The sequence below is a fragment of the Triticum urartu genome, chromosome 1A, assembly GCF_056163025.1.
Source record: "Triticum urartu cultivar PI428250 chromosome 1A, HENAU_Tu73, whole genome shotgun sequence".
Taxonomy (NCBI): domain Eukaryota; kingdom Viridiplantae; phylum Streptophyta; class Magnoliopsida; order Poales; family Poaceae; genus Triticum; species Triticum urartu.
In genome coordinates, this window is record NC_141873.1 from 112,714,502 (window position 1) to 112,786,590 (window position 72,089).

The window sequence follows — 72,089 nt, forward strand, 5'->3', positions numbered from 1 at the left end:
TTGGGCCATTTGTAGTCGGACCTTAGTTTTGGCCTCTTAACGGCCCATGCCCTTCATGGTCCAATACCGGCCTGGTTTCTCTTTCGGCCTGCTAAAGGCCCACAACACAGTTGGGCCGTTTACAATACGACCTGACTTTCGGCCTCTTAGCGGCCCATGCTCTTCATGGTCCAATACAAGCCCGCTGTCTCTTTCGGCCTGCTAAAGGCCTACAGTATAGTTGGGCCATATGTATCCCAAACTTAGTAATGGCCTGTTAACGGCCCGTGAAATAAATTGGGGCCACCTGTTGCCTGCTTCGATGTCGGCCTGTTAACGACCCGGGAGGTAAGAGGGCCGACCATTAACTTTCGGCCTAGTAACGGCCCATTAACTTAATGGGCCCACTAAAGTTCGTTCATGTCTTTAGGCCAAATTAGATAATTTGAGCCCATTACGACGAGCAAAGGTACGACATACAGGGAATAACGTTGCACATCCAGAATATATTACAGGAAATTACATCCACTGGGCAATCAAAGATTGATACCAGTGCAAATAAATGAGCAGAACCTAACCATCTACAACGTCACAATCTGCAACCTCAGCACAAATGACACCCATAAGCATGTGGGCAAGTTCTTGCTGCTTTGCCACACTGTCTCTGAAAACATTGATCAGTTGTTGTGTTGCACGACTCTGCACCTCTGATTCATCCACCATTTCCATCATTGCTTCAGCCATTGATTGGTTCACAAACATACATTTATTCCGTCGCATTCGAGACAGAGGATACTGAACAGATTCAGATGGCGATTTTGGCAGGCTTGTATTATTGATAGTGGAGAGTGTCTTGACCACTGCATCATAACATAAATTAGGACGGGAACCAAAGAGGTTAATCATGAGTTATTGCCATATTACCTGGCCTAGATTTACTAGAAAGAAACAATGGGGTTGCCTTACTGTTTTCAGAGTTTGTCTTCTTATCTTCAGCAGCCTGCACAAAATTAACACACTAGCATTGCTATCATTGGCCAAGTCAGATAATAGGAAAGCAACATTGACAAAACGAACGTTTGGGCAACTAGCCTACACCAAATTAACACAATATGGCACAGCTATCATCAGCCAGGTAAGGTAATACGAAAGCAACATTGACACAATGAATGAATGGGCAACCAGAGAAGCACTACAATTCAGTAATGTGCGTGATATGAGATAGCACATTCATGCAGCCCAGTACGCAAAACTACTAGGCAGTTTTCCTTACAAAAATCAACATTGGCGCCTTTAACATTTTGCTACAACTAATTTTAGATCAGATAAAGGTTAGATTCAGGCCGATTAACAAAATACATGCTGATGTAAAAATATAGTGATATACAACAGGTACTTACATCAGCACTGGAGCACAGAGAATTCCCGCAAGATATTTTCCTCGAATACGATCCCAATGGAGGAAGTCTTGTATCGTTTAACCTTATTTTCTAAAAGAGAGACGGGTAAGAAACATGTAGAAAATATGATCAGAATGCTATAAAATTTCATGATGCGAGGATACGCACACGCTTCTTAGAATGGAGTTGACATTCTTTTGCTGGACTGGAGTGGACTAGTTCTTTGGCCACTGGAATCTGCTTATTATCAGTGGGAGTTGGGTTTCTTTGTGCTGGAGCAGTATCTATGAAAAATGGAGTTGGTTTATTATCTCCTGGCATTTGGATCTTTTGCAAAGACCTGTTTTGTAACCCTTCAGATTCACATGGCCGTCTTCCCCTTGCATGCCTTATATAGAAGAATGGTGATTCAGTTATAAAACATGCTACAGCAGAGATGGAATATGTACTGAAGAATAAAAAGGCATGACATATTGACATGTATTCACTCCATCCGGAAATAAATGGATGAGTCTAGGCGTATTTCAGTTCTAGATACATCCAGTTTTATCCATTTCTTTGACATTTAATCCGGACGGAGGGAGTATGATGTAAGAGCTAGGGATACGACAGGACAACACAGTAAAAAAACACTGAAAAACCCACTGCAGAACCAAAGTATTCAAACCCACTGATATGAGATAGTACACTCATGCAGCTCAGGATGCAAAAATACCAGGCAGTTTTCCTTGCAAAAATCAACATTATGGCCTTTAATCATACATTTGCTACAACTAAATTTAGATCAGATAAAGGTTGGATTCACGCCGATTAACAAAATACATGCTGATGTAAAAATATAGTGATATACGACAGGTACTTACATCTACATTGGAGCACAGAGAATTCCTGCAAGAATCTTTCCTCATAAACGATACCATTGCAGAAAATCTTCTATCTGTTAAGCTTATTTTCTAAAAGAGAGATGGGTAAGAAACATGTAGAAAATATGATCAGCATGCTATAAAATTTCATGATGCAAGGATACACACACGCTTCTTAGAATTGAGTTGAGATATTTTTGCTGGACTGGAGCGGACTAGTTCTTTGGCCACTGGAATCTGCTTATTATCAGTAGGAGTTGGGTTTCTCTGTGCTGGAGCAGTATCTATAAAAACTGGAGTTGGTTTATTATCTCCTGGCGTTTGGATCTTTTGCAAAGACCTTGTTTGTAACCCTTCAGATTCTAACATAGTAGTCTTCCCCTTGCATGCCTTGTATAGAAGAATGGTGCTTTAATTATAAAACATGCGGCAACAGAGAGATGGAATATGTACTGAAGAATAGGAAGGCATGACATATTGACATGTATTCCCTCCATTCGGAAAAAATGGATGGATCTAGGCGTATTTCAGTTCTAGATACATCATTTTTTATCCATTTTGGCAACATGTAATCCGGACGGAGGGAGTATGGTGTAAGAGCTAGGGATATGACAGGACAACACAGCAAAAAAAAACACTAGTTGAATGTAAAATTGTATGCTAGCGGAATATGTAAAGAAATAACTAAGGCAACATACACGTGTATGATTGGGAAAATAAGATGGCATTACAACAGAGCACTATAACAACACTTCAATGTAAAAAGACATGGTATGGTAGACAGATGAAGTACATACTGATGAATAACAATGCATAAGATATTCAGAAGCATGATGTCCAAATTAAGCATATGGCATTGCGATAGAGTAGAATGACAGTACTTGAATTTGAAAACATGTTATCATGAATGGAATAGGTACTGAAAAACAGGAAGGCATGACATATTTACATGCATGATCAGCATGCTAAGCACATGGCATTGCAACAGAGTAGATACACTCCAGGACATTATATGCATGTTGTACCCATATCACAGGCCAAGTTAGAGCAAGGACCTTGTGGGGTGAAGAGGATTCATCATCTTTCTGCAAGTCTTCTGAAGAACTGCCTTTACATGTTCCATCATATTGGGTATCATTGACATCAAGTTTATTGGCCTTTACATTGCTCCGTGAGGTTCTTGTGGATATATCAGTGTGTGCAATTATATCTGACATGCATGGAAGACAACTAGTAGTTAGATTTATATAATGAGTGCCTGTAGGAGACAACATAAATAGTAGGACTGGGGTTAACTAGCAGCAACAGGTCTCATAAACTAAAGGGAAAACACAGATGAAAGCTACATAATATGTATCGTTTGTACTCGAGATTAACTAGATGGCACACAAAAGTATTAAAGAACAACATAGGAAATACTAGAAGTGGTATAATACTATAATCACCAGCCTGTGGGATAGCATTGGATGATGGATGATAACTATGGAACAGTGTTACTGTTGGGGATATACCCCGCGGCGTAAACCGGACGGAAGTATAACCTGGCCAGACTAGGCGTTTCATTGGTAAACCGCCAGAGGATTGGTGGTTTACGTGTCTGGCGGTTTACGTGTCTGGCGGTTTACGTGTCTGGCGGTTCACTGGTATGACGATTCACGAGCCTGAAGATTCATTGGTGACCCGACGCGTATTCCAGATGCATGACAAGGCCCAAGGACCAGCAGGCCGGTTTAGGTTAATGGTGGGCCGGTTTAAGAGGAAAGGCATGAGGAACATTTATCTTACAAGGAGCTAAGACCTGGACTTGTATCCGGTTTGTATTAGAGATAGATGAAAGTGCGTTATATTGACTAGAGGGGGGGTAAATAGGCGATTTTTATGAAAGTCTTCAAAACGTGGAAGTTTCGAAGACAAACGATAGAAATAAACCTATTACCATGCAGCGGAAGGTAGACTACACTAGGCAAACCATAGTAAAGTATTCAATGGAGTGAGAGCACAATGACTAATAGCATCAATGTAGTAAGGATCAGGTAGGAAGATATTATGAAGCCAAACAGAACATGCAGTCACTCAGTGAAGACAAAAGATAGTGCAAACATACAATGACTTCACAAGGAGTAACAGTAAGTAAAGGGAAGGGAAGGATGAAACCAGTGACTCGTTGAAGACAATGATTTGTTGGACCAGTTTCAGTTGCTGTGACAACTGTACGTCTGGTTAGGGCGGCTAGGTATTTAAACCTGAGGACACACAGTCCCGGACACCCAGTCCTGAACACGCAGCTCAGGACACCCAGTCCTCACCGTATTCCCCTTGAGCTAAGGTCACACAGACCTCGCCCAATCACTCTGGTAAGTCTTCAAGGTAGACTCCCAAACCTTCACAGACTTCGTTCACCGGCGATCCACAATGTCTCTTGGATGCTCAGAACGTGACGCCTAACCGGCTGGAGGATTCACAGTCCTCAAGTGTAATAAGTCTTCAGATCACACAGACAAGAAGACTTAAGTGATGCCTAATTCTCTTTGGCTCTAGGTGGTTAGGGCTTTATCCTCGCAAGGAATTCTCTCTCAAAGGCTTCAAGGTGGGTTGCTCTCAAACGACAAAAGCCGTACTCTAACTCTGAGCAGCCAACCGTTTATGGTTGTAGGGGGTGGGCTATTTATAGCCACTAGGCAACCCGACCTGATTTGTCCGAAATGACCCTGGGTCACTAAGGAACTGACACATGTTCCAACGGTCAGATTTCAAACTCACGCGGAAACTTTACTTGGGCTACAAGCAAAGCTGACTTGTCCGACTCTGGACAAGTTTCGCTCTCATAGTCTTCACTCGAAGACATAGGTTTTGGTTAAGCATCACTTCAGTCATTCTGACTGGTTCTCTTGGACCCCACTGAACAGTACGGTGGTTCCTATGACTCAATCAGAGAAGAAAAAAGAACTACGAAAGATCTAAGTCTTCGAGCTCCATAGGCTTCATGCGATGTCTTCTCTTGTCATAGTCTTCAATGTGAATATCTTCATATACCACCTTTGACATCAATGTCTTCATACATTTTTAGGGGTCATCTCTGGTAGGAAAACCGAATCAATGAGGGACTTCTACCTGTGTTATCCTGCAATTCTCACAAACACATTAGTCCCTCAACTAGGTTTGTCGTCAATACTCCAAAACCAACTAGGGGTGGCACTAGATGCACTTACAATCTCCCCCTTTTTGGTGATTGATGACAAACTAGTTGAAGTTTTCAACGGGGAATATAATATGTGAAATTGTAAAGGATAAGGAATTGTCTTCATAAGTTGCAAGGGCTCCCCCTGAAGATGTGCATATAAGTAATTTGCTTTTGGAATGCAAATGCACATGGCAGGTTGTACTTGTGGAGATCCTCTTCAACTTATGATGACAATTTTATTATGCATGTGAAGGTATGTGAAGATAATGACATGCATAATGGAAAATGGACGTCTGCAAAATGATCTAAGTGTGGAATTTATCGTCGCACATGCGGAATTTATCATCGCATCACAACGTGGCAAATAAGTAGAAACTCAAAGAATCAAATGTATCAAAGCAAACGAGAGTTGTAAACACGAAGCAAAAAGTATAAAGCACCCGCCCATATGGACCCGCTTGAACACTATCAAACTCATATGCTTCTCCCCCTTTTGTCAGTAAGGACCAAAAAGGTTTGAAGACATAGAGCATCTACTCGTTCCCATGAAGAGTAGGTGAAGCAGCAGGGTCGTCGGTGGTGTTCGGCGGTGCAGAAGAACTTGGAGCAGTGTCGAAGCGTGCTGAAGGAGGTGGCGGTGAAGTAGCATCGTCTTCATCCTCGATCACTCTGGCATTCATAGTTGCAGCAGAGGAAGAGAACTCAGAGTCTTCAAGAGATGGAGTTCGTCGCAGCACTGCCCTTCGAGGAGGTGTGGAGTCAAACTTGAAGCGTTCAGAGAAGCCATCCTCTTGAAGATCATCTTCAGAGCACATCAGCGTCAGCCCCTTCCATGTGCGTCGAGAGGTTTCATGGGCAACAAAAGCATTCTTGGTGGCAAGATTGCGGATGCGGTTGACATCCACCAAGAGGCTTTGCATTTGACGCTTCAGCCAGTTATGATGCCTATCCTGTTTCTGATGAAGAGCCACAAGAAGCTCTCGGTCGTTGAGAACACGAGTGCGCTTCTTGGGTCGTTGGGCAATTGTGCTATCAGTGGCTTCAGTAAGAGCAGGATGCGGTGCACGTGTAGTGCCAGCCAAAGGATACACACGAGTGACTGCTTCAACTCCTTCAATGTTCTGAGAAAAACTTTGATGCTCTGCATTCTGAAGACTTAGAGGTTGCTTGGCAGGCTCAGGATAGATGGCTTCAATAGATATATCCACATTAGGCAGAAAGATCCGATGATTGCGAGCAGATGGCTGATATGAGATAGCAGAGTGAAGTTTGATCAGCCGCATTGCCCATGGGGCATAGAACTTCAAGCCAAAAAGATCAGAGCCTGAGGCAGCAAGTTGGCGAATGAAGAAGTCTTGTGCATTGAAGCATTTGCCATGAAGAATATAGAAGACCAAAGTCTTCATTGCACTTTCCAGCTTGGCATGTGGAGAATGTCCTTTGATGGGCCAGAGAGTTCGCCTTATCATGTGATAAATAGTCCTTGGCAGATACTCAAGGTCTTCAACAAAGAACTCCTTGGGATATGCAGCATCTTGGGGCAATGGCTTCATCATACTGAGCATCTGACTCATGTTAGGTTCAGGCTTCTGAAAGATGCTCTCCACAGCTTCACTGTGAAGTTGACAGCCAGATTCGTAGAGATCACCAGGAGTGGGTAGACCAGTGAGCTCAATGATGTCAAAGGCTTTGGCTTCGTGATGAATGTTTCCTGTCATCCACTCCAGGACCCAAGTCTTCGGATCTATGCTATACCCGCGGATGTGAAGTGTGGCATAGAATTGGAGCAACAACTCTTCATTCCAATGCTCTTGATTGGTGACGAACGGCAGCAATCCAACCTCTTTGAAGCAATCCAGAGCTTCTTCCAGACAAGGCATACCAGCTATTGCTTCAATGTCAAGACGCTTGTGTGGGAAGATGCGACCTTGATTGTAAAGAATGCAGGAGTAATAGCTTCGCTGCGGATAGCTCTAGAATCGATCAGATGACATTCTTTCCCTTGAGTAGGGGTTCCTAGAGCTATTGAAGAAAGTGTTGTCTGCTTTGAAGCCATTGATATTGAAGGATCCAGGTGCTGATGCAGGACCTGGGAACCTGGGCAATCTTGGGATTGGCTTCTGTACCTGAGGCCTGTGCTCAACATGATAGTCGAACTGAGGACCAGCAGCAGGCGCAGGAACAGAAGCAGTGGGATCAGTGGCTTCGCTGACTTCTGGTGCTTGGGTTGGTGAGGGCTCCACATTAGCTTCAGCCATGACAACGTCAGTGGCTTCATTGGTGTTGGTGGTGGCAGCCTCAAGATTTTCAACCTCCACTTGACGAGCTGGAGGGTCGGTCACAGTCACGTTCTCCTCGAGAACCGCTTCTTGGTGGGACAGGGGAGTAGCAGCTTGTGGGGCTTCTTCTTCATCGGCTGATGCAGCCGGAATGTCTTCAACAGCTGTAGCTTCAGACGCAGAGACTGGAGGCCTTGGTCCTTTGCGAAGCCTGCGCAACGCTGGCGACGCCTGTGGAGTTGGTGTTGGCTGGGCCTCAAAGTCTTCTTCCTCTTGTGGGCGATCAGCCCATGAAGCATCCTGAGCAATTGGCGTCAGAGAATGACCAATGCTGATGAGTTCGCTGTGCGTTAGCACAGGCGATGATACCTGTTGGTGCTCGAGCTGAGGAAGAACTGCATCATCTTCAACATGGTCATGGTGACCAATGTCTTCAGCAGCGATGGGATCAGCTGCTGGAAAGTCTTCAGCTTCATGAGCCTCTATGAAAGCAGGCTCATGGACAGTCAGTTGACGTTCTTGCGGTTCAGCGTCAGGGTGAACCATGGAGATGGGTTCAACAATCAAGGGCTCTGTGTGAGAAGCCCGTTCCTTCTTGGTCTTCCTCTTCTTCTTGGAGGGGGCAGTAGGAGAGGCTTCAGGATGTTTCCTCTTCCTGGCTTCAGCCTCAGCAGTCCTCGTCTTCTTCAGCTCTGAAGCGGTTGACCGGGCCTTTGGCTTGGAGCCAGTCATGCTAGTTGGTAAGACAATGGGATCTGCTTCCTGCCTTGGTGCGAGAGGTTCGGCCACAATGGGCTTCTTCTTCTGCTTAGTAGCCATCCTGGGATCAATGCCCGGATGCCCAAGGGCCTTGCGCTTCTCAATCTCATTGTAGGCTTGCACACACTTGTCAGCCAGGCTCTTCATGCGCTCCCGAGACCCCTGAGCTTCTGTGTGTTTTGTGAGAAAGGCTTCTTTGAGCTCGTGCAGCATAATCTTAAAGTTTTTCACCTCTTGCACGCTGAGCTTGGCCATATGCTTCTTGAACTGAGCCTTTTCATAGTCAATCTTTTGCTTCAGTTCGACGATTCACTGAGCGAGAGCTAGCTCTGAAGCAATGGCGCCATGGAAGGCGACACTGAGGCCAATGGGTAGTTGCAGATCTTCGAAGCTGATGTTTGGCGTGTCAAACCACTCATCGATGAAGTTGTGGATGATAGTCACGTCAAAGAGAGGCAGATCATTGAAGATTTCTGCTTCTTCTTTGCTCTTAATGAGTTGCTCAAGAGCATCATTTGCAAGATCTTAATCACTGGACAGATCAATGGCATCGTTGCGCAGAATGGCAGCAGCTGTCAGCTCTTGGCTGGTGTGTGGCAGAGGCATCTTGACCTTCTTGGGCTTGGAGATGCGTGACAAATCTTCAGACTGCACACTGTCTTCAAGAGGTGCAGTTGTCAATGGCTTCGCTCGTGAGATTTTTGGTGCAGAGGCAGGCTTGGAAGCTTTTGGCTGCTTCAGTTTCTTTGGCTTCGGCGCTGCAGGCGCTTCATCTGAGTCAGCGTCATCTGTAGGCTCATTTACGGCAGTCCCTTGAACCACTATATGGGTGATGAGACCTTCAAGGTTGTAGAAGGGCCCAAGAAGATTGGGTTCAGCTTCGCTAGTTCCATCGGCACGGGGAGCAGAGGGACCAGGGTTGAAATCTAATCCCAAGGAATTCTTGTTCTGCTTCGCTGAGTTCTGGGCAAACTGGAAGTTGCGCTTAAACAGATTGTCGTCACGACACCATAGCAGTGACGATGGGTCAGCATCCGCAGGCTGTGGTCCACGGACCATGCAGGGATAGAAGCCTTGTTTAATGGCTTCATCTCTGGTCCTGGGCTGAAGATTTTTGTAGAGGATGTCTTCCCATGGTCGCTTGATGGCATTCTTTTCAGCATATTCCTTTGTCACAAATCTGTACTTGAACCACTGTTCTGCCCAATAGCGTCGAATTCATTGGATTCGTGTCTTGCGCTGATTGTAATCCTCTTAAGGATCTATCTTGTACAGCTCTGAGAGGTCATCGGGCAGATCTCTTGATTTTTCTCCTCGACGCTTTCTGCCACCCTTCCTTGCTGATTTCTCTGAAGCCATGAACTTTAAACTGAAAGGCTTCAATACGTTCAAAGGCTTCAAAGGTTTTCGCTTGCTGAACAAACAGGAACTGGCTTCGGGAGAATTTATGTGATGCTATAAGTATTCTGCAAATGAATGCAGACTATGAGAACCAAGGGATTCTCCCACGGACATGTACCTGTGACAGCATTAAGGTGCGAGGGAAGGGGAAGAGGTCATATGCATTCTCAGAAGATTTTGAAGATAAATCAGTTTAGAAGACATTGACCTCATCGTGCGAAGGCATTCACTCATAGATAAGGAGTTGGTTCCAGATTTGTACGAATCCATGGATCAGTACAAGTGAGGAATCTAACTACTTGTGAAGCATAAGTGAATATACTAGGCATGTTATGAGATGCAGTATGAAAGAGATCCAACTTGTGTGAATAGAAACTGCTTGTGGTAGAAAGTGATAAACCTATAGGATCAAAGGGGCCATAAAAAGGAAGTTTTATTTACCACACGAAGAACTGCTAGACGGAGTGGAAGAGGAGGCCGAGCAGTTCGATCTTCCATGCCCTAACTTGGCGACGGAGGACACCTACGGCGACGGCGGAGAAGACGATGTCCGCGGTCGGCGTGAACACGGCGTCGGAGAGGTTGCGGCAGCGAAGCGCTTCGTCGCCAGCGTCGTCGAGGGCTAGCAGTGGCACTAGGGTTCGTGCGAGAGTGGAAGAAGAGATAATGACTGCTTTGAGGCATGTATTTATAGGTACAGGGGCGGCACTGCATTATTACACAGGTGCCCCTGGCGATTCACATCTGAGGGACACGTGGCTGTCATGCAGCATATCGGGGGTCCCACGCATGCCTGGATTGTCGGGTGGTCGTTCCCACTTCTCCGGGTTTTAGGTGAAGGAATGAGCATTGAAAATGGACTTAATGTTTGTCTCTGTATCTTCTGCTGACAAGGACGCAAAGAAGACATTCGACAGTTTCAATAGAATGCATATGATTTGGAGAGATAGAGTTTGAGATAGAAAGCATAGAGAGGTTAGGGTCCGATCACATTCACTTAGTTCAAAAGATTCATCAAGAAGACATAGCTATAAGTGAATGCTGTAGAGGATAAAACACTAGTATATATATAATCAACATAGTGAAGATAATCATGAAGACATGTTGAGATTGAAGCCAAACCAAATGTGAAGACATAGCAAATGTAACGCCATGAGTGAAAACACTTCAAACAGAACATTTGGTGGTGGCGTTACCCACCGTATAGGAAGTATTAGACCCAGACACGGCGCACAATTATCGTGGTGCTCCGAAGTCAAATTCCACATTAATGTATTCACACTTAGAATGTATGTCTTCATTGATTGAAGATATACTTTACTTTGTGTGTTGCACATCTAAGTCATCAATATGCATAAGTGTTAGGATGTGTGCCTGATCACAGGACATTTGATGATTCCAAGATATTTAGCTCACACCGTAACTTGCAAAATCTCTTCTCATCCAAGGGCTTGGTGAAGATATCTGCCAGTTGCTCTTCAGTGTTGACATGTATGATATCAATATCTTCCTTCACAACATGATCTCTGAGAAAGTGATGACGAATTTCAATGTTCTTTGTCTTCGAGTGCTGAACTGGGTTGTTGGCAATCTTGATGGCGCTTTCGTTGTTGCAGTAGAGTGGCACTTACTTCAGATGAATGCCATAGTCCTTGAGTGTTTGCTTCATCCACAGAAGCTGAGCGCAGCAAGATCCAGCAGCAATGTATTCAGATTCAGCAGTGGAGAGAGATACATAGTTCTGCTTCTTTGAAGACCAACATACAAGTGATCATCCCAGAAAATGACATGTGCCTGATGTAGACTTGCGATCCACTTTGTCACCAGCATAATCAGCATCCGAGAATCCAACCAGATCAAACTCTGAGCCCTTTGGATACCATAATCCTAGAGTTGGGGTGTGAGACAAATATCGAAGAATTCGCTTCATAGCTAAGTGATGCGACTCCTTTGGTGCCGCTTGAAATTGAGCACACATGCAAACACTAAGCATAATATCTGGCCTAGATGCACATAGATAAAGCAAAGAACCAATCATGGAGCGGTATACCTTTTGATCGAACTCTTTACCATTGTCGTCAGGACCCAGATGATGCTTGGCTGGCATTGGCGTCGTGAAGCCTTTGCAGTCTTGCATACCAAACTTCTTCAGGCAATCTTTGAGATACTTCTCTTGAGATATGAAGATGCCGTTGCGTTTCTGTCGTATTTGAAGACCGAGGAAGAACTTCAGCTCTCCCATCATGGACATCTGATATTGCTCTTGCATCATATATCCAAACTCTTCACTGTACTTCTGATTGGTGCAGCCGAAGATAATGTCATCCACATATATTTGGCACATAAACAGTACACCATCATATGTCTTCGTGAAGAGAGTGGGGTCGAGGGAACTAGGTATGAAGCCTTTGCTCTTCAGGAAGTATTTGAGTGTGTCATACCAGGCCCGAGGGGCTTGTTTGAGGCCATACAGTGCCTTGTTGAGCTTGTATACCATGTCAGGATGTTTTGGATCTTCAAAGCCAGGCGGTTGTGCAACATACACTTATTCTTCGATCTTGCCATTGAGAAAGGCGCTCTTCACATCCATTTGATACAGAAGTATGTTATGATGATTTGCATAGGCCAGCAGTATGCGTATGGCTTCAAGTCTAGCCACAGGAGCATATGTTTCATCGAAGTCAATGCCTTCCACTTGAGTATATCCTTGAGCAATGAGACGAGCTTTGTTTCTGACAACTTGACCATGCTCATCTTGCTTGTTGCAGTATATCCATTTGGTGCCTATTATGTTGTGCTTCCGAGGATCAGGACGCTTAACCAGTTCCCATACATTATTCAGCTCAAACTGTTGAAGCTCTTCTTGCATAGCTTGAATCCATTCAGATTCCATGAAGGCTTCTTCAACTTTCTTGGGTTCTGTTATTGAGACGAATGCGAAGTGCCCACAGAAATTTTCTAGCTGAGTTGCCCTTGAACGAGTGAGCGGACCGGGTGCATTGATGCTATCAATTATTCTCTCAATCTGCACTTCATTGGCAACACGAGGATGTACAGGGCGAAGATTTTGCTCTTGCTGATCATTGTCGTGGTTAGAGGGATTGTCTTCAGGCTGAGCATTGTCTTCAGGTTGATCAGGTGCGGAGATGATAAGTTCCTCTTCAGGTTGAGCTTCAGAGGGTATGATTTCTCCAGTTCCCATTAGCTTGATTGATTCGCTGGATGGAACTTCATCTAGCACATTTGGCAAGTGTTCTCTTTGTGAATCGTTAGTCTCATCAAATCGCACATCCACTGTTTCAACCACTTTATAATGAAAGATATTGAAGACTCTGTAGGAGTGCGAATCCTTTCCATATCCAAGCATAAAACCCTCATGTGCTTTTGGTGCAAATTTTGAAGTGTGATGTGGATCCTTGATCCAGCACCTGGCGCCAAATACTCTGAAGTAACTGGCATTTGGCTTCTTACCAGTAAGGAGCTCATAAGATGTCTTGTTCAGAAGCTTGTGAAGATAAACACGATTGATTGTATGGCATGCAGTATCAATTGCTTCAGGCCAGAATTTTCTTGGAGTCTTGTATTCATCTAGCATCGTTCTGGCCATCTCAATGAGTGTTCTGTTATTGCGTTCGACGACGCCATTCTGCTGTGGTGTGTACGGAGCTGAGAATTCATGTGTGATGCCCAAAGTATCAAGATATGTATCAAGGCCAGTGTTCTTGAATTCAGTGCCATTGTCACTTCTGATGTGCTTTATCTTGGCGCCATAGTTGTTCATTGCTCGATTGGCGAAGCGTCTGAAGACATCCTGCACTTCAGTCTTGTAGAGGATTATGTGCACCCAAGTATATCTAGAATAATCATCAACAATGACAAAGCCATAGAGACAAGCAGTAGTAGTAAGAGTTGAGTAATGAGTGGGACCGAAAAGATCCATGTGGAGCAGTTCGAAGGGTCGAGTAGTTGTCATGATTGTCTTCGAGGGATGTTTGGCCCTCGTCATCTTTCCTACTTCACAGGCACCGCATAAGTGATCTTTCTTGAACTTGACTCCCTCGATGCCTATGACATGCTTCTTGTTTGCAAGGGTGTGGAGGTTCCTCATGCCAGCATGCCCTAGCCTCCGATGCCAGAGCCAGCATTCTGAAGCTTTTGCTAGAAGACATACGGCAAGTTGTGGTCCTGCTGAGAAATCTACCACGTACAAATCATCTTTCCGATACCCTTCAAACACTAGAGACTTGTCAGATTCCATTAGAACAAGGCAGTGATATTTTCCAAATATTACGATCATGTTCAAATCGCAAAGCATTGAGACAGACATTAAGTTGAAGTCAAGGGATTCAACAAGCATGACTTTATCCATGTGTTGATCCTTTGAGATTGCAACTCTACCTAGACCCAGTACCTTACTTTTACCAGTGTCAGCAAATGTGATGTGACTCTTGTCGGATGGACGTAAGGTTGAGTCCATAAGAAGGCTTCTTTTGCCAGTCATGTGATTTGTACACCCACTATCAATAATCCATTCTGAAGACACTGGTGTCGTACCCTACAATGCAGTTAGGGGGATAGGCTTCACAAAGAGAATTGTGAAGCAAAAACATTTAACGAACCAGTGGGTTATGAAAGCTTAGATCCAGATTAGGACTAATAGGGAGAGTAGCAAGCGATTCAGGAACGAAGTACATAGTAAGACCATTCGGGCATTTGATCTTGCGCCCTACAAGATGTTTAAGGTCCCCAGCAATAGCGTCAGACGATTTTGGTTTTCTGCTGGAGACCTTTCCCTGCAAAAGAGAGTTAAGCTTTCTTAGCCACCCACATCTTCAAGGGTGGCTTAGAAGCAATAAGTCTAAGTGCAGCGTCTGAGAACTTTGGCTTTGGAGCCCTAGCAAAAAGTCTTGCAGGCGGACAATAGTACTCATAAGAATAAGCAGAATAGTTCTTGGTCTTATGAACATGGCGGTTCGATGAACCGCGCTCATATTCATAGGCCTGAGTATGGTTTCCCTGCAAAACATTTGCGTTAGTGCGACTCAGGTGAGTCCTCTGTCTGTATGAAGCCTTTGGGCTGTATGAAGCCTGTGGTCTGGGGTTTGTCTTCTTCATCTGTGGTGTCATGATGACATTCACAGGAAGATTTTCCAAATACTTTTTCGGCACCCAGATCTTCTTCATAGGCGGTCCATTCCTGCAGTTAGTACCAATGTACCTGGCAAACACTTCACCATTCTGATTCTTAAACAGTTTATAGTTTGCATCAAAGGATTCATCAACGACAATGGGGTTAGTACAAGTGAAGCCACATAGATTGGATGGATCTACTGAAGATTCCTTTGCAGCAACCCATGTGGTTTTGGGGTACTGCTCAGGTTTCCAGTAAGAGCCATCAGCATTCATTTTCCTTACGAACCCAACACCCTCTTTCCTAGGGTTTCGGTTCAGGATCTGTCTTTTGAGGACATCACATAGTGTCTGATGCCCTTTGAGACTTTTGTACATCCCTGTTTCAAGCAATGTCTTCAACCTAGCATTCTCATCAGCAATAGCAGTGGTATCCTCAGCAGAGGGGTTAGTTCCCACATCAACAGTTGAAGATATTGCAACAGTAGCAGCAGTAGAACATTCAGCAACAGAAGTAGCATTATCACGTTCAATGCATTTAAGACATGGTGGTTCAAATCCTTCTTGAGCGGAACTGATCTGTTTGGCGCGAAGTGACTCATTTTCTTTTTGAAGATCTTCATGAGCTGCTCTCAATTTCTCAAGATCTTGCTTCCTTTGAAGATAATCATAGGAAAGCTTTTCATGAGTTGTTGAGAGCGTTTCATGACGACTTTCAAGTTCCTCATACTTAACGTGAAGATTTTTTATGTCTTCAATTAGGGACTCAGATCGAGTCATTTCAGCGCCTAACAGATCATCGCTTTTGTCTAACAGTTTTTGAATATGTTCCATGACTTTCTGTTGTTCAGTTGCAATTTTAGCAAGTGTTTTGTAGCTGGGTCTTGAACCACAATCAAAGTCATCGTCACTAGATGTTTGATAGTGAGTAGTGCGTGTGTTTACCTTGGCACCGCGTGCCATGAAGCAGTAGGTAGGAGCGGAGTAGTCCTTGTCATTTGCATCGGTGTCGGTGGTGAAGTCATTGTCTTCAGTGTTGAAGATGGACTTGACAACGTATGCTGTAGCCAGACTTGCAATGCCAGAATCGGACTCCTCCTCAGACTCCACCTCCGCCTCCTCAGAAGCGGACTCCTCCTCTGAATCCATTTCCTTGCCAACAAACGCACGTGCCTTGCCAGATGAGCTCTTCTTGTGTGATGAAGACTTTGAGGAAGACTTGGAAGAAGACTTTGAGTATTTCTTCTTCTTCTTGTCGTCAGAGTCATATTCCTTGCTCTTCTTCTTCTTTCTGTTCTCATTGTCCCACTGCGGACACTCAGAGATGAAGTGGCCAGTTTTCTTGTACTTGTGGCATGTTTCTTCTTGTAGTCATGAGCAGAAACTTCATCATTCCTTGAGCTTGATCGTGAAGACTTTCTGAAGCCTTTCTTCTTGGTGAATTTTTGGAACTTCTTCACAAGCATAGCAAGTTCCTTTCCAATGTCTTCAGGATCATCAGAACTGCTGTCAGATTCTTCTTCAGATGAGGAGACAGTTTTTGCCTTCAAGGCACGAGTTCGCCCATAGTTTGGACCATAGATATCTCTTTTCTCAGAAAGCTGAAACTCATGTGTGTTGAGCCTCTCAAGTATGTCGGACGGATCGAGTGTCTTGAAATCAGGTCGTTCTTGAATCATCAGGGCTAGGGTGACAAACGAACTGTCAAGTGATCTCAGTAGTGTCTTGACGACTTCATGCTTGGTGATCTCAGTAGCGCCGAGGGCTTGAAGCTCATTTGTGATGTCAGTGAGTCGATCAAACGTGAGCTGGACATTCTCATTGTCATTTCGCTTGAAGCGGTTGAAGAGGTTGCGAAGGACACTGATTCTCTGATCTCTCTGGGTTGAGACGCCTTCGTTGACCTTGGAGAGCCAGTCCCAGACCAGCTTAGATGTTTCCAAAGCACTCACACGGCCATACTGTCCTTTGGTCAGATGACCACAGATGATATTCTTGGCAGTAGAGTCCAGTTGAACGAACTTCTTGACATCAGCAGCAGTGACACCTTCTCCAGCCTTGGGAACGCCGTTCTTGACGACATACCATAGGTCGACGTCAATGGCTTCAAGATGCATGCGCATCTTATTCTTCCAGTAGGGATATTCAGTTCCATCAAAGACGGGGCACGCAGCGGAGACTTTAATTATCCCTACAGTCGACATAGCTAAAACTCCGGGTGGTTAAACCGAATCACACAGAACAAGGGAGTACCTTGCTCTGATACCAATTGAAAGTGCATTATATCGACTAGAGGGGGGGTGAATAGGCGATTTTTATTGAAGTCTTCAAAACGTGGAAGTTTCGAAGACAAACGATAGAAATAAACCTATTACCATGCAGCGGAAGGTAGACTACACTAGGCAAACCATAGTCAAGTATTCAATGGAGTGAGAGCACAATGACTAATAGCAGCAATGTAGTAAGGATCAGGTAGGAAGATATTATGAAGCCAAACAGAACATGCAGTCACTCAGTGAAGACAAAAGATAGTGCAAACATACAATGACTTCACAAGGAGTAACAGTAAGTAAAGGGAAGGGAAGGATGAAACCAGTGACTCGTTGAAGACAATGATTTGTTGGATCAGTTCCAGTTGCTGTGACAACTGTACGTCTGGTTAGGGCGGCTAGGTATTTAAACCCGAGGACACACAGTTCCGGACACCCAGTCCTGAACACGCAGCTCAGGACACCCAGTCCTCACCGTATTCCCCTTGAGCTAAGGTCACACAGACCTCGCCCAATCACTCTGGTAAGTCTTCAAGGTAGACTCCCAAACCTTCACATACTTCGTTCACCGGCGATCCACAATGTCTCTTGGATGCTCAGAACGCGACGCCTAACCGGCTGGAGGATTCACAGTCCTCAAGTGTAATAAGTCTTCAGATCACACAGACAAGAAGACTTAAGTGATGCCTAATTCTCTTTGGCTCTGGGTGGTTAGGGCTTTATCCTCGTAAGGAATTCTCTCTCAAAGGCTTCGAGGTGGGTTGCTCTCAAACGACAAAAGCCGTACTCTAACTCTGAGCAGCCAACCGTTTATGGTTGTAGGGGGTGGGCTATTTATAGCCACTAGGCAACCCGACCTGATTTGTCCAAAATGACCCTAGGTCACTAAGGAACTGACACATGTTTCAACGGTCAGATTTCAAACTCACGCGGCAGCTTTACTTGGGCTACAAGCAAAGCTGACTTGTCCGACTCTGGACAAGTTTCGCTCTCATAGTCTTCACTCGAAGACATAGGTTTTGGTTAAGCATCACTTCAGTCATTCTGACTGGTTCTCTTGGACCCCACTGAACAGTACGGTGGTTCCTATGACTCAATCAGAGAAGAAAAAAGAACTACGAAAGATCTAAGTCTTCGAGCTCCATAGGCTTCATGCGATGTCTTCTTTTGTCATAGTCTTCAATGTGAATATCTTCATATACCACCTTTGACATCAATGTCTTCATACATTTTTAGGGGTCATCTCTGGTAGGAAAACCGAATCAATGAGGGACTTCTACCTGTGTTATCCTGCAATTCTCACAAACACATTAGTCCCTCAACTAGGTTTGTCGTCAATACTCCAAAACCAACTAGGGGTGGCACTAGATGCAGTTACAATAGACTAGTCCTAATCCTAATAGGACTCTACATGTAACCCGCCCCTCCAACATATATAAGGAGGGGCAGGGCTCCCCAAAAGGGGACAAGATTCACAAGTTCCACAAGTTGGACAAGTTAGGTTTAGACAATAGCTCTCGAGATAGAGCACTCTTGTAACAGTGATCATCATCATCAATATCAATGAAGCAGGATGTAGGCTTTTACCTCCACCGTGAGGGGCCGAACCTGGGTAAAACATCGCGTCTCTCGTCCCGCTCAACCCCTCTCAAGCTACCACATAGATGCGTTGGCCTCGCGACTAAGTCCTGACACTAAGGACATCTGCCGTGACAATTCCACGACAGTTGGCGCCCACCGTGGGGCTCGCGCACGGTGGTGATGAGTTCTTGAAGGGATCTTTTCTCAAGGATCGAGAAGTTTATGATTTTCCGGATGAAGAAAGTCGGTTTCAGAAGGATATACGTTGTCGACCAGCAGTCCGAATAGCACATACGAAATTAAAATTCGGAAGATTTTAGGGTTGCGGGCTAAGCGGCCGCTACGAGGGATCCGGCTTGCCTGCTCCCTTCCCGTGCTCCCATCCGTGCTCCCACCTAATCCGACGGTTATCTTTCTCCTTTTTTTCTTTCTAATCTAATCATCTCCCCCCTGATTTTAAGGGGGTGGGGCCGGGCCTTATTTTGTTCCAATCAGATCAAGCCACGTATGCGGGAGCACGGATGGGCACACGAGAAGGGAGCAGGCAAGTCTCGTCCCGCTACGAGCACCATGGAGATCCGCTGAGTCCGAGACAAAATTTCTGGTTGTGGCAGCTTTTGGCGATCCGTCAAGTTGTAAGTTGATGAAAAAAGAAATCTCAACGATGGCGATGGCAAATTGCTTCCATACGTGAAGGCAGTCAACGAAAAGTCAAACCACCGCTCCCATCGGGCGATCTGAAGACAGATCGATCAAATCACGGAGACCGGCAGGAGTACGGCGGGCTGGGTGCCTTGCGGACCATCCGATCATAACTCGCCAAGCCGCAGATATACTATGAGGGTGCAGCTGTTGTTCCCAGTGTCCCGAGGCAACAAGCTACTGCTGCTACTACTTTTTCCTGATGTGGAGATCAGTTAAATCCAAGAAACAAAGTGCTACGCACAGTAGTACAGATGAAGGCAATCCCGCTTGAGAGTATGCTGCCAACGAGACTTTCAAGAAAGCTCTCACGTGGTCATAAAGGACAAGCCATCAAGCGGTCAATATGCAAAGGCAAAAAGTGGTACATCCATTGATCCATCAGCACGAGGAGATAGTGCTAAAAACAATGATCCGTCAGCACGAGAAAAAAAATCAAATCAACTACAAATCGGAGGAGGGTTTGGTCATGGGTGCATATCGACTCCGAGTCGTTTCCAAACCTCGCTCTGGCCGTACATGCTCCGCTCCGCCTCCGCTTCACGCCGGTCGTACTTGCTCTGCCAAAAAGATTCCACTGCAATACGCCTCCACAAGCCGCCCCTGCACCGTTGACCCGCCGTGATTTGCCATTGCCTTGCTTGGGTTGTGCCTGCCGCGCGATGAGCCGCCGGGGCCGCATTGAACCGCCTTTGCCGTGTTGGAACGTCAGGGCTATATTGAGTCACCGGTCTGCCTGAGCCGTTTCTGTTGTTTTGAACGGATCATTTGTCATCCGGACAAATCAGGTGCTATTTTTCTAAACTTTTACTGATATAATTAAGTATCATCCAAAGCTTTTTTCATGGTATGTTATGCTGTACACAGGTCAATTGACTCATGACCAAGGTATGATCCGGTCCTCGTGCGCCGGCGTCGGAGGCGACGTATACATCTGCACCGTCCATACCGGATGCTTAAAGACCTGGAGAATAACCCGGGGGGTTTTTGCTTGAACCGCCGGGATCATATTGAGTCACCGACCAGTCTAAACCGCCTCTGTCGCGGTGAAAGGATCATCTGTTGTCCGAACAAAAAAATATCAGGTGATATCCGTCTGGTTTGTTTTCATAGCACATATTAATTTTTGTGTGAACAATTACTTTGGCATGTGATGTTTTTTGACACAGGACAATTGTTCATTACAAATGAGGCGTTATATTACGGGCACGGAGCACGCGCTAGCAACATTCTGCACTGGCGTTTCGTCTGTGTCATACCGCCCGGTGAATGAATGTGAGCAAGTCGCCATCCCTGTGGCCTGGCTTACATCAGCTTGTCGGGACCGCACCCGCGATTAACTCGCCCTTCCGTGCCGGTTTATGACACCAGTGCCGATTTTCCGCGTCCGCACTGGCTTACAATGTCGTGGTCTATTCATTTATCTGTGCCGCTTCTGATGTTGTGGTCGTCCTTGTCGTCCGTCTCTCGCGGCCTCGTCTACATCAGCATACCGGGTTGCACCTGTCTGCATGAGCTGTTTATTGGATATGAGCAAGTCACAACTTGGGTAGCCCGGTTTTCTTTCAAATTGGAGGCAAATTACCATAAACCGCCGTTTGCACTGGATGGCTCAATGGGCAGGCGCACAAGTCGCTGCCACTACAGTTTTGGTTAAACTTCAAATCGCCAGTCGGAAGGAACCATTGGCCGAGTTGCTGACACGGCTCATATGGGATCATTTATAACACGCCGTAGTCACCTCAACTTTCTGTGGAATCACATCGTGCTATCAACACCAATGATATACAAGTTATGCCGGTTTATATCACGGTCAAATATGGAGAATCTCAAGCCAACTTCTCGAGTCACCTTGAGACTTGGGGGCTACAATGATATGACTTAGCAAACGTTGCCGGTTTTCAGTGAAGTCAAGAACCACAATACGTTGGAGGGAAAGATAACCCGGTCCCGGATTCACATCATGCTGTCAGAAGATTTCCGGATTAGAAAGTATATGACAGTTACAAAATCCCGGCTCAATGAAGAAGTTTCAGGTCATCAGAAAAGGATTCCGGTTTACAATCCAGTATAAGGGAAATTTGTTCTCCGACAAAGCTCTGAAGCTCTCAAATCCGGTTTAAGAATTTCCGGTTCAAAAAGGAATTAACTTCTCGCAAGTTCGAGTTTAAAGGCCGTCAGAAAATTTCTGGCTAAAAATGAAGATTCCGGTTTAAAATCCGGTTCAAGGGAAAGATGTCTCCCACAAAGCTTTGAAGCTCTCAATATCCGGTTCAAGATCCCGGTTCAAAGAAGAATTTATCTCTTGCAAAAAGTTAAAAATTGCCGAAGAGGACCTGCTACCACGATGCGCGGTTCAAACATGGGTATCCCGCCTTACTGGCCTGACATATTATTGATCACATGGGGGCGTCTGCTTCATAAAGTGGGGTCTCTGTTCTTTTACATCATGTGTGGTTACACGGAGTTGTTTGTAACGCTCCGAGACCGATGTGCCAGGTGTCGTCCAGTTATTCGCTGTTGTGCCTTGTCATTGCTTGCGTGTCATGCATTGCATATCATGTCATCATGCGCATTTCATTTGCATACATGTTCGTCTCATGCATCCGAGCATTTTCCCCGTTGTCCGTTTTGCATTCCGGCGCTCCGTTCTCCTCCGGTGGTTCTTTCTACCTTTCTTTCATGTGTGGGGATTAAACATTTCCGGATTAGACCGAGACTTTCCAAGCGGCCTTGGGTTACTACCGGTAGACTGCCTATCAAATTTCGTGCCATTTGGACTTCATTTGATACTCCAACGGTTAACCGAGGGACCGAAAAGGCCTCGTGTGTGTTGCAGCCCAACACCCTTCCATTTTGGCCAAAAACCCACCTAAACCTGCTCCATCATCTCGGTCGTTCGATCACGATCGCGTGGCCGAAAACCGCACCTCATTTGGACTCTCCTAGCTCCCTCTACCTATAAATATGTGCTCCCCTCCCGAAATTCGCGGTGCAAACCCTAACTTCGTCCTCCTCCCGCTGACGGACATGTCCACCCTGCCGACGGACATGTCCGCACCGCCCCTCAGCGAATCAGAAGCCGCCACCTGCCCACCGCCGCCGTCCCCGCGCCGCCGGGCCCGCGGAGCCCATCTCCGGCCCGCCCCGGGCCGCGCCGGGCCCAAGGAGACCTGAACCTCGCCGTCTCGCCGGACCTTCGCCGGTTCTTCGCCGGAGTTCCCCGCCACCGCCTCGTGCCTCGTCGCCGGCCACCGCACCCTGCTGCCTTGCTCGCGCGCCGCCTCCGCGCCTCGCTCCGGCCACTCCTGAGCGCCGCCACTCCGCCGCGGAGTCCGCTCCCCACCACCGGCCTCATGGCACCGCCGCTTTGTCTCTCGAGGTCCGCCGCCGGCCTCCTAGCCCGCTTGCCCGCGCGCCATCGCCGCACCTCGGCCGGACCCGCCGCAGTCACTCCGCCTCGCCCGCTCCGTCGCCTCGTCGCAGCGGCAGGAGCCAGCCGCCGGATCTCCTCCTCGCCGGCGTCCGAGCTCGCCGGAGCTCCGGCCGGATTCGATCCGGGGAGTGGGATGAGATCCACTACTCCCCCGATCCAAACGCACCTCGTCCCGATCCGGATCTCCTCGTCCCGGATCCCTCCGTCCCGCGTTGACTTTTCGCGGAGGTATAATTTCACTAAGTCCCTGAAATTCCCAGATTCATATGTCCATATTCATCATGTCGTAACTCCGCATCCGTGGCTCCGATTTGAGCATATAGCACATCAAAATGTTCGTCTCAGAGAGTACATCATTTCATCTCATTGCATCATTTTCATTTGAGTTCATCTTGATGCCCGAAATGCTGTTAGAAGAGTGCTAGTTGAGTTAATTGTCAGATCTGCTGCTCCATTTAGATATTTGTCATTTTTGCCATGATTATTGTGTGCATGATATGCCCATGAGCTCTACATATGTTTTGTTAAGGGTTTTACCATCTTTCCAGAGGTGCAACCCATGTATTTTTGTGATGTGTGTGGTGTCTAGCACAAGCTTGCTAAGTGAGGCACTTGGTAATGCTGATTTCAGGGACTTAGCATTTCCACCAAGTCCTTGACCTGTTTATCTCATTATGCCATATGTTCATGTTGTTTGCTAGTGATCCGTGCCTCTTTTGAGGATGATCAGTAAGGATGTTTTGTTAATATTGTAGTGCTCTATCAATCCATGCTTTTGTTTGCAATTATGGAGCACCCTAGCTTGAGTCAATCGAGCTCTACTTTTGCTATTTCATGAATCTGGGCAGGTTGTCTACTTGTTAGTGATTTTACTGAGGATGTTGTAGTTGATCCGTGCATGCTATGTTATTTTTCTTGCCATGTCTAGTTTGTATTTTGTGTATTCTTGATGGGTGTATTCTTAGATTGTCATGCCTTGCTCTGTAGTGAGTGCATCGAGCTCGTAAACATGCCTACTTAATATCTGTTTCAGCATGCTCCAGTTTTCACTAAGTCTGTGATCTGATTATGTTTTTGCCATGTTCACATGCTTGCAATTGTATTTTCTGATCCCTTTTGGCTCAAGGTCACTAAGGGACTTTTGTTAAGCTCTTTGAGTAGCTCCATTCCATGCTTTCCTTTGCCATGTTCAGGTCCTGTAGCATATTATTTTCATGCTCCAAAGTGTGCTACCTGATCTGTAATTCCAGACAAGTGTTAATTTCACTAAGTCTGAAATCTGTTTACCATATGCATTTTTGCCATGTTTGTTTGAACCTGTTAATGGATGAATTGGTCGTAGCTCAGTGCTAGACTTTTGTTAAGCATCATGAATGGATTCCTGCCATGTATTTTCTGCCATGTTTGAGTGCTGTAGCATGTTCATCTTGTTGCATTTAGTTGGCTACTTGCTGTAAATCGCAGACTGGTGTCATATTTGAATTGCTTGCCATTTCCAAACCGTAACTTCGTTTCCGGTGATCTTTATATCGTTTTCAAGCGATTTCATCTCATCTTTCCAGTGGCACACTTGGTTTTCCAAGTTGAGGCCAGGTTCATGTGTTGGTTGTTTACTATGTTGTGTGCTTCTTTTCCGGTGTTTGCTTCTTCGGGTTGGTTCCGATAACGTCGCGTTTGTGAGGACCCGTTCTTCTACGTCCATTTGTCTTCTTCATGGACTCGTTCTTCTTCCTTGCGGGATTTCAGGCAAGATGATCATACCCTCGAAATCACTTCTATCTTTGCTTGCTAGTTGCTCGCTCTTTTGCTATGCCTATGCTGCGATACCTACCACTTGCTTATCATGCCTCCCATATTGTTAAACCAAGCCTCTAACCCACCTTGTCCTAGCAAACCGTTGATTGGCTATGTTACCGCTTTGCTCAGCCCCTCTTATAGCGTTGTTAGTTGCAGGTGAAGATTGAAGTTTGTTCCTTGTTGGAACATGGAGATGTTGTTCCTTGTTGGAACATGTTTACTTGCTGGGATATCACATTATATCTTATTTAATTAATGCATCTATATACTTGGTAAAGGGTGGAAGGCTTGGCCTTATGCCTGGTGTTTTGTTCCACTCTTGCCGCCCTAGTTTCCGTCATATCGGTGTTATGTTCCCGGATTTTGCGTTCGTTACGCGGTTGGGTAATAATGGGAACCCCTTGACAGTTCACCTTGAGTAAAGCTCTTCCAGCAATGCCCAACATTGGTTTTACCATTTGCCACCTAGCCTTTTCTTTTCCCTTGGGGGTCGCGCGCCCAAGGGTCATCATTATTTTACCCCCCGGGCCAGTGCTCCTCTGAGTGTTGGTCCAAACTAGAGTCTTGTGCAGCGCCCCCTCGGGGAAACTCGAGGTTTGGTTTTAGTTGTATGGAGAGCTCATCCGAGTGTGCCCTGAAAACGAGATATGTGCAGCTCCTATCGGGATTTGTCGGCACATTCGGGCGGTGTTGCTGGTTTAGTTTTACCCTGTCAAAATGTCTTGTAGAACCGGGATGCCGAGTCTGATCGGAACGTCTAGGGAGGAGGTCTACTCCTTCGTTGACTGTGAGAGCTTGTCATGGGCTAAGTTGGGACACCCTGCAGGGATTTGAACTTTCGAAAGCCGTGCCCACGGTTATGGGCAGATGGGAATTTGTTAATGTTCGGTTGTAGAAAACCTGAACTTGACCTTAATTAAAATACATCAACCGCGTGTGTAACCGTGATGGTTTCTTTCCGGCGGAGTCCGGGAAGTGAACACGGTGTTGGAGTTATGCTTGACGTAGGTTGTTTTAGGATCACTTCTTGATCATACTTTTATCGACCGTGCTGTGCTTTCTCTTCTCGCTCTCATTTGCGTATGTTAGCCACCATATATGCTAGTCGCTTGCTACAGATCCACCTCATACCTTTACCTTACCCATAAGCTTAAATAGTCTTGATCGTGAGGGTGCGAGATTGCTGAGTCCCCGTGGCTCACAGATACTTCCAAAACCAGTTTGCAGGTGCCGTTGAGTCTGTGCAGATGACGCAACCAAGCTCGGGAGGAGCTCGTTGAAGATCTTGTCCTTTGTCTTGCTTCGTTCTAGTTGATCAGTAGTGGAGCCCAGTTGGGGTCGATCGGGGACCTTTGTCGCACGTGGGGTTCTTCTTTTATTTTGGTTCCGTAGTCGGACCTTGATTGTATTTGGATGATGTAATGCTTTATTCATGTATTTGTGTGAAGTGGCGATTGTAAGCCAACTATGTATATATTTCCCTTATGTATTACATGGGTTGTGTGAAGATTGCCTCACTTGCGACATTGCTTTCAATGCGGTTATGCCTCTAAGTCGTGCTTCGACACGTGGGAGATATAGCCGCATCGAGGGCGTTACATTGTTCTAAAGCGGCCTCCAGTTTACCCCTTGAGTTAGCTTTTCAAAAGCATCATGTTATATCACTTGGGGGCTTGGTCGTGTTCGAACCAATGCAATACCTCTTGATAGGCGAGAGCCACCAGATCACTTGGGGACTTGGTCACGTCTGAACCAGTCATGCCTCTTGATCGGCCTAAGGCCACAGAATCACTTGGGGGCTTGGTCGAACCCGAACCATTGCCATGCCACTTGATCGGCATAAATGCCACGGTTTCATTTGGGGACCTGGCTGACTTGAACCATAGCTACACCTATCGGGAGCTTGGTCGTGTCCGACCATGGTAATGCCATCTGATCAGCTCAAATAAGCCTCTTTTTGCAAATGGTTTTATCATTGCCTTTGCTTCAATATTTTCCTTGATAACTGTTTCTTTTATTTTTTGTTGCATTTTTAATTTAACAATTCTTAAACCGGTTTGACTGTCAAAATACAAATTGACGGAACACGGTCAAATCTTAATCCGGAGGCTATCTGCCCGGTTTAATTTTCTGTTACCATCCTATTATGGAGTAAACCGGTGTTTATCAACCCGGCTCGGCTTTCAACTACAAGTTGTCAGTACACGATCAAGTTATAATCCGGAGACTATCAGCCCGGTCTGGTTTGACTACGAGTCGCCAGTATTATATGTGGTTAAACCGGCATTTATCACAACCCGGCACGGTTTTATCATAAACCGGCACAATATGGAAGGAGTTATCAGTACTCAAAATTTGGGTTATCACCCTTACTACAAAAAGTTGGTAAAACCAACAATGTGATTCAATGTCACAGGTATGATATATTTCATATTTGATTATTCTTAAGTGCAGCCTTGGTTATAAACCCGGGTTATATGTTGGGCATTATGACCCGTCCGGCGGTAAACCGCCAGGACACTTTAAACTTGTTGTATGCAGAAACAGGTTTGTTAAACCGGCCTGGCTTTGGACTATAAGTCGCCAGTATATACATATTTGGATTGCGCCATTGGAATCATGCGCTTATAAATCATTGGGTTATATTATTCAAATAGCTAAGTTTGGCTGAATTTTCATTATGATATTGAATGAATAAAGTTTTCACCAGATTATGTTATCTTGAATAGCCAACATGGCTGGATTTTTATGGTTATTAATAACCGGTATTATTGAGGTTTTCAAAGTTGCTTTAGCGCAATGGCTATCATATTATCAATAGATATGATTTATTCTACAATTGAAGGAATAGTCCCGAGTCGCTGCAGGCTTACAACCCGGCACTTGGGGGCTACATTATTCAAATCGAGATTACATGCAAGTCTCATGTCGCTACAAGCATGCATCATGACACTTGGGGGCTAATGCAAAGTCATTTTTACTAGTCTTATTGAAGACCCGACTCATCATATTATAATGAGCCGGCCCTTGGGGGCTACCAATTGCTCCTGTCAACAATTCCAGGTACACACGTTTTCATCTATTATTGAAGGATCCACTGCTCAGTTGGTAAAGCACAAAGCTCTCAACCTTGTGGATATGGGTTCAAGCCCCATGATGGGAGTTACATAATATAATGTTATTCTCAATGAAGTATATATAAAGTCCCGGCTCAATATTATCTTACTGAGCCGGCCCTTGGGGGCTACACATTGCTGTTAAAGTCTACATGATCATATTTCAAAGTCCCTGCTCATTATTTACATAATGACCCGACCCTTGGGGGCTACACTGGTTGAAGTTTTTTATGAGCATCAGGAAATTACAAGTCCCAGGTTGCTGCAAGCATGACAACCCGGCACTTGGGGGCTACATATATGGAGTATTCAGTTTATATGATTGAGATGAACTAATCAGATTTCTTCAAGGTTGAAACACTTATTGGAGCAAGTCTTAAGTTATCACTATGTTCTCCTCTTAAGACTTGGGGGCTATAGGTATTATGCATATAAAGAAGGAACATCTTCATTTTATCAGTTTTGAGCAAATCAGGAAGATCAATTACATGACCCGGTGTCGACAACAATTATGACCCGGCGCCATCAATATTTATAAACCGGCCATTTTGGTAATATTAAACTGGCAAGTTTTACATCTTCAAACCGGCTGAATATCAGATAAGTATTTTCAGACCCATATTTCTTAAACCGGCGCTTTGGTAGCTGAGTCAAAGGAGTTATTCTTCACAATATTTCTCGGTGACAAACCAATGTCGGCAAATTGATTATGAAGCTGGTCTGTTGACCTGGATTTCCCAGAAGGAGGAAATAACAAGGACTTAAGGATGATCAGGTACCGGTTTACAAAAAATCTTAACCCGGAGCATAACCTGTCAAATTTGTTCTTGTGTTTATTTTGCAGCATAAGTTTACCATGAATAAATCCAAGCTAAACTTGGGGGCTAATGTCGGGGATATACCCCGCGGCATAAACCGGACAGAAGTATAACCCGGCCGGACTAGGCGTTTCATTGGTAAACCGCCAGAGGATTGGCAGTTTACGTGTCTGGCGGTTTACGTGTCTGGCGGTTCACTGGTATGACGATTCACGAGCCTGAAGATTCATTGGTGACCCGGCACGTATTCCAGATGCATGACAAGGCCCAAGGACCAGCAGGCCGGTTTAGGTTAATGGTGGGCCGGTTTAAGAGGAAAGGCATGAGGAACATTTATCTTACAAGGAGCTAAGACCTGGACTTGTATCCGGTTTGTATTAGAGATAGACTAGTCCTAATCCTAATAGGACTCTACATGTAACCCGCCCCTCCAACATATATAAGGAGGGGCAGGGCTCCCCAAAAGGGGACAAGATTCACAAGTTCCACAAGTTGGACAAGTTAGGTTTAGACAATAGCTCTCGAGATAGAGCACTCTTGTAACAGTGATCATCATCATCAATATCAATGAAGCAGGATGTAGGCTTTTACCTCCACTGTGAGGGGCCGAACCTGGGTAAAACATCGCGTCTCTCATCCCGCTCAACCCCTCTCAAGCTACCACATAGATGCGTTGGCCTCGCGACTAAGTCCTGACACTAAGGACATCTGCCGTGACAATTCCACGACAGTTACCTAAAGAATAAGTATCTTAGCTGAACTATGGAACAGCGTTAACTCCTGAACAAGATCCGTAAGAAATCATCATGAATATACAATGAAATGTGGTGATCTATTTTCCATGCTTAGATGAATAACAAAGCCATAAATGTTGCACACAAGTAAGATGAGGATACAACCTATCTGGCTGCCATCAATAGGATGAGCATCATGTGCTGACTTGTCGATGGCCCTACAGTTGTTGTGCTGTGCATGTCGGGCACGCGCATTCGATGCAGGAAACTGTTGAGTGGGGACTATAGCTCCCTTCTGGTGTATGCTTCCCTTGTTGGAGCAGCTGCGGTGAGTCGGAAGACGGTGTGTCTGAAGATGCAGATAATGCATAATGTTAAGAACGACATATCTCTTTGATCTAAAGAAATACACTAAGAGATTAACAGCAAGGTACGAGAGTGGTCACACGTATGTTGACTGAAGACTAAATTGGGGTCACACGATTTTATTTTATTTTGGTACTGTTGGAAATATGCCCTAGAGGCAATAATAAATTGGTTATTATTATATTTCCTTGTTCATGATAATCGTTTATTATCCATGCTAGAATTGTATTGATAGGAAACTCATATACATGTGTGGATACATAGACAACACCATGTCCCTAGTAAGCCTCTAGTTGACTAGCTCGTTGATCAATAGATGGTTACGGTTTCCTGACCATGGACATTGGATGTCGTTGATAACGGGATCACATCATTAGGAGAATTATGTGATGGACAAGACCCAATCCTAAGCCTAGCACAAAGATCGTGTAGTTCGTATGCTAAAGCTTTTCTAATGTCAAGTATCATTTCCTTAGACCATGAGATTGTGCAACTCCCGGATACCGTAGGAATGCTTTGGGTGTACCAAACGTCACAACGTAACTGGGTGGCTATAAAGGTTCACTACAGGTATCTCCGAAAGTGTCTGTTGGGTTGGCACGAATCAAGACTGGGATTTGTCACTCCGTGTAAACGGAGAGGTATCTCTAGGCCCACTCGGTAGGACATCATCATAATGTGCACAATGTGATCAAGGAGTTGATCACGGGATGATGTGTTACGGAACGAGTAAAGAGACTTGCCGGAAACGAGATTGAACAAGGTATCGGGATACTGACGATCGAATCTCGGGCAAGTATCGTACCGCTGGACAAAGGGAATTGAATACGGGATTGATTGAATCCTCGACATCATGGTTCATCCGATGAGATCATCATGGAGCATGTGGGAGCCAACATGGGTATCCAGATCCCACTGTTGGTTATTGACCGGAGAGTTGTCTCGGCCATGTCTGCATGACTCCCGAGCCCGTAGGGTCTACACACTTAAGGTTCGATGACGCTAGGGTCATAGGGAAAGTATGCACGCGGTTACCGAATGTTGTTCGGAGTCCCGGATGAGATCCCGGACGTCACGAGGAGTTCCGGAATGGTCCGGAGGTAAAGATTGATATATAGGAAGTATGGTTTTGGCCACCGGAAGTGTTCCGGGCATCACCGGTAGTGTACCGGGACCACCGGAGGGGTCCGGGGTTCCACCGGGAGGGGCCACGGGCCCCGGAGGCATACATGGGCCAAGTGTGAGAAGGGACCAGCCCCTAGGTGGGCTGGGGCGCCTCCCCACCAAGGCCCATGCGCCTAGAGAGAAGAGGGGGCAAATCCTAAGGGCAGATGGGCCCTAAGGCCCATGCCTGGTGCGCCTCCCTCTCCCCCCCACTTGGCCGCCACCCCAGATGGGGATTGGGGCTGCCGCCACCCCTAGGGTGGAAACCCTAGGTGGGGGCGCAGCCCTCCCTCTCCCCCTATATATAGTGGAGGCAAAGGGTCAGCCCAACACATGAAGTCCTTCCTCTGTTGGCGCAGCCCTACCCCTCTTCCTCCTCGTCTCTCGTAGTGCTTGGCGAAGCCCTGCTGGAGTCCCGTGCTCCTCCACCACCACCACGCCGTCGTGCTGCTGCTGGATGGAGTCTTCCCCAACCTCTCCTTCTCCCCTTGCTGGATCAAGGCGTAGGAGACGTCACCGGGCTGTACGTGTGTTGAACGCGGAGGTGCCGTCCGTTCGGCACTAGGATCATCGGTGATTTGGATCATGACAAGTACGACTCCATCAACCCCGTTCACTTGAACGCTTCTGCTTAGCGATCTACAAGGGTATGTAGATGCACTCTCCTTCCCCTCGTTGCTAGATTACTCCATAGATTGATGTTGGTGATGCGTAGAAAATTTTAAATTTCTGCTATGATCCCCAACAGGTACTGTCCGATCTACGCCGGATGGCTGGCTGTCTTGTGCCTCCCGGCTGACACTGTTCGGAATCTTCCCCGAAGAGCCAGCGACCAACGGCAGAGCAGCCTGCCTCCGCCGTCCCTGGCCGTGGCCAAAACCCCGCTCCCCGCCCCACCGCACTGCCGTGGTTGCGCCGCCCCCGAGCCAATCCACAAAGACTCCCCGTCATCCAGATCCGGCGGCGGCAGTACCTTCAACCCATGCAACTCTAAAAGATAGCCATCTAAGCGCTGCTTCCGCGGCGAACTTGCGGCCCCACACCCTTACATTAGACACCAGCCAACCGGCAGCCTAGGAGCTCCATCGCCTCGAGGGGTGCTGCTTCCCATTACAAATCGATTGGCCCAGAATAAAATTCAGACAACTGACACCTAAATAAAGTGATTTGAGATGAGGGTGCGACCTATCTGGCGGCATGGTGAAGTAGGCAGGTCCAGCTGCCGAGTCAGTGAGGCCGGCGCGGTTGCGATGGCGACCGGCGACAGGGAAAGAGCGATGTCGTGATGGTCGACGGCTACGCCGAAGCAGCGCCAGGACTCTGGACGGATCCGAAGTTGGAGCCGCTCCGGCGCCGTGAACAACGGCAGGGGTGAATCGGCTCCGGTATGGTTCACGCAGCCATCGTCAAGGCAGCACCAGCAGTACGGAGTAAGAGGCACACGGCCCAGTGCACGATGGCAAATGGACAGCGTCTCTGGCATTAGGGAGGAGGGCGGCTGTGAAATTGGTGCTGTGGGGGCGCCATGGAGGTGGGGCTGAGATTTCGCGGCTCGGGAGAAGGGAGCTTCCCGGGGAGAAGGTGATTTGGCTCCCACAAGGTATGAATGGGGGCGGGCGGGGGAAATTGGGAGGGGAGTGGAACCATGTCTTATGGACGCATTTTTCTGAAATGTGAGGGGTAGTTACAGTTCTACCAATGCCTATAGGCTTCTCGGCTTTGGTCTGTGTACTAAGGGTCGGGGATAGTAGAGTAACTTTGCTTCTCTGGGCGGGAGCGATTTCGGGCGAGGAGGGCGTGTTTTGAACTATAGTGGGCGCGAGCGATTTCGGGTGAGGAGAGCGTGTTTTGAAATAGTGGGCGCGAGCTATTTCAGGCGAGGAGAGCATGTTTTGCCGACCATGGTTTATGAATTATTCGACACATGTCATTTCGGCTGAGGAGAAGGCGCGCTTGGATGAAGTTACGAACCTACCCTCGATGCACAACGGGCCAATTGATGCGTGACCCACATAGGACGGTAATTTCGCGTCTCCCATTTATTTGCTCGGGCGAATTCCACCGAGCAGAGAGGATGTTTAACGGTTCGTTCAAATTTTGGGAGAACGAGCATCCACGTCTACCTTACCAAGTCGATTCGGATCAAATTTTGAAATATTAGCTTGCCACTTCTTTTTTAGATGGAGAGATGACGCTCGGGAGTAATGTGTTTTTACATGCTCGTTGCTAGCGATTTACTATATGACAAATAGTTGACCCACTGAAAAACGCGAATCAAACCCAAAATGAAATATCTCGATTCAATGAAATAGCTCGTTCAGTAGGTCAAAATAGTGAACTAAATCCAAAATTGAACACCTCAATCGAGTAGCATGTTGTACAGTATTATAGTACTCCATGAACATGTTGAAAGTCAAATTAATGAACTTGTTTGATATACGCATATATCCGTTCATGTGTGGGTTGCAGACAACACGTTCTCCAATTTAAATATTTGAATGCAAGTTTATATCGAAACATGGTTTATATCAGTCTTTGATGCATAAAACGCGACCTCCCCCTCTCCCGGACTCCTGTTCTCTCTCTCTCTCTCGCCGACAATCTTCAATTCTGCCGCACGCATCCGACACAAAAACCTTGTTCGTCCCTCTCCCTTTCTCTCCATCTCTCTCTCTCTCTCTCTCTCTCTCTCTCTCTCTCTCTCTTTGTGTGTGTGTGTGGGGGGGGGTCTTTCTAGTTCGCATGCATATATACACCATCTATAGGTCTCTCTCGCACACTATGTATGATACTCTAGCTAGTCCAAGCTAGATATCTTGGGTGCACTCATCATACACACACAGATTCCTTGGCTCTTTGCCTGTAACTCTCTCACGCACCACTATGTCGTCTCAGAGCTCTCCCCCCTCTCTCAAACTCTCCATCCACCTGGGTCACACATACACATGCATATCTCACTCGCACTCAATAGGCCCATCTAAAACTCTATCTCTCCCCCTCGTTCTCTCTCCATCTCACACGCGCACACACACAATCTCATGCCTAGCTAGCCAAGTATGATGGTCTCTCACTCAATTGTAGGCACACGCAGTCCCCCCTATATGTATATGACTAGCTAGTCTTAGTCTCCATCACAAACATGTGCATGGTCTATCTCGATTTCTCTCGGGGCATCTTTCTATCGCCCACGCACTCCCTCGATCTCCCACCCATATAGTCCCCTCACGATCTCGACGGGATCTCTCTATCACAAACACACCCTCTCTCCCTCCCCATGCGTCCATGCCATCCATGTGTCCCTCTCGACCTTTGTTCCTTGTTGGCCACACCTCCATTGGACATGTGCTACAGGGGTGTCTCTCTCCGTTGCAAACAATCACACACTAGCTATCTTCGTGTATCTCCTCGCCTCGCTTTTCCATCTCGGAGATGCATGCGTGATATGTTCGCATAAGAAACAAAAAAAACACACACTCTCTAATTTATCATTTGTTGTCACTTTCTCTTTCACACACATACTCTTTTTGCACACTTACTCATTCTCCTTCACACACACACTTGATCTGTCTCGATTGAGGCACTCTCCTCGGTCCATAGCATATAGATTTATTGAAAAGTCAAACATCACAAAGTTTGACCATGTACGTGGAGAAAAATAATTACATCTAGTACGGCAAACATATACCATTAGATTCACCATGAGATGTAGTTTTGTATGATGTATCTTTGGTATTGTAGATATAAATAACATTTGCGTAAACCTGATCAAAGTTTCCAAAGTTTGACTTCTAAAAAATTTACATGCACTGCATTATCGAGCGGATGGAATATCTCTTTCCCCCTCTCAGCTATCTGACGCACCACTCAGCCTTATCGGGGCTCCTCAATCTCTCTCAAACTTTATTAGTCAGTTTGGTTCGTGACCTGACCCTCATGCCTTGATGGCCGGTACTGCCTGGTGTGGACGTGAGATGTAAAATATTTCTGCCTGGCCAGGCTTGTGTGGTGCTAAAGCGTTTGGTTCATGCCTGGGCCAGGCAAAGCATCAACGTCCCATCAATCAATCCATGCATCAATTATTTAATGCTAATATCCATCCATGTTGCTGTTAGCCTCGTGGACACACGACCAGGCATTCGAAATCGGTCGCCTGGGCCAGGCTACTTGCAGTGTCTGGAGTTCAGCCAGGCTAATTAAAGTGCAAGGGAACCCAGGCCAGGCGGGCTTTCTATTTCACAGGGTAGCAACCAAACAAGCGTGCATGAAATCCAGCCACAACCCCAGGCCAGGCAAAAGATGCTCAGGACGCAAGCCAAACTGGCCTTATATCTCCCTGGTTCACACATACACATGTCTCGCTCACGCTATACATATAGACCCATCCAACACTCTCCGCCCTTGTTCTCTCTCCATGTGACACGCACCCCCTAAGTACCATAATCCCTCAATCCATCATAGGCGCAAGCACTCCCCCCCTCCTAAGTATGTTTATCTCTTACTAGCCAACAGGAACACACGTATTGTCTCCTTCCATCCATACGTCTATCTCGATATCTCTCGGGGCATCTTCTATCACACACACACCTTGTCACTCAATCTCCCACCCATGTAGTCCCATCACAATCTCCAGGGGATCTCTCTATGACAAACATACACTCTCTCCTCCTCATGTCTGCATTTTCTCCGTACGTCTCTCTCGACCTCTCTCCCTTGTTTGTCAGACCCATCTTGGCCACGTGCTAGGGGTCTTTCTCTCTCGGTTCCAAACAACCACACACTATCTCCTCACCTTGCCTCCGTTGTCGAAGATGCATGTGTGATATGTTTGCATAAGACACACACGCTTTTTCTCTACTTTTATCGTGTGTTGTCCATGTCTCTTTCACACACGCACACACACTTTTTTCACTCACTCTCTCTCTCTCTCTCTAGCCTGGACTTCATCAACAGCCTCCCCGACGACACGCTGCTCGTCATCATCGGCCTCATCCCCACCAAATCTGTCATGCGGACCGCCCTGCTCTCCCGGCGGTGGCGCCCCCTCTGGCGCTGCGTCCCCCTCAACCTCACCGTCGACAGCTGCCTCTGCAACGGCGATTGCAAACGCATGGCCGCAGTCTCCAAGATCCTTTCATCGCACCCTGGGCCAGCCAAACGCCTTGACATCCGCATGTTCAGTACCAACTGCAAGGTCCAACCCAAGTTCGACGAGTGGTTCTTATCCCCCGCCCTAGATCAGCTCGAGGAGCTCAGCTTTGGAGCTGGACGATGTCGCTCTCTGCCGCCGTCCGCGCTCCGCCTCACGCCAATGCTGCGCCGCGCCAGCTTCAGCTCCTGCTATCTTCCCCAGATTAATGTCGCGCCCGCTCTTCTTCTCCCTCAACTCAAGCAGCTCGACCTCTTCGACGTTGTCATCTCAAAGAAGGCTATGGAGCACCTGGTCCGCAGCTGTACTGCGCTCGAGTACCTTCGTCTTGAGCAGATCCACGGGTTCATTAGCCTCCACATCGCCTCGACGAATCTCCGATGGATTTATGTGTCTTGCTGGCCCCGCAACAAGACATCAATTGGGAAGAGATCACTCCAGCTGTTCCACGTTATGGTCATTGAGAATGTGCCTTTCCTTGAGAGATTGCTTGTATCGGATCTAGAAGGTCCAACAAAAATCAGGGTCATTGACGCACCGAAATTGACAGCGTTGGTGTACTCGTCTGCCAAATTCTCCTGGTTTACTCTTCCAATTTTGTAGTACCAAAATTTGACCATAGATTTAACTCACAAAATGTTAATGCATGTCACTAAGAACTATATCGTTGGATTCGTATTTGAACATAATTTCAAATGGTGTAATTTTTAGTGACATGCATTGGTATTTTCTTAGGTAAATCTATGGTCAAAATTTTATACTAAATACAAGGTAGTATTACAAAAGTGGGCCATGTAGGCCAAAACATGTGCCAAATTCACTTGTGATGCATTTGGCATCGATGCCCCTCCATTGCTCACCTGGTGTCCCAATCTGGATCACCTACTTTGCTCCGGTGCCAAATTAACTCACGCAATGAAAGAACACTGCGTGGGAGAGAGAGAGGACAGAGGCAATAAAAAACACTTGTTTGGGAGAGTGAGAGGCTGGTGTGGTTGGTTTGATTGATTTGTTTATACATGTGGGTTTGTGTGCACAGCGGTGCCAACTCTCTCACATCGCGAGAGCGCTCTAAAAATCTTTTGATTTGACATCGATGTGTGTTATGTGGCATACTTTTGCGAAATATGGCATCGGTCACATGGTGGAAGGCAACAAATGCCCAAGCTCTTCACGTGCTCCTAGTTAAATGAGAGGAAACAGAAAGAGAGAGAGAGTGAAAAAATATCACTAGCCAGCCAACCCTATCGTATGAGCGAATGATATTGGTACCTCTTGATGACACGGCAATCTTATGCAGCCAGCTGCTCTAATATGTTCTCTTCTTTTGCAGATAAAAAAAGACCCGAAAGTGAAAAATGTGCTGCACTATAACAATCTCATCGAATGCCTTGATCTCCATCTTACAGAAATTGATTTGATCGACTACCGAGGCAGCGCATCTGAGATTAAATTGGCCAGGTTCTTTGTTCTGGAGGCAAGTGTGCTCAAGGTAATGAGGTTTGGCGTTCTCTGGCGCAACAATGAATGGCATGCTGATCACCGCAAGCGTCTAAGCCTAAATGACAAAGTCTCCGCAGAAGCTGAATTTGTTTTTGAAACATCAAGTGGCCAGAGACTCGAAAACTTATTTTCCCATTAGTGACTTGTCAGGGCGGTGGATTTTAGTTTGTACGATAATGCTGCATCCACCTAAAGTAACGAAAGTTCTTACGTAAACTTCCTAGTAATTCCCTCTTCGTAGGTGCAACATTACTCCTAACATTTGTAATATCAGTTTGAAACTTGTAATATTACCGTGTCCTATTCCTGCGTTTTCAAAATCCTACGAATCAAACAGGTCCTGAGTTGGTGATGATGTTGTGCCTCCCATCTTTCACCAATAACCGTCGGATCTAGATCTGACGCATACAAACCAAGCTTCTCCATTTTTGCAAAAAGATGCCCGCACTTGTTCCCTATTTACAAACAACTCCTTGTCTCTCACAATCAGCCTCATCTCCTCCCCACCACATCTAGGAGTAGAAGGCCATGGAAAAATCTGGCGCGATGGCCGCTGCCGGTGCCGTCCACCCCCAATCTTGGTGTTCCGTGCAATGCACGGGCATCTACGCATGGGAAATTATGTCGAACAGGGCTAGTTGTAAGAAGGCTAGCTCTATAGCCATGATGATAGTGACTGCAGATGGTGAGGCTGACTATGGTATGCCAAACACGGCGCCTATACTCAGGTGTCATCTTCGGCGCAGGGTCTTGTCAGTTCACTGTGAGGAGCAGCACGTAATAATTTGACCAACGGGTAGTACAGTGCTAGTACTCCTACTACTACATTGGTAGTACTACTACTAGTACTAGTAGTACCACCGTCTGGATTTAGGAGTACTACCACGTCCATATGGATTTTAGTATTTGACTAGCAATATCTAGTAATGCATGTCACCAAAAATGTACTACTCCCTCTGTAAATAAATACATGGTGTTTTATTCCTATCGGCGAGAGAACTTAATGTTTTTTTGCTACTCCTAACTAGAGTACTAATAGGATTACATGCAATGAACTAAACATTGCATGTCATGTTTGGTAGTCTCAAGTCATTGAAAGCATGCACGGCCCACATCTCTCATTGGTTGATATATCACGAAATAAGAAATAAGGAGGGAGTTAATGCACCGTGCCTAAGTATTTTGGGATTATTTGGTTTTCGTAAGGTGACTTACACAACATTTTTGTTTACATGCATTAACATTTTATTAGTTAAATCAAAGGTCAAAACTTGGCGCAAAATGCAAAGGGGACCAATAAACCAGTAAACATCAAACTTCTCTCGTTTGGCCCTAACTAGAGGTCTGATGAGATGACTATACTGCACCGGCACGGAGGGGGACGTAGCTTCATTGACTTACACAACTGCCTTTGGGTGAATGACACGTGGCCCCAGGGGGTGGCTGGCCCACCTATCATACAGCCAAAGGCATGTGTAGTAGAGGGCCAAGGAGTAGTACGAAATCCTACGCACCTATGCACGCTAACCAAGGGCTGAGTGATCACTCGAATCGCAAGATCAGTTGACTAGAAGCTACGCTAGACCCATGGAGGCGATGAGCGCGAGCATCAGCCGGCTGTGCTAGATGGTCCACGACGCCGGCCTGCGGCCCGACACTGAGGAACGTCTCCAGGTAGTATTGCTTGAGGCCGCCAGGGTGAGGGGCCGCTTGGACGACAGCTTCATCTCCTTGTTCGACAAGGTCCTCTTCGGTTTCCTCGACAAGTTCACCGTCGTCAAGAAGCTTGTGAACGACTTTGATGTAAGCCTCCAGCCGACGCGCCCAGGCTCTGCGATGCCCGCGACCCTCAACGGCCACTATGGTAACAACCTCTTTGACGCACTAGTGGCCCTGCGACTACCCGCCGTCGCGCCGGAGAATGTCCACCTCGAGGTCGCGCTCGCGGCGCAGCGCCTGGCGCAGCAAGACACCATCGACATAATCACCCATGTCTACATGCAAATCGTCCACAAGGACTACTACATGCAAGAGGAGGACGATAGGACATTGGCCTTCTTGGAGCGCATGGCAACCTTGGACGGCACTGTTCAGAAGCATGTTGAGCTCGCCGCCAACGCCGTTGCTCCTCACACGTCGGTTGGTGACCCGGCGCACTAGGGCGTGAGGATGTCGTTGAACGTTGATGGACGCGTATGTATTTTTATCTTTCCATCAAATCCATGTAGTAGTATATGATACTACAGTAATTATCTTACCTTTCACATCAACTTCATAATTTTCGTACGTACTCCATGCATGAACAGCGCCAGAACCAAACTTCTCATTACTCTAGGCAAAATCATTATTTTCTATCTATCGGTCGCGCCATGGAGCAGAACCAAATTTTACAAGTTACGAGTTCAAAAGGAAAAGCCTGCCGTGTTCGTGTCGCACCCCCACACGGTTGGTCCGGCACACTGCTCAAGCGGGAATGCGTGCGGTGTTGCATTTTCACTTACAAGTGGGACCACAGTTGAGCAAACCGACTATCGGCAAACCCCCACCCCGCCCACCACGCGATGGCTGAGAAAACAGGATGGAGAAGAGATGGCTATAGCACGGACTCCAAGAAAATTGGTGTCGGATGGGACTCGTGTGGGTGGCGTGTGCCGTACTGCTAGACGTGAATGCTAGTTATGGCCCATGCCACCCCACTATATCGAGCCTATATCGAGGCACGTAGAACAAATTTCCTGCAGTCCGTGCTCAGCCCTCCTCTATCTCTCTTCTCAGCCAGCCAGCGGACGCGCGGAGCCCATTGTCTGTTTGCTCACATGCGGCCCCACATGTCAGTGAAAACGCAAGAGGACCCACTGAACCTGCACATCTTTCACCTTGACGTGCTGGTGATGAAAAACAAATCCAATAAAGATCTTCGGTGTCGCTTTTGGAGTTACTCAAGAGTAGTAAGATTCTATTTACAGTTTAACCCAAGATGCACATCTCGTGGCTTCAACTACCACTCTATTTTCTTTCATGACACGACCTGGATGCTGGATGTCCCACGTGTCGGCAAAAGGAGGAAGAACCCGACCAAATCTTCGGTTCTGCTCTAGGATTAGACTAGTTGTGCTAACTTAAATTTTTTTATTGTGTACTCCCTCCGTTCCAAAATACCTGACTTCCATTTGTCCAAAAATGGATGTACCTATATACTAAGACATGTCTAGATACATATATATTTTGACAAATAGAAGGCATGTATTGTGCAACGGAGGGAGTAGAATGGATGCAAGTTTTTGTATTGGGAAGAAGAGTACATCCATATATTGATAGAGAGCAATTTAGTAGATGTTCTATCACTTTTAGCTAGCACAGACGCAAGATCGAGCCTCCGCAGATCAACAATGAATGCATCGAGAAGGGACTAATCCAACTTAGAGGAGTAGTAAAATGTATTCTTGTGGTTCTTGTTTTCTTTGGTCTTGCTTTTATAGTCAAAATTATCGTTGGAGTTCGTGCAAAACGAAGGTGCGTTTGGGGTCGTGCGTTGGAGTTGGCCTTACAAGTGGGACCGCAGTTAAGGAAACCGACTATCGGCAAACCCCCACCTCGCCCGCAGCGCGATGGCTGAAGTTAGAGAAACGACGAGGTTGAAGAGATTGCTCTAGCATGGACTCCAAGAAATAATATGGTGTCAGATGGATGTCGTGGTGGTGGCGTGTGCCGTACTCCTGGATGTGAATGCTTTTTCTGGCCCATGCCACCCTACTACTCCTACTACTTACTCCTACTATATAGTATACTAGTATCGAGGATTCGAGCTGCTGGTTACGTACAGCGAACACATTAATATATGGCTACAGTAAAAACACCCGCCCGACGCGCGAAGAATGTGAAGCTAGTACAAATAGTGTACTACTATTGTTGATTGGCCTCATCCGATAACCTGTTGCAATGCACGTACAATTATGTATTCGGAAAATATTTTTTTGCCTTGTCGCACCACTCACTCAGAGAAGCGACTCGAAAGCCATTCATAAATTTAGTAAGTTTATCACAGGCATATCATTTTATTACATACAACAGGTCATCAACCCACATCGACAACGAGGATACATTATAAATACTAAAGTTTTCATCACACAACAAATAACAAGCAATGAAATTAACTTCAACTCAACCATTCCTTGGCATTGGAAACGCTTTCTTTGAACCACAAGTGATTCTTTGGGACGGGCCATCGATTGTCGATCTGGAAACCAACGCAGGACTGATCATCCAGGCTGAAGCGACGTACTATATCCCTACCAGGGTAGGGAACCACACAAATGTCCGAGGTATAGACACAGTTGCTTCTCATAAATGGAACTGTTAACGTTGTGTCAACAGCAGTTGGATCGCCTTTCACCATCATTGGATAGTTTTGTCAAAGGAAGAGCGAGTTTTGTCCAAGACTATCAATTATGTACCAGGGAGAAGGAGTTGGTGCTAGCACACTAGTATCCATCCCGAATACCATGCAATGGGTATTGGAATAGGTCCGAAGAGTGCGACCATGGGAGACTACACCTGCTTCCTTAGCAGTAACATCATCAGTGGGCTGTATACACACAAGAAGAGGTGATCCATCGGAATTAGTTGCCAGGCGCCACAGATTATATGGGCGCTGCTCGTCCTCATGCTCGTGATCATCACCATCGTCATCTCACCCTTGGTTATAAATTTTTTCAAGTATAGGTGGTGGGATGTTCACAGGACCTTGGAAACACAAGAAGAAGGTTAATTAGTAAAGGGGAACTTGCTAACCCGCATGCATGTGGATGGAACAATTATAATTACGGTGGAGGACAAACGTACCGAAATCATGAGGATGCCATGCAAAAACAGTGCCACTAGTGGTGGCAGCAAACACAAGGCCCTCGTATTGAATTGCATCACAGTACTCATCCGTGTACAGAAACTGATTTTTGAGCAATGTCCATCGAGTCGAACCACAAAGGACGGCAACAAGCTTGTCGAAGATAGCAACAACTTGATAGTTGTTGTAATTCCAAGAGCGGTTGGGAACTCGACAAATTGCTATCTTCCGTAGAAGACAGTCACCATGATCGTATTTGAACGTGCGTACAATACCGATGTGCTCAACCTCTGGGCAGTCTGCTGAGATTTTTGAAAGTGGAACCCGGTCACGAGTGTAGACATTCACAAGTTCCCACTCGCAGTTGGACCCAATGTAAACAACCCAATCTCCATTAGCGCCCTCCCAAGCCTTTCCCTCAAGCGATGGCATCTTAACATCATATGTATCATTATCAAGCGGCATCAACTTTCACAGGGCGAGGCCTCCGTCGTGCCGGCACCAGTCATCATCAGGGTCATGACAAAGAAGATAGGGGAGATCAAACCGCTCCTTGACTCTTGGGTTCTTTGTAATGATGTTATTAGTTGAGTCGAGAATGGGCTTGAACGAGCCTGCCATGCTAGCCGAGGTGATGACGTCGCACGGATCAATGAGTTCCTCCACCACGTCATCTTTCAGATCGGGGCAAGAATAACAGGGTCGTTTCTGGCCTGTTCTCTCCATGGAGAAGACGATCGAACAATGGCAGAAGAAAGGGTGAAGGGCTGAAGGAAAATGGAGGAGGGAGAGGAAGAGCGTGCGACAGCAGTTCCAAATCGAGAGGGAAAGGCGAAGAGTCGGTGGACGGTTGCGAGTTTGCCGCGGTTCACGAAGAGGCGCCCCGGCCTACACGTCCGTTCGGAAATACTCCTACTACTCGACGTCGTCTCACTGATATGTTGGAACGGGACCACATGTCAACAAAATATGGTGTGTAATTTCTCATGCAAAATGCGATCTGGCCGCGTTGGCCCGAGGTGCCGCATTAGTTATCGACCTTTAATTTTTTAATGGCGTGCCGATCAGTTTTGAAGCACGACTAACTGGTACTGTACGCAGAGAAAATTTAAACTACTCTACCACTACTCCACCTCCAGTACTAGTAGTATAAGAAAGATATATAGGCTGGAGCTTGAGCGCTTTCTTGCTAAGGGCTGCCCACTTGCTTCTCACACTACCACCCTCTCTCCAGATCTAAAAAAGACGGCCCCTCTCTCCCTCCTCACCGGTGGTCACAGATCCGCCAGGGAAGAAAAGGACATGCAGCATTGACGCACTTGTCGTCGGCGAGCGAGGTCACGCACTGACGACAAGGCCATCCTCTCAGACCTAGCGCCCGCGCGGGATGGCCTCCGTCCCCAAGCTCGCTGCTGTAGTGTGTGCGGAGGATGACGACCACGAGCGAAGCCACTTCCCACCGACCCTCAGGTATGCTACCTCTTTTCAAACCATAACCTTGTTCTATTGCCCCATCTGCCACGTCGTTGCATGTGGATCTTTTTCCACTCCATCTTCCCAATTTGCTATCCTCTGCTCTGCTGGCCACGCAGACGAAAACCATAATTTGCACCATTAAAGGAAACCCTACTTCATGCAGACTAATCCATGTCTGGGTTGAATAAGGAAAGGAAGGGAGACTATACTATCCAAGAGAGTAGGCATCAAACCCGCATCTAGGTTGAAAAGGGGAAAATCAGTAGCTAAGGAACGAGTCTCATGTATCTTGGTTGAAGAAGGGTAGAAAGGCATGACAACGCAATAGAGAATGACCAGGTCGATCGGTTTGTTGTCCTCGCATAGGAAAAAGGTGGCTAAAGAGAGCAAAAATGGGACGTAATCCACATATCCTGCCTGGATATTTGTTGCTCTGGGCAACCATACCTCCCTCACCACTCTGCGTTCGTGGAGGTACATCGTACTGGTGCGCACTGTCCGAATGGGCCTCCCATGCTCTTATTGCCACTTTTTTTGCTGTTAGTATAACGCCAGCAGTCAAGTCAAGCAATGCTACTGCTAAAGTGATGCCACATTTAACTAATGCCGCTCTCAGTCTAATGCCACCGATAAATTTAAGGAATGCCATTTAATGTCACTGGATTATTTCAGGGTTAGCTGTGGATTGTGGATGTATTAAAGATTTTTCAGCTAAGGCATTCTAATGTTGTTGCACAACCAGTATACCAACGATGAAACTTGTTACTACCTTCAGATTTTTGCACTGTTAATGCTTATAGATTACATACCTCACTTTCATGAGATAAGTTAATTTTTTTGTACAGTCTCACCAAAATGCCAAGGCGCTGATGTCATTTTATTTTGGTTAAACTGCACAGACAATTATGAAGACAAGAGGAAAGGTCAAGAGTGGGCACCTCCTCCTCCGACTGTTCTCTTGATACGTTCGATCAAGTTTTTATGTTTGATTGATTATCAAGATTGGGATAGCAATTTTTAAGGTCCCTCCGAGTTCAAAATGATATTTACCTTGGAGGTACATGGTTTGCAATTTTTTTATACTGTCATTAGTTAATAATGCTAGTTACGTTCAGACTTTTGTATTTGGTTTAATGCTCATGCAGAGCTAGTATACCAATGCTGAAACTTGTTACCTTTACATTTTGTATTGTTAATTCTTATAGAAACCTTCCGGTGCTAGAGTTTATTGAAATTTGTTCAGTAAAACCATTATACTGTACCCTGTAATAAACTAACTACTCTACTGTTGCACTAACCACTGGATTAGTGTATATTTGTAGTATTCGAATGGTGTTGCATTAGCGTATGGACATAAATAAAGTGTGGCAAGCTTTCCCAGATATGTGCTCAAGAAAACTACTACCTGTTGTTCTAAATACTAGACGTTTGGGTTCTTTAAACTGAACAGCGAAAACGTCTTATATTAAGGAACAAAGGGTGTAGAGTTCACTCAAATTATCCCGGTAAAGCTAGTCACACCTTTGTTAAAATTAATGTTCATTATGTTATCGGAGGAGGTCTGTATGTTTGTCTCTAATGCCTGTCGACTACATACCTGACATCATGATGTAATGTTAAGTCATTTCCTTTTGTACAGTGTCACTAAATTGTCAAGGCGGTGATGGCATTTTATTTTAGTAGAACTGCACAAAATTTGCTTAAAAGAAGAGGAAAGGTCAGGAATGGCTCAGTTTTTCAGAAAAAAACTATGTATGCCTTCCTGACATCAGCCGCTGTTGCTTTATTTATGTCGGATGGTAGGTGTGACATATGCCAGCGGGTGGCTTATCATTGTGGGAGCTAGTAAAACATCGCCGGTGCCTGGAAACGGGATGAGGTGAAGACATGCACGCCGGCGAATCTTACCCAGCTTCAGGGCTCTCCGTGGAGATAACACCCCTACTGCTGCTCTGCGGGGTCTCCGCATGATCACTAGATGAACAAGTAGCTACACGATGCTCCTTGAGCTGTTTGGCGAGAGGAGGAAGAAGGGCTCTGCTTGCTCTCTTCTCCTCCCTACGTGGTGTCTTCGCTCTCCGGCTTCTGCGCCGGCTACTGGGGCCCGCCGGCTGGTGGGTCCCGCCGGCTGCCGGCTCCCTGGTCGACAGGCAGACCCCACTGTCCAGGGCCTTGTCAGTGGCTGGTTACTGTTGCTCAATCTTGGTGACGAGGGCTTCGCCGAGGTAAGCATGGCTACAGTGCTGCCGTCCGGCGGGTGACCACTGTAGCCTCACCGCGTCTTGTCTCCTTAATGGGGCGTCTCCTTCGAGGGGGTGGCAAGCCGGCTGGAGAGAGCCGGCTCCGTCTCAGGCCGATTGGGGGAGGCCAGGCCGCCTTCAGGTGTCTCTCTGCCTGAAGGGGCCAACCGCCCATGGGCTGTACTGGTAGCCCGTCGTGGATGACATCAGGGTCAGTGTGGCAACAGTGCCGCGCCGGACGGGTCATGGCCACCCGTACGGCGCACTGTGCCAGGCGCGCTCCGGGATTCGGGGGTGGCAGGCTTCACAGTAGCCACGCCCCGTCACATCGCCGTTATGTGGATGCAGACTTCGGGGGTACGGTCTTGATCGCTTTATGGGACCGGCTCCTTGGAGTCGGCCTTCTCGCAGCCGGCTCCTCGGAGCCGGCCCTCCCGCGGCTTTCTTCATGAGGGCTGAAGTCGGGCCGCCTTCCAATAGCCGGCCTGGGAGACAGCCGGCCAGGGGAAGGCGGCCCCATGTCTTGGATTCTTAAGAGCCGGATCGGCTCGTAATTTTTTCAGAAAGGCCAGGGGGAGCCGGCTAGGCTACCCGTGGTCACTTACTCCGACAATAGTCCCCGAAGCTGAGCGAGCTTCGAGGCTGATAAAGGGACGAGAAGCTTGGTCAGCTTCCTATCCTGAGGGGCCGGCTTTGCTTGTGCGCGCCGACTTCGGAGAGCTCCGTTTCTCGTAGGCGGGAACGCGGGCCACGTGGCGAGGAAATCCTGCCAACGCACGCGCGTGACGGGACGCCGCCGCAGGCCCGGGCCCACCACTCGCTGGCCTCGGTCCGAGCGCGGATCTTCCGCGGCCCACATGGACCGCTCGCCTTCCCGCGGCGGTTTTATTCTGCCATCAAGGCACAGTAATCGCGGGACGTGGGGGAGTGGGCGCAGTTGATCCCCACGTCCCCCCACGCCGCGCCTCCTCGGCTCCGCCGCACGATCTATAAGTAGGAGGAGGAGGGGGAGCGGCAGAGGCTCGCGCGCTCTCCCTCACTCCGCCCCCTTCTCGCCCTCCTTCTTCTTCTCTTCCCCGCAGCAGCTCTTTGCCACGCCGTTCCGCCGCCGCATCATCTTGCTTCTCGCCGCGCTGCCCCATGGCACTGTCAAGCTCGTGGGATGGCTCCAACGTCCATGAGGACCACGTTGCGTTCCTCCGCCAGACGCGACGCCTGCCCGGCGAGAACTTCGTTCGGGTTCGTCTAGCGCCGGAGAAGGAGATTTCGCCGGCACCGGAGGAAGGCGAGCGGGTGATCTTCCGCTCGCACTGCCTGCGCGGCTTCGGCCTTCGGGCGAGCGGGTTCCTCTGGGCTTTCCTCGAATTCTACAACCTCCAGCCGCATCACCTCACGCCCAACGCGGTGATGCTTCTGTCGGCCTTCGTCACGCTGTGCGAGGGCTTCCTTGGGGTCCTCCCCATGCTCGAGCTCTGGGCGGAATTCTTCCAGAGCAAACTCGGCACCGTCGTCGCGGGCGTGCCCGCCCCCTGCGGAGCCTTCATCGCCATGAGGCGGGCGAGCGAGAACAATCCGTTCCCGTCCATTTCGTTGATCCAGTCGGTGAAGGTTTGGCAGAAGTCTTATTTCTACGTGAGGAACGTCGCCCAGCAAGGCGACTACGTCAACCTGCCGGATTACGTAGCCGGCCCGCCGGCTGGGAGGCAGCCTTCATGGAGCTACCGGGCCAGGTCGCTGTCTCAGGCCGGGAACGCAGCCGTCTCCCGGCTTCGGGTGATGATCCAGTTGGAGGGCCTGACCGGAGCCGATTTGGTGGCCGCCTTTGTGGAGCGCCGGGTTCTTCCCCTCCAAAGCCGGCCTCACATGGTTTGTCAGATGAGCGGCCGCTTCGACCCATGCCGACTGAGCACCAGGGAGATGCCTCATGCAGAGGTCTCCTACATGGTGAACTATATCTCCAACTGCAAGCTCGTCGAGGATTGGCGGTACGGCAAGGGGCCATACTCTCGCGCCAACCCTCCGCCCGTCGTAAGTTTTTTCTTCTTTTCTTCCTTTTGTAGCCGGCCTCATGATAGCCGACTCTTGATCAGTTCGTTTGCCTTTTGCAGAACCCTCTTCTCCCGCCGACAGCCGGGGCCGCGGGGGTAGAGCGCCAGCTCCTCCCCGACCGCACGGTGGACGACGCCGACGACCCGGACTTGGGAGCGGCCGCCATGGAAGACGCCATCATGGGGGAAAGCGACGGGGCCGGAGGCGCGGGGCTCACGGCCGGCTTCGAGGACTGGCCGGATGATGCCGAGGTTGAAGTCACCCCGCGCCGCCAGCCGGCGCCTAATCATCAAAGCGCGAGCTCGTCCGCCGCGCCGGTTGCTGGCGGCGGCGCCCAGAAGCGCCGGGCCGTGTCGATCCTCTTCGGCAGCCGTCCGAAGAAGTCCAAGGCTTCCACAGCAGCGACCAAGCGAGATGAGGCGGCTGCGAAGGCGGCCCGCTTCCGCAAGGCGGTGAAGCAGCCGCAGGCGATCTTAGCGTAAGTCATCGAATGCTTGGATATATTTTTTGTTGTTCTTCCTTTTGATTGAAAACTCTTCAAAACCTTTCTTTGCTCGCCGGACAAGGCGCCGCTTTCCCTTGAGCGGGGTCCGGGCGGCTCCGTAGTCGGGCCGACTGGAGGGTCTTCAGGCTCCCACCGCATGGATCCCCGCGCCGACCTCAGGGAGGCCACGGAGCGGAACGCACAAGAGGCGCGGGAGGAGCGGGAGGTGGCGGAGCGAAGGGCCGCCCAGGCGATGAAGGAGCAGGCCGACGCAGCAGCCAAGGCTCGGATGGAGGGGCAGCTGTGGAGACGGAGGCGGAGGCTTCGCACAACCAGCCTCCGCTGCTAGCCATTCCCCTTCGTGCCGTGGCCCCCAACATTCCTGTGCCTCCGCTGGAGGAGGTCGACCAAGAACCGCCGGTGATGGAGCGGAGGGAGGACTCCGTGATCTTCGTGGAGAGGGCGCCGCCGGCAGCGCCAACCGGAGCGGGCCAAGGCGGCCAGTCGGCTGCGGCGCCAGAGCAGCCGGCTGGGGGTGAGCCGGAAGCGGGAGCCGGCCTCGAGGTGCAGCCGGCAGTGCGCCAGCGCGCAGGGGGAGGCACCGCTACGCCGGAGCCGCACCGAGCTTCGGGTGCCCGCTGGACGGCGGAGGCCTTGGAGGCGGCCAGCACCGGCACGTCCGAGTGGACTCCCAGCGGTGGGACGGGCGAGCTGAATGTGGCGGCCCAAGAGGTTCGGAACCGGCTTCAGGCCCAAGCCGCCTCGCTGCAGCAATACACCCAGGAGTTCCTTGCAACGCGGGCCGTCATCCGGGTGAGTCTTCTATCTTTGGTTGCTTTGTTCTCTTGATTTCTTCCGTGGGGGCGCGTCAGCGCACCCACTGGGTGTAGTCCCCGAGATTCGGGCCGACTGCTGAGCAGTCGGGTCGGATCTTCCTTGACGACTACCTTATTCTCGCCTCCTGTCTAATCTTCCAGGTGTATCATAACCTCCGCGCTGCCGCCTTCAACTCCCAGGCCCAGGAGCTGGGTCGGAGAACCGAAGACCTGATCAGCAGCCGGAGTACGTACTTGGTTTCGTTCATCTCCTGTGGGGGCGCGTCAGCGCACCCACTGGGTGTAGTCCCCGAGATTCGGGCCGACTGCTGAGCAGTCGGGTCGGATCTTTCCTGACGACTTCACCTTACTGGTTTTTCTTTTGTCTTTCGTGCTCGCAGAAGCCAACGCCGACTTAAGGGGGCAGCTCAGCGAGGCGCAGGCCGCCCTTCGTGCCAAGGAAACCGAGTACGACGCCTTGGTCCTGGAGCGTGACCGCCTGGCCAAGAAGCTGGCTGACCAGGAGGAGAGCCACAAGGCGGCTCTGAAGAAGGCGCGGGATAACGAAGCCGCCCTGAAGGCCGAGTTCGAGACTGAAGCGGCAGGCTGGGCTGAGACTAGGCAAGCGCTGAATGAAGGCTTCGGCCGTATTGAGGATTTGATCGACGGTAAGCCGCCTTCCTCGCTCCTTGCCTGCCCCTTGCCGCCTGACTTGTGTTCTGACTTGAGCTGCTTTTTATTCTCTGTGCAGACTACTTTCCAGGCTACTCCGTCCTCGCCGCCCAAACCATCGAGGCCCATCACGAAGCGCGCCGGCAGGCGGGGGCTGAAGTCGCACCGGATGTGAGTCGGTCGCTCGAAGAGCAACTCTTGGCGGTCCAAGCGCGGCTGCAGCCGGCTCATCGTATGCTCCGCCGCCTCCAGCGCGCCGGAGCGCAGGTGTTGGCCACCCTCTGGCCAAGCGAGGTGATTCCCTGCACCCCGAGTCAGACTGCCGACTGGCTGGAGGTTGCGGTTGGCCGCTTCGAGGCCTGGAAGGCGTCGGCGGCCCGGCTTGGAGCTGGGCGGGCGCTGGAGTTCGTCCGAGCTTGGTATCCGGGGCTGAACCTGGACCAGCCGCGCACCTGGCGGCTGGAGGCCGACGAGGAGCTAGCGGAGGTGCGGCCGGCTATCGCTCAGCGTGCATTGACAATCGCCGAGTGTACTGACATCAGCGTCTTCGCTCCCGAGATTAATGATGACGGCGTTGCCCAGCCGGAGGAGTGGTTCGGGCTGGATCCGGCGACGGGTGAAGACTCGGCAGAAGAAATCGCCTCCAGCGACGAAGGCAAAGACGACGAAGTAGAGGAAGACGAAGACGTCGAGCCGGCCGGTGGAACAGTCAGCCAGCCTCAGCCTGACCGTGCCTCCGGCAACGAGGCGCGCGCAAGCGCGCCCTCTGCGGGAGGCGGTGATCATGCCGAGGTTCGCCAGCCGGCCGCTCCTGCAGCCGGCACTGCCGTCTCCACCGACCTGCCGGGCTCTTCGGTCGCTCCACCGACTTAATCTGCCATCCTTGTTTTTTCCTGCTTGTTGCCTTCTGAACAATTTTATTAAGCTTCCGCAGTTCCACCCACTGGGGGTGTATCCAAACTATGTTGAATGCTGGCCTTTTGAAGGTCTTTTATGTAAATATTATCATGTGCATGTTTGGTTTCCATTCACGTATGCTTTTTATCCTTAGGCTATTTCCTTTGTCGTCTTCCACTTCTGGGAAGGCAAGTACTCGATCTTTCTTAGATTGGAGCGAGGTGAATGGAAGCCGGCCGGCCGGCTACTTTGGTAGCCAGTCGGCGGTGGGAGAAAAACCGGCTTTTGTTATATTAGTCTGTTAGTCCCTAGCCGTTTTTCGTGTGGGCACCCGTTCCTGCCCTTAACTCTTGCCAGCCGGACAGCCGGTTCTTCGAACTACGACTTTTGGCAAGAGAAGGCTTGGGAGCCGGCACACTACTTGTCTGACTGCGGGTAGGACTTCTAATATAACTCCAGGCGGCCAGTCCCCGGGCCGACTAGTCGAACCCGGTGCCGGACGGAAAAAAGTGAATGCAATGACAAAGCCATAAGCATGATACTTTTCATTTATAAACAAAAGATGGCAGTCCCCGAGCTCTCCTCGGGGGCCCTATTGTCTCGTACTTAGTACAAAAGTTAGCGTGATACATACTGCATTTCAGCTGTAAAACCTTCGGAGGAGGTTGGCGTTCCATGGTCGTTCCAACTCCTTGCCGGACTCGTCTCTCTTTCGTGCCTTCGGCTTCTGCGCGTCGATCAGGTCGTAGGTGTCGTTGCCTAAGGCTCTGCTGATGACGAAGGGGCCCTCCCAAGGGGCCGAGAGCTTGTGCTGGCCGGCTGTTCGCTGGATCAGCCGGAGCACAAGATCGCCCTCTTGGAAGGATCTTGGCTTGACCTTCCGGCTGTGGTAGCGGCGCAGGCCCTGCTGATAGATGGCAGACCGGCTGAGGGCTAACAGCCGGCTTTCTTCCAGCAGGTCGATGCCGTCTGCTCGTGCTTCCTTGGCCTCCGCTTTCGTGTACATGGTTACTCGAGGCGAGTCGAACTCGATGTCAGTTGGGATGACCGCCTCGGCACCATACACGAGGAAGAAAGGGGTGAAGCCGGTTGACTTGTTTGGTGTAGTGCGCAGACTCCAGAGGACAGCCGGCAGCTCATTGAGCCAACAGCCGGCTGAGCGCTCCAGTGGTACGATCAGTCGGGGCTTGATGCCGGAAAGGATGAGGCCGTTGGCTCGCTCGACCTGGCCGTTTGACTGTGGGTGGGCGACGGATGCTAGATCCAATCGGATGCCTTGCGTCGCGCAGAAACATGCCAAGGCTCCCTTGGCGAAATTTGTGCCATTGTCGGTGATGATGCTGTGTGGCACGCCGTACCGAGTTGTTATATCTGCGATAAATGTGACGGCAGTCGGCCCATTCAGCTTCTTGATTGGCTTTGCTTCAATCCATTTGGTGAATTTGTCCACGGCGACAAGCAGATGTGTCATGCCGCCGCGCGCCGTCTTGAATGGGCCCACCATGTCCAGTCCCCAAACGGCGAAGGGCCAGGTGAGGGGAATGGTCTTGAGTGCTGAAGCCGGCATGTGTTGCTTAGAGCTGAAGAGTTGGCACCCTTTGCAATGTTTAACTAACTCCTTGGCGTCATCCAAAGCAGTCAGCCAAAAGAAACCATGGCGGAAGGCTTTGGCGACGAGTGATCTTGAGGCCGCATGGTGGCCGCATTCTCCTTGGTGGATGTCTCTGAGGATTGCAATGCCCTTCTCTTGCTCGAAGCATCGCTGGAGGACTCCAGTGACACTGCGCTTGACGAGCTCTCTGTTGACGATTGTGTATGCTCCGGCTCGGCGTTGGACTTGTCTTGCCTCTACTTCGTCAGCCGGCAGATCTTGGTTTATTAGGAAGTTGAGGATGGATTGAGCCCATGACGGAGCTGCGACTTCTTCTATTGCCAAAACGGCTACTATGACCAGGGCGGGCGGGTAGTTCTGCTTCGAGGTAGACAGCACCTCGCTCAAATAATACACCGGCCTCTGGACCGGCTGGGCTCGGCCTTCTTCTGGGCATTGGACTACGATGACGGTGCTGACCACCCGGTTGGTTGCGGCAATGTAGAGGAGCATGGGCTCTTTCTCAGTCGGCGCCGCTAGGACTGGCGGTGTGGCCACCATCTTCTTCAGCTTGTGGAAAGCTTGGTCAGCTTGGTCATTCCACTCGAAGTGAGTGGTCTTCTTCATGAGGCGGTAGAGGGGGAGAGCTTTCTCTCCGAGCCGGCTGATGAAGCGGTTTAGGGAGGCCAAGCATCCGGTAAACTTCTGGACGTCTCGAAGTTTGGCGGGAATCGCCATTCTCTCAATGGCCTTGATCTTTACTGGGTTGCATTCGATGCCGTGTTCGGAGACCAGGAAGCCTAGGAGCTGGCCGGCTGGTACTCTGAACACGCATTTCTCGGGGTTAAGCTTGATTTGGAACTGGCGTAGGTTCTCAAATGTTTCCTTGAGGTCTTCCAGCAAGGTGCCGCGCTTCTCCGTCTTCACCACAATGTCGTCTACATAGACGTGGGCATTCCTGCCGAGTTGCTTGAGGAGGCACTTCTGCATGCAATGCTGAAAAGTGGCACCGGCATTTCTCAAGCCGAATGTCATAGTCAAGTAGCAGAAGGCTCCGAATGGCATGATGAAGGCGGTCTTCAGGCGGTCTGCCGGATCCAACTTTATCTGGTGATACCCTGAGTAAGCATCCAAGAAACTCAACAGCTCGCATCCGGCCGTGGAGTCTATCACTTGGTCAATCCTCGGCAGGGCAAAGGGATCTTTGGGGCAGGCCTTGTTGAGGCTCGTGTAGTCTATACACATGCGCCACTTGTTGTTCTTCTTTAGCACGAGGACCGGGTTGGCGAGCCACTCTGGGAAGAAAACTTCCATAATGAAGCCGGCTACCAGAAGCCGGGCTATCTCCTCTCCCACAATCCTGCGTTTCTCCTCTGACAGTCGGCGGAGGGGTTGTTTGACTGGCTTTGTGTCTTCTCGGACGTGTAGTTTGTGCTCGGCGAATTCCTTCGGGACGCCCGGCATGTCCATGGGGGACCATGCAAAGATGTCCCGATTCTCACAGAGGAAATCGGCGAGCTCGCCTTCCTATTTGCTGTTTAGGTTTGCCCCGATGACGGCAAACCTCTCTGGGTGCTCGGGGTCAAGAGGTATCTTCTTCGTCTCCTTGGCTGGCTGGAAAGATCCTTGAGCATCATGCTCCTTGGGATCGGGGGACAAGGCCGACTGCTTGCCGGCTATGGCCACGACTCGGTCCAACATCTTCTTTCTTCGGCAATCACAAGGGACTCGGCCAGCCGGCTGGCGGCTGCTGCGCACTCAGAGGACTTCTTGTAATCGCCGGCTACGATGATGACGCCTTTGGTGCTTGGTATCTTCATCTTGAGGTATGCATAGTGGGGAACTGCCATGAATTTGGCCAAGGCAGGTCGGCCAAGCAATGCATGGTAAGGGCTCTCCAGGTCCACCACTTCAAACCAGATCGCTTCCCGGCGGAAATGCTCCTTGTCCCCAAAAAGTACATCAATCTTGATCTTGCCAATGGGGGCGCAGGACAGGCCGGGTACGATGCCATGGAACACTGTTCGAGTAGGCATGAGTTGCTTTGTCTTGACGTTCAGCTTCTCCAGGGTGTCGCGGTACAAGATGTTGATGATGCTCCTGCCGTCTATCAACACACGGGAGATGCTGGCGGCGCGTCTGTCCATTGCAAGGGTGGCATCCAGAATCAACGCATAAGAGCCGGGAGATGGCATCACCTCTGGGTGATCGGCCCGGCTCCAGCTGATAGGTTTTTCTGACCAGTGCATGTGCTCGGCGGGGTTGGCAGCAACCATGCTGACTTCCTGGTTCTCTCGGTGTTTGCTGCCCCAGTCTTCGGGCTGGCTTGTAAAGACGATATAGGCGGCATGCTCATCGGGGAACTCATCATGCACGGCTCCGACTGCGCGCCGAGCGGCCGGCGCCGGCGGAACCGGAGGTGGCGGGCCGGCAGGCGGAGGCGGTGCGAGCCCTTCGCCTTTGGAGATTCGGGTGAGCCATTGGCACTTCCGGGTTGTGTGGTTGGACGGCTTCACGCCGCTGTGGAACTTGCACGGGGCGTCGAGAGTTTGCTCGTAGGAGAAGGCCGGCTGCCAAGCCGGCCTGCCGCCCTTGGGTTTCTTGGGCGCGGGCTGCCCTTCGGGCGGCACGTCTTCAACTATGGCCACCTGCCGACTGGCAGGAGGCGGCGCGGGGCCCTTGCGCTTGTGGTCGTTCAAGTGTGGGCGTCGGCCGGAATCCCTAGCTGGCGTCTTGGGCACCGGGTTGAGTACATTTCCGGACGCGTCTACCCGGAGCTCGGTCTTCATTGAGGAGTCAGCGGTGGCGTACTTGTCTGCTATGTCCAGAAGCTCGTCGAGGGTAGTCGGCTCGTCGTAGAGAAGCTTGTGCTTGAGGAGGGTGCCTTCTCGGCACCCGGCTGTGAAGTATTCTATGGTTTGCACCTCGTGCACCCCTTCGCAAGAGTTGGGGAGCTCGGCCCAACGCGTGAGGTAGTCGCGAGTTGACTCGGCGGGGCCTTATACGCACAAGGAGAGCTGTCTGGGCTTGGGAGCCCGCTTGTAGGTGCTGGTGAAGTTGCGGACGAAGGCTTCTGTGAAGTCTAGCCAGCTATTGATGCTGCGTGGTTTGAGGCTGTTGAGCCAGGTCCGTGCCGTGCCTTGCAGCATGAGGGGCACGTACTTCACGGCAACGCGCCGGTTGCCGTTGGCTATGCTAACCGCTGTGGAGTAGTCGATCAGCCAATCTTCTGGCTTCACGGAGCTGTTGTACTTGGGCGTGTCTCTTGGGAGCGAGAACCCTTTGGGGAAGGGCTCATCGCGGATGCGGGGGCCGAAGCAAGGCGGACCGACATCGCCTTCTTCCAGCGCCAGGGATCGCGCCAGGCGGTCGATCCGATGGCGGGCGTCGTTTTCGCCGACTCCTTCGCGGTGACCTAGTCGGCCGCTGAGAGTCCGATGCACCACTGGCGGAGGGGTGGGATATCTCTCTCCATGGGGCCGAGGCGGAGGCGGGTTGCCCTGCCACTCCACGGCCCGAGGGTGGCCTTCTGCGTCTCGCTCGATGGAGATCCGGGTTTGGCTTCGGTTGGCAGCCGGCTCTTTCTCGCGCCGCGCGCGGTCTCTACCCGCAGTAGCGTCCGGGACGTCGCGCTGTGATCTCGACGCAGGGGTGGGCTTTCCGCGCGAGCGTCGGCTTCGTGCCGCTACGCCGCTGCATCGATCAGCTGCTGGATGCGTCGGGTCATGTAGGGGAGTTCTTCGGCCCCCAGTCCGTCTAGCTCGTCTACGGCCGCATGGGCGGCGCGCAGGTTCTCGAGTGGAGTGGCGTAGACTGGGCGGTCGACTCCTAACATGTCGGCAACGACAGCGCCGCGCTGTCTGACAACGCCGACCCGGCTGGGCCCGCCTGGGGGCGGCGTGCCAAAGGCGGCGCGGTCAGCCTCTCATCGATGGGCCTCAGCGAGGCGTCTCATGGAAACCAATTTCGGGCCTTCCGCGAGGAGGACGAGGCGGCGAGCCTCCAGTGCTTCAGCGTCGGCGTCGGCCAGGAGGGGGATGGACAAGTTGTGGACCGCCGCGTGCGGGGCGTCGTGGGCGCTCTCGTCAGCAACGCCGTCGTGGCCGATGACCATCACCTCGGTGGTGACATCGTCGCAGCCATCGGCTCGGGGAAGCGGGTCGTTGTAGATCGTGACGTTGGTGGGGAAGGTGTCAAACGAGGCCATGTCGGAGTCGACAGGCATCGGATCGGTGGAGCCAACCGACTCCAAGTCCACAGCAGGCTCGCCGGAGACATGGAGCCGGCCGAGGAGGTTGACGAGGTGGTCGGTGCCCGCATCGGAGGCGAGCTCGTCAGAGATGAGGGTCTTGTCGAGGAGATCAGCGAGGCTGCTCACTGCGCAGGCGTTGGTGACGCCTTGCAGCACGTCGTGGCAAGCGCCATCGGGCGTACCGGGCTGGCTACGCTCGCGGGGGAGGAAGAGGGTTCCCGTCCAGAACAGGTTTCCGGACGACGGTGCACCTAGCCCCACGGTGGGCGCCAAATGTCGGGTGGTAGGTGCGACATATGCCAGCGGGTGGCTTGTCATTGTGTGAGCCAGTAAAACATCGCCGGTGCCTGGAAACGGGATGAGGCGAAGACATGCAAGCCGGCGAATCTTACCCAGCTTCGAGGATCTCCGTGGAGATAACACCCCTACTGCTGCTCTGCGGGGTCTCCGCATGATCACTAGATGAACAAGTAGCTACACGATGCTCCTTGAGCTGTTTGGAGAGAGGAGGAAGAAGGGCTCTGCTTGCTCTCTTTTCCTCCCTACGTGGTGTCTAAAACTAGCAGGGATCAACCCTTTGCATGGGTGTCCCGGGGGGTTTATATAGGCCTACCCCCCGGGGGTACAATGGTAATCCGGCTGGGCGTGGGGCCCAGCCGTCTGTGTCTTCGCTCTCCGGCTTCTGCGCCGGCTGCTGGGGCCCTCCGGCTGGTGGGTCCCGCCGGCTGCCGGCTCCCTGGTCGACAGGCAGGCCCCACTGTCCAGGGCCTTGTCGGTGGCTGGTTACTGTTGCTCAATCTTGGTGACGAGGGCTTCGCCGAGGTAAGCATGGATACAGTGCTGCCGTCCGGCGGGTGACCACTGTAGCCTCACCGCGTCTTGTCTCCTTAATGGGGCGTCTCCTTCGAGGGGGTGGCAAGCCGGCTGGAGAGAGCCGGCTCCGTCTCGGGCCGACTGGGGGAGGCCAGGCCGCCTTCAGGTGTCTCTCTGCCTGAAGGGGCCCACCGCCCGTGGGCCGTACTGGTAGCCCGTCATGGATGACATCAGGGTCAGTGTGGCAACAGTGCCGCGCCGGACGGGTCATGGCCACCCGTACGGCGCACTGTGCCAGGCGCGCTCCGGGATTCGGAGGTGGCATGCTTCACTGTAGCCACGCCCCGTCACATCGCCGTTATGTGGATGCAGACTTCGGGGGTACGGTCTTGACCGCTTTATGGGAGCCGGCTCCTTGGAGTCGGCCTTCTCGTAGCCGGCTCCTCGGAGCCGGCCCTCCCGCGGCTTTCTTCATGAGGGCTGAAGTCGGGCCGCCTTCCAATAGCCGGCCTGGGAGACAGCCGGCCAGGGGAAGGCGGCCCCATGTCTTGGATTCTTAAGAGCCGGATCGGCTCATAATTTTTTCAGAAAGGCCAGGGGGAGCCGGCTAGGCTACCCGTGGTCACTTACTCCGACAATTTATTCCTTCAAACAGGTGGTTAGAAACAGTCTTGCTACCTTTTCCCATTATGAAATTGGAATGCTTATATTTGTGAGTCTATGCTTCAACTAGTGCCGCTTTTAGAATAATCACACTTTCAATATCTATGCAAACAGGGATGCTCGATTTTAGTGGAACTGCACAAAAAGTCCAACTGGTTCAACATTAGGAGCATGTTTTTTTCCAAACCTTTATATCCAATTGGTGGCACTATGAGCTGTTCATTATGAAGGTACATGGTTTGCTACTATCTTGCTACTCTTTTTGTACTGTCATTAGATAGTAATACTAGTGGTTTGCATGTGAATTTATTGGTAGGGTGGACCTACATTGGAGGTGCAGGACATGATTCAATGATTGGATGCTCAATTATGGTTGTATTGATTTCACCTCTTCCATCACTGCGAAAATGGATATCCTTGGTCTGATGAAGAATAGGCGCTATATTTCTGCTCTGAACCAGCAAATCAATTCAGTACGAAATTGTCCAGGGCAAAACATAACTGTACCAGATTGTCCAGTGCAGAACATGACAGATGCTAAGTGGAAGAGACATGTTTAAACCGAAAATACAAGGTGTGGTATATGTTTACTAGCTGCTTGATATTTGTGCAGACAGAGATGTCTGCCCTCTGCTATTTGGCAAACAAACAAAGTGTCCGCAATTTTGGTTGAACTGCACAAGAGAATAGTATAGTCATTGCATGCAGTGCCATTTGAAAATAGACACAGAAAGATTCGATAGTCACTTCATGGACTGTAGAAAAGTAGTATTGTACTATTTATTGGCCAACACTAGGTGCTTCATTGCTTTGGTATGATTATACAATGGGCATCATTTTGCCTAAGTTAAAGTTTGTATTCTGAAAATAGTCTCGCGGTGTGATCGAGAGAAGACCAAATCATATTGCAGTGGATGTTCCTCCATCATGTGTGGTTCATTCTCATGGTTCCAGCTGTTCGTGAAACCACTTACGTTTGCAAGAGGAATTGTAGACTTCACAAACAAATTTGTCTTTCAGTCTGTACTGAATGTTGGCCAAGAGAAGCATCCATGTTAGTAGGAAGAACAAATGTTTTTTCTAGATCTCCGCTTTTGGAGCTACATATTTGTATATGATCTTTGAATCATTGAGATGCATTAACATGTTGATCTTATGTATGGGAATCGTACTAGTTAGTTTTAGTTGCGATGCAAGATCCGAAGTGGTTGATCTTTGCTTTTGGAGCTACATATTTGTATATGATCTGTGAATCATTGAGATGCATTAATAGTTAGTTATTTCTGTTCGCTCAGTGTTTACAAGTTACTGATCGATCACTAGCTAGCCTACAAATGCGCTCCTGGCAGTTTTATTTGCGACGCAAGATGCGAAGTGGCAGTTTTTTGAATAAAAATGCCTACCTCTAAAGAAACTGACAGGCTACACTATCGATCCTACACGGATAAAAATGCCTACCTCTGAAGAAACTGACAAGCTACACTATCGATCCTACACGGATAAATAGAGGATCACGCACGTACTACCTCCTTTCTGGTTTGCAGGGCTCAATTCAAGAAACGACCTACTCGATCCTACACGAATAAATAGCGGATCACACATGTACTAGTACCTCCTTTCCAGTTTGCAGGGCTTAATTCAAACCTCTCACCAACCAAGGTACTCCCTCCGTCCGGGATTTATTAGTCCCGTGAGCAAAGCAGCAAGACCAAGGCATGGCAATAATTAACGGCATGCAGAAGTTTAAGCCTAATTAATTCCAGCGATTTAAGTGGCTGCATGCGTGCCCTCGGCTGTGACTCGTTGCATGTTGCTTCGCGTACTGCCTGCGAGCGATTCTGAGTGCCTGCTTGCAGCCGGCCGTAATTAAGGCAGCTAACTGATGTGAAAAAAGATACGCTTTAAATCCGTGGAATCATTATTGACAAGGAGGGAGATGATTCGAGTGCACTCGTTTGACCGCCATGCCGGCGTGCGACCTAGACGGGACGGGACATCACAGTCATAATTTCAGTTTTTCTAGTTTTCCACGGCAAGCTGGCGCGCTAAGCCATTATGCATTGAATTCCGATGACCATCGCGCTACCTTCCGCCTATAAGTACTGTTTCCTGGCCTTCTCAGGTGCCACCATGACCCAACTCGCCATATCCTCATAAGCCCCCACTGGCCCGACGTCGCTCGCCACGTCCGCCATGCCCTCGCCCGTCCGTGGTAGGCGACGCCGGAGGCGGTCACCATCAGAACTAGTGTTCGGTTTTTCACCGGAAGGCAGACGGAGGGAGGAGGCATTCTATCTTTCTTTAGATGGCAATGCGGAGATCGAGGAGTTGTTGGAGCGCGACCGCATGGCGGAGGAGCAGGAGTTGTTGGAGCGCGACTGCCTAGCGGAGGAGCAACGTATCGCCGATTTGCGCCGCCAGCGGGACATGGAGCAGCAGCGCACCGACGCTCTGAGTCGCGAGCAGAGCGCCCGCAACTGGGCCGACTACGTTGAGGCCGACGCCCGGCAAATAGCCCTGGAGGCTGTCGGGCACGCACGCGTTCGCGATGCCGATTTTTACTATCAGCTCGTCAAGTGGGTTTCCTGCTTGGAAGCCGAAGCTTCGGTGGACCACGCCGGCATGGAAAGGGCCAACGCGTGTGAGCAATGCGCCCTATCGCACCCCTGGCAAGTCCGAGGCGAGGCGGAGGACGCCGGTGTCGGCGTTTAGCATGGACAGCAGATGGCGGCCGGCATCGTCTAGTTAGCTAAGAGTAAGTTAGTACTTGTACGCTACTAGAGTGTTAGTGGGAGTAGATAGTTAACTTGGCTATGATGGTTGTCAACGTGGAAGTTCAGTACTCTATATGTGGATCAGACCTGTTACTTTCCTCTGAATGTTGAACTTTCCATTTGAATGTATGGAATGGGCTGTTATTTTTTTAAATGGGTTGTATTTGTCCTCCACGGTTTAGAGGCTGACTTGTGGGCCTAGCAAGTTGACGCGTACACAATCAGGAGATGATTGTACGTGGAGAGGATGACAGCAGGGACCCGCCAAGGTCATGGCAGTATGCAAGCAAGTGCCTCCTTATTTCAAGCCAATAAAAAATGGCTCCTCCTAGTGGATTTCTGACATCTGGGTCCCATGCCATTGTCAACGTAGTCAATAAACGAGAGAATTGTACAACGAGCGGCTGACACTAGGGACCCAGCAGCTCGCCCAGTTATTTTTGTTTTGGGTTAATTTGATAAATGCCACTCCAAATCTGGTGTATCCGAGAAATGCCACTGCAATTTCCAAACTTTGAAAATGCCATTTCTAGTGGCATTTTTCGAAGTCTGGAGTGGCGTTTTTCAAAGTTTGCAAACTGCAGTGGCGTTTTTCAAAGTTTGCAAAATTGCAGTGGCATTTTTATGAATCACCATAATTGGAGTGGCATTTATCTAATTTGTTTTTGAGATGGAAGCAGGGTGTCGACTGGGCTGTGCGGGACACTCTGGCCTTTCTAGACAGCCTTTTCTTTTATGTTTACCACAGACCAGCCCATTAGTTTTTTTTCTTTCTGAAAATGGCTAGCCCAGTTCTTTTGTGATTTGTCAAGTAAGTCCCTTTATCAGGCCTGTTGGGCTGCAAATCTTTCAAGATGAGGAGAGCTTCATTCGGCTGGCCGAGAAAATGGCCTATCAGTAATGAGAAATGGGTTGTACATTTTTAAAACACATCAAACCGGCAATTATTTTCAAATATCTTTTTTTCATTTCGAGATTTTAAATTGCATTGATTTTTATGCATGGATAATTTATTGGATTTTATATTGATATACATTTATTTTTAAAATCAGTCTGAATGTGACTCGAAATTTCGGGATTAAAAACAGTTCAGATCGCACCGACATATGCAAAATTTCGTATAATTTTTTAACCGTGGCCACAATATGAGCTGTAATGCTAACATAAAGAATATGGGCTCCAAAAAACCCCATAAGAATTAGCAAATGGGTTGTAAATTATTTGAAATAATGGCAGATGGGCTGTATGCTATTTTCCACAGATTTGAGGCTTTCCACAGATGGCTTGTATACTGTTGGATGTCCATCCAACGGCCGTCGTGCTTCTTCAATCTCTGCTCTTCCTGCTCCAGCCGCTCAAACAAGTGCCGGCGGGACTGCCTGCTCCCTCCTCCCCGCGGCCGGCTGTGCTGCCGCGTAGACCTCACCGCCCCACCGTACTCTCATCGCTGGCCTAGCCATCCCTCTACTCACCCACACCTGCTATTATTCTCCGACGACGGCAGACGAACCAGTAAACCCTTGTACAGTCGTACTCCCCTCCACGTGGGAAACAAAAACAACGGCCGAGGCTTCCCTGCCTCCGTGTCGTTCCCTTCCTAGGCCTCGCCGTCGTCCACCGTCCTGGTGCTCTCGGCGTGGCGTGGTCAGCGTGGTCAACGACCGACATGCATGGACTGTACGTGGAGAGGCTGACAGCTGGGTCCACGACCACACGGAAGGAAATGCCTCCTTATTACGCGCAAAATAATGATTTCCTCCACCTGACATCTGGGACCCACCGAAATGGCCTCTGTATTTCGCGCAAAAAACGTTACCGCCGCTGACAGCTCGGACCCACCAGCTATATCTTCGCACGCAAGGAAGTGCCTCCTTATTACGCACAAAAAAATGAATACTCCCCCTGCTAGCTGGGACCCAGTATAGTGGGCCTACTAAGTTGACGGGGACGAAGGGCTTTGTCAACTTAGTCAATATGCACGATTCTAGCTCGACTGACCATACGATGTCCATCCAACGGCCGTAGTGCTTCTTCAACCTCTGGTCTTCTTGCTCCAGCCGCCCAAAGCAGCGCCGGTTGTGCCGCCTGCTCCTGCCTCCCGTAGCCGGCTGTGCTGCCGCGAAGGCCTCACCGCCCCCATACTACTCCCACCGCTGGCCAAGCCATCCCTCCACTCCACTCACCCACACCCCCTGTTATTCTGCGGCGATGGCAGCGTAGCCGAACCAGTGAACCCTCGTACTCCTCTCCGCGTGGGCATCCACTGCTGCATCTTCCCCGGCTCCGCGTCGTCCCCTTCCTAGGCCTCGCCGTCGTCCACCGCCGTGGTGCTGTCGGTGCGGCGTGGTCAATGTGGCCAACGACCGAATTCCATTGGAAGAATACTGTACGTGGAGAGGCTGACAGCTGGGTCCACGACAGCCGCAAGGAAGTGCCTCCTTATTACTCGGAAAATAATTATGCCTCCACCTGACAGCAGGGACCCACCGGACGCCCACCAGTATATCATGAAAAAAACGTTTGCCCCTGACTGCTGGGACCCACCCAACAGGCCACCATATTTCGTGAAAAAAACGTTCCCCCTGCTGTCAGCTCAGACCCACCGAAAGTGCCTCCTTATTATGCACAAAAAAATGAATACCCCCTGCTAGCTGGGACCCACCTTGGTGGAAGGCTGACTTGTGGGCCTACTAAGTTGATGGGGACGGAGGGCTTTGTCAACTTAGACAATATGCACGATTCTTGCTCGAGTGACCGTACGATGTCCATCCGACGGCCGTAGTGCTTCTTCAACCTCTGGTCTTCTTGCTCCAGCCGCCCAAACCAGCGTCGGTCGTGCCTCGTGCTCCTGCCTCCCGTGGCCGGCTGCGATGCGGCGGAGGCCTCACCGCCCCCTACTACTCCCATCGCTGGCCAGGCCATCCCTCTACTCACCCACACCCCCTGTTATTCTGCGGCGACGGTAGCCTCACACCGCAGCGAACCAGTGAACCCTCGTACTCCTCTACGCGTGGGCATCCACTGCCGCGTCTTCCCCGGTTCTGTGTCGTCCCCTTCCTAGGCCTCACCGTCATCCACCGCCCTGGTGCTCTCGGCGCGGCGTGCTCAACGTGGTCAAGGAACGGCTTCCATCGGACGTGGACTGTACGTGGAGAGGCTGACAGCTGGGTCCACGGCCGCAGCAAGGAAGTGCCTCCTTATTACGTGCAAAAAAATTATTCCTCCACCTGACAGCGGGGACCCACCGGACAGGCCACCGTATTTCACGAAAAAAACGTTTGCCCCTGACTGCTAGGACCCACCAGCTACATCTTCGCACGCAAGGAAGTGCCTGACAGTCGGGACCCACCTGGTCGAAGCGTACGTAGCGTTGTCATTCTGGTCGCGAACGTGTACGTACATATATACTGGTAGATGTAGAGGCGCGCACGTGTCGTAGTAGAGGCGCGCACGTAGCATGTACACGTACGTACAGCGGCCAAGGTGCAAGAAAGAAAATACGGCCACGTATGTGTACATACGAGCGGGGTCTCGAATGCCTACTCACGCATACGTACAGCCAGGGCTCGTGTACATGGTTGGGTTGGAACGGAGAAACAACATCGTCGTCGTGTTCATGGGGAGGCAACGGAATGCGTCGTGTTCATCGGGAGGGCTTGGACGGAACAGGTGATGGAAACGAGGCCTGGCGTACCGCAGAACGGAGGAAACGGCCTTGTGTTCGACCGGCCACGTTCGAAACGGGATCCTGTTGATGGGGAGGGGTCTGGGGTACCGCAAAACGGAGGAAACAGACCTCCTAAGGTCGAAACGGGGGTCCTGTTGATCGGGAGGGGTGTGGCGTACCGCAAAACGGAGGAAACGGACCTCCTACGGTCGAAACGGGGGTCTTGTTGATCAGGAGGGGTGTGGCGTACCGCAAAACGGAGGAAACGGACTTGTGTTGGAGCGCTACGGTCGAAACAGGGGTCCTAATCATCGGGAGGGGTGTGGCGTACCGCAAAACGGGACTCCACGGGATACTGTTCATCTCCACCGTCGACCTCCTCCAGCCTCCACGGGCTCCTGTTCATCCAGCCTCCACGGGCTCCTGTTCATCCAGCCTCCACCGCGCGCTACTCCACCGGCTACTGTTCAACCACCCCTCCACCATCTACTGTTCATCCAGCCCTCCACACCACGGGGTCCTGTTCAACCACCCCTCCACGGGCACCCCTCCACCGTCTACTGTTCATCCAGCCCTCCACACCACGGGGTCCTGTTCAACCACCCCTCCACTGTCTACTATTCATCCAGCCCTCCACACTGTCGGTGCGGAACGACACCTATGGGATCACAAGAATCCCTACTACGGTTGCGGGGCACGGGGTCGTGAGAAGAGCGGATCAAACAGATAGCACACGGTTTGTTTATCCAGGTTCGGGCCGCGAGGATGCGTAAAACCCTACTCCTGCTTTGGTGGATTGTATATTTGTGTTCTTGAGCTAGCTATGGGGCGTGAGGAGCTCCAAAAAGCCGAATCCTCCTCCTGGTTGCCTCGGGCCTCCTTTTATAGGAAAAGGGGTGGCCACAGTGGCACACAAGAGGTGGAAAGGGAACAGTGATGCGAGGTTATCCCTCGCATTACATGACAAGGCGCATTTAATGCATCCTGCTTAGGTGTCCTTGCTTTATCGGGGACGGGGGAGGGACCTGTCTCTCCATCGCTGCTCCCTCTCATGTCGACACGCGCCCTGGCCAGCGGCACCCGCGGTGCCATGTAGGCAGGCAGGCAGCTGAGGTGGCGCAGTGGTGGGTCTCCACGAAGATCCGCATGCCGCCACGCAGGTGCCTGCCCAGCTGGTTGGGTCGGCAGCTGCATGCGAACGGCGGTGGACGTTTGACTGGCATGGGCCTGATGGTGGCCCTACGGGTGTTCTTGGCAAGGGCCTTGCCGGGGCCCCGGCAAGGGTCCTGCCGTGGCGCCTGCTGTCATCCCTGGCAAGGCTCTTGCCGGGGGCCTTGTGGTCCTCCTTGGCTGGGATCCCGCCAAGGATCATCATCTTCTAAAGGGTGTATCTGATCTTGAATGTCTTCACAAAGATCCGCATGCCACCACGGGGATGTCTCCCAAATCCTTGCCCCATGGGGGCAGTGGACTCAAGGGTGACTCACTCCGTAGGTGTGGGGCGAGCTGCCACGGCAAGGGTCTTGCCGAGGGGTCCGCTTCGTCCCCTTTGCTCTTTGTGGTCTTGGTCTTGGCGTCGTTCTGCTTCTCCTAAGCTTCGGTCTTACCTTGGCTCACCTCCCTTGCCTTGCTCAGTGTGGTGGTGCCCGTGGCTCAAACTGCCCGTGCACAGTTATAGGGGTACAAAAAGTGTACCCCTCTTTTTGTACACCGACACACACCACGGTGTCCTGTTCATCCACCCCTCCACGGGCACCCATCCACCGTATATTGTTCATCTAGCCCTCCACCACACCACGGGGTCCTGTTCATCCAGAGGCAACGCCACCGCTCACTGTTCATCCAAACCCCCCCCCCCCCCCGCAACGCTCACCGTTCATCCCATCGATCGGCTTCAGTTAGCAGCAGTAGCGAAGGAATCGCTCGATCGGTGTCGGGTGGTAGGTGCGACATATGCCAACGGGTGGCTTATCATTGTGGGAGCCAGTAAGACGTCGCCGGTGCCTGGAAACGGGATGAGGCAAAGACATGCACGCCGGCGAATCTTACCCAGCTTCGGGGCTCTCCGAGGAGATAACACCCCTACTACTGCTCTGCGGGGTCTCCACATGATCACTAGATGAATGAGTAGCTACACGATGCTCCTTGAGCTGTTCGGCGAGAGGAGGAGGAAGGGCACGGCTCGCTCTCTTCTCCTCCCTATGTGGTGTCTAAGACTAGCAGGGATCAACCCTTCTGCATGGGCGTCCCGGGGGGTTTATATAGGCCTACCCCCCGGGGGTACAATGGTAATCCGGCTGGGCGTGGGGCCCAGCCGTCTGTGTCTACACTCGCCGGCTTCTGCGCTGGCTACTGGGGCCCGCCGGCTGGTGGGTCCCACCGATTGCTAGCTCCTTGGTCGACAGGCAGGCCCCACTGTCCAGGGCCTTGTCGGCGGCTGGTTACTGTTGCTCAATCCTAGTGACGAGGGCTTCGCCGAGGTGGGCGTGGCTACAGTCCCGCCGTCCGGCGAGTGATCGTTGTAGCCTCACCGCGTCTTGTCTCCTTAATGGGGCGTCTCCTTCGAGGGAGGTGGCAAGCCGGCTGTGGGGAGCCGGCTCTATCTTGGGCCGACTGGGGGAGGCCTGGCCGCCTTCGGGTGTCTCTCTGCCCGAAGGGGCCCACCGCGTGTGGGCCGCGCTGGCAGCCCGTCGTGGATGACATCAGGGTCAACGTGGCAACAGTGCCGCGCCGAACGGGTCATGGCCACCCGTACGGCGCACTGTGCCAGGCGTGCTCCGGGATTCGGGGGTGGCAGGCTTCACTGTAGCCATGCCCCGTCACATCGCCGTTATGTGGATGCAGACTTCGAGGGTACGATCTTGACCGCTTTGTGGGAGCCGGCTTCTTGGAGTCGGCCTTATCGCGGCCGGCTTCTCGGAGCCGGCCCTCTCGCGGCTTTCTTCATGAGGGCTAAAGTCGGGTTGCCTTCCGATAGCCGGCCTGGGAGACAGCCGGCAAGGGGAAGGCGGCCCCGTGTCTTGGTTTCTTGAGGGCCGAATCGGCTCGTAATTTTTTCAAAAGGGCCAGGGGAGCCGGCTAGGCTACCCATGGTTATTTACTCCGACAGTAGTCCCCGAAGCTGATCGAGCTTCGAGGCTGACAAAGGGACGAGAAGCTAGGTCAGCTTCCTATCCCGAGGGGCCGGCTTTGCTTGTGCGCGCCGTCTTCGGAAAGCTCCGTTTCTCGTAGGCGGGAACGCGGGTCGCCCTGCGAGCCGACCGCGCGCCATTCCGCAGGCCACGTGGCAAGGAAATCCTGCCAACACACGCGCGCGACGGGGCACCGCCGCAGGCCCGGGCCCGCCACTCGTACGCCTCGGCCCGAGCGCAGATCTTCTGCGGCCCACATGGACCGCTCGCCTTCCGGCGGTGGTTTTATTATGCCATCAGGGCACAATAATCGCGGGACGTGGGGGAGTGGGCGCAGTTGATCCCCACGTTCCCCCACGCCACGCCTCCTCGGCTCCGCCGCGCGGGTCTATAAGTAGGAGGAGGAGGGGGAGCGGCAGAGGCTCGCACGCTCTCCCTCACTCCGCCCCTTCTCGCCCTCCTTCTTCTCTTCGCCGCCGCAGCAACCCATTGCCGCGCCATTCCGCCGTCGGGCCTCTCGGTTCCTTTGGTCCTGCCGCAGCGGGGTCGCGCGTGTCACCGCCATCACTTCGTCTTGCTCCCCGCCGCATCGCTCCCATGGCGCTGTCGAGCTCGTGGGATGGCTCCAATGTCCACGAGGACCACGTCGAGTTCCTCTGCCGGACGCGGTGCCTGCCGGGTGAGAACTTCGTGCGGGTTCGTCAAGCGCCGGCGAGGGAGATTTCGCTGGCACCGGAGGAGGGCGAGCGGGTGATCTTCCGCTCGCACTGCCTGCGCGGCTTCGGCCTCCCGCGAGCGGATTCCTTCGAGCCTTCCTTGAATTCTACCACCTCCAGCCGCATCACCTCACGCCCAACACGGTGATGCTGCTGTCGGCTTTCATCACCCTGTGCGAGGGCTTTCTTGGGGTTCTCCCCACGCTCGATCTCTGGGGGGGATTCTTCCAAAGCAAGCTCGGCACCGTCATCACGGGCGTGCCCGCCCCCTGTGGAGCCTTCATTGCCATGAGGCGGGCGAGCGAGAACAATCCGTTCCTGTCCATCCCGCTGATCCAGTCGGTGAAGCTCTGGCAGAAGTCCTACTTTTACGTGAAGAACGTCGCGCAGCAAGGCGACTACGTCAACCTGCCGGCTTACGTAGTCGGCCCGCCGGCTAGGAGGCAACCTTCGTGGAGCTACCGGGCCAGGTCGTTGTCCCAGGCCGGGAACGCAGTCGTCTCCCGGCTTCGGGTGATGATCCAGTCGGAGGGCCTGACCGGAGCCGACTTGGTGGTCGCCTTCGTGGAGCGCCGGGTACTTCCGCTCCAAGGCCGGCCTCACATGATTTGCCAGATGAGCGGCCGCTTCGACCCGTGCCGGCTGAGCACCAGGGAGATGCCTCATGCAGAGGTGTCTTACATGGTGAACTACATCTCCAACTGCAAGCTCGCCGAGGATTGGCGATACGGCAAGGAGCCGTATTCCCGCGCCAACCCTCCGCCTGTCGTAAGTTTTTTCTTCTTTTCTTCCTTTTTGTAGCCGGCCTCATGATAGCCGACCCTTGATTAATTGGTTTGCCTTTAGCAGAACCCTCTTCTTCCGCCGACAGCCGGGGCCGCAGGGGTAGAGCGCCAACTCCTCCCCGACCGCACGATGGACGACGCCGACGATCCGGACCTAGGAGCGGCCGCCATGGAAGACGCCATTGTGGGGGAAGGCGACGAGGCCGGAGGCGCGGGGCTCGGGGCCGGCTTCGAAGACTGGCCGGACAACGACGAGGTCGAAGCCGCCCCGCACTGCCAGCCGACGCTTGATCATCAAGGCGCGGGCTCGTCCGTCGCGTCGGCTGCCCGTGGCGGCGCGCAGAAGCGCCAGGCCATGTCGACCTTCTTTGACAACCGGCCGAAGAAATCCAAGGCTTCCACGGCGGCGACCAAGCGGGATGAGGCGGCCGCGAAGGCGGCCCGCTTCCGCAAGGCGGTGAAACAACCGCAGGCGATCTCGGCGTAAGTCGTCGAACGTCTTGCATATTTTATATATATAGTTTTTTGTTGTTGTCCTTTTCGACCAAAGCTTTTCTAAACCTTTCTTTGCTTGCCGGACAGGGCGCCGCTTTCCCTTGAGCGAGGTCCTGGCGGCTCCGTAGTCGGGCCGACTGGAGGGTCCTCAGGCTCCCGTCGTGTGGATCCCCGCGCCGACCTTAGGGAGGCCACGGAGCGGAACGCACGGGAGGTGCGGGAGGAGCGGGAGGCGGCGGAGAGAAGGACCGCCCAGGCGACGAAGGAGCAGGCCGACGCGGCGGCCAAGGCCCGGGCGGAGGTGGCAGCCGCGGAGACGGAGGTGGGGGCCTCGCACAACCAGCCTCCGCTTCTCGTCGTTCCCCTTCGCGCCGTGGCCCCCGACATTCCCGTGCCCCCGTCGGAGGAGGTCGACCAAGGCCCGCCGGAAATGGAGAGGAGGGAGGACCACGTGATCTTCGTGGAGGGGGCGCCGCAGACGGCGCCGACTGGAGCGGGCCAAAGCGGCCAATCAGCTGCGGCGCCAGAGCAGCCGTCCGGGGGCGAGACGGAGACAGGGGCCGGCCTCGAGGTGCGGCCGGCATTGCGCCGCCGCGCAGGGGGTGGCGCCTCCGTGCCAGAACCGCACCGAGCAGCGGGCGCTAGCCAGACGGTGGAGGCCCTGGAGGCGGCCAGCGCCAGCACGTCCGAGTGGACTCCCAGCGGGGGCACGGGCAAGCTGAACGCGGCGGCCCAAGAGGTCCGGAACCGGCTTCAAGCTCAGGCCGCCTCGCTGCAGCGATACACCCAAGAGTTCCTCGCGATGCGGGCCGTCATCCGGGTGAGTCTTATGGCCTTGGTTATTTTGCTCTTCTGATTTCTTCCGTGGGGGCGCGTCAGCGCACCCACTGGGTGTAGTCCCCGAGTTCCGAGTCGGCTGCTGCGCAGGCGGCTTGGAACTTACTAGGTCCTGACAACTTAACTTATCCTCGCCTCCTGTATAATCTTCCAGGAGTATCATAACCTCCGCGCAGCCGCCTTCAACTCCCAGGCTCAGGAGCTGGGCCGGAGAACCGAGGACCTGACCAGCAGCCGGAGTGCGTGCTTTGTCTCGTTCATCTCCTGTGGGGGCGTCTCAGCGCACCCACTGGGTGTAGTCCCCGAGATTCGGGCCGACTGCTGAGCAGCCGGGTCGGATCTTCCTTGACGACTTCTTCCTCATTAATTTTTCCTTTGTCTTCATGCTTGCAGGAGCCAATGCCGACTTGAGGGGGCAGCTCAGCGGGGCCCAGGCCGCCCTTCGCGCCAAGGAAGCCGAGTACAACGCCTTGGTCCTGGAGCATGACCGCCTGGCCAAGAAGTTGGCCGACCAGGAGGAGAGCCACAAGGCGGCCCTGAAGAAGGCACAGGACAGCGAGGATGCCCTGAAGACCGAGTTCGAGACCGAAGCGGCGGGCTGGGCTGAAGCGAAGCAGGCGCTAAGCGAAGGCTTCAGTCGTATCGAGGATCTGATCAACGGTAAGCTGCCTTCTTCACTCCCTGCTTGCCCCTTGATCCCTGATTTGTGTTCTGACTTGTGCTGCTTTTTGTTCTCTGTGCAGACTACTTTCCCGGCTACTCCGTCTTCGCCACCCAAACCATCGAGGCCCATCGCGAGGCGCGCCGGCAGGCGGGGGCTAAAATCGCACCGGACGCGAGCCGGACGCTTGAGGAGCACCTCTTGGCAGTCCAAGCCCGGCTGCAGCCGGCTCACCGTATGCTCCACCGCCTCCAGCGCGCCGGGGCACAGGTGTTGGCCCCCCTCTGGCCAAGCAAGACGATTCCCCGCACCCCGAGTCGGACTGCCGACTGGCTGGAGGTTGCGGTTGGCCGCTTCGAGGCCTGGAAGAAATCGGCAGCCCGGCTTGGAGCTGGGCGGGCGCTGGAGTTCGTCCGAGCCTGGTATCCAGGGCTGAACCTGGACCAGCTGCGCACCTGGCGGCTGGAGGCCGACGAAGAGATGGAGGAGGTGCGGCCGGCTATCGCTCAGCGCGCCTCGACGATCGCCGAGTGCACTGACATCAGCGTCTTCGCTCCTGAAATTAATGACGACGGCGTTGCCCAGCCGGAGGAGTGGTTCGGG